The sequence below is a fragment of the Primulina tabacum genome, chromosome 9, assembly GCF_025594145.1.
Source record: "Primulina tabacum isolate GXHZ01 chromosome 9, ASM2559414v2, whole genome shotgun sequence".
In the NCBI taxonomy this organism is placed as follows: Eukaryota; Viridiplantae; Streptophyta; class Magnoliopsida; order Lamiales; family Gesneriaceae; genus Primulina; species Primulina tabacum.
In genome coordinates this window covers 4,794,465-4,866,553 of record NC_134558.1, presented here as the reverse complement: position 1 = coordinate 4,866,553, position 72,089 = coordinate 4,794,465, and the positions used below count along the sequence as shown (strand labels likewise).

Below are 72,089 nucleotides of genomic sequence, written 5' to 3'. Positions count from 1 at the left end.
ATTGAGGTACTTGGACGAGGCCATGGATCCCAGGTTCAAGACGCAACAATCGTAAATCATATGATTCTACCCACTGTCTGAAGAGTGAATATCCTATCAAAATAAGCATCAGAACAAAAATTTTTATATCTTTTAACACCCCCCCCCCCCCCCCCCCCCCTTTATCTAAGAAGAAGGATCTGATTCCTAAAGAAACCCACCAAAATTGATAAAAGGTGAAATGTCTCAAAAGATCCCTCTGTTCATCTTCTTGTTAGTGTTGTGCACTAAACTGGAAATGAAACCAAACATGCACAAATTGCAAGAATTGTGTGCTTCAAGCAAAAAAACGAATCAAAGAATAGGAAACTTATTTCCTATATTATATTCACTCATCTTTTAGTTAAAGAAAGCTTAGGTTTTATGATAATATAAATCTTTATTATTGGAAACTGACATACATAAGAGTGTAACTTAAAATAAAATTGCCACAAAATCCAATACATAATTGTACTTCAAACAAATTTAATCACGAATTCATGATGACTCATGATACGCAAAAACTCCTATGATATCAGTTCTACTCACAAACCATAATCCTAGCATCAACTAAAACGATGCTATTACGAGTAACAAATCAAAATAGAAGTAAAATTTAGGTTATCTTATTTTTATACATGATTTTTATTTGTTTAAAATATAATGATGTATGAATAAGTTTTTTGTATTTAAGTTTTCTTAATTTATTATGTGATGTTCTCTTATAAAAATGTTGGGAATATTTTGGGAAAGAAAATTTGGGATAACATCTGACATCTAAGTAGTATATCATATAAATTAAATTATCATCGTGTATATATGTGTGTGTGTGTGTGTGTGTGTTGATAAATCTCATAATTATTTCATACAAATGAAAAAGGTTTTTTCACGAGATGGATAAAGAATGGATGCATCTGCCTTCTAGGCTTGTACCCGAGTATGAAGAAGGGGAAAAAAATTTATAACACAAGCTAGGAACTATGCAAAAACACGTGAAGTAATATTATGTCCTTGCAAGCGTTGTAAAAATAAGAAGTATATGAAATTTGACCAAATTTACGACACTTAATTATTAAGGGGTTCGATCCTTCTTACACTATTTGGGTCTTCCATTGTGAAACTTATAACTCACAATCTCAAGCTGAAGGTAGTTCAGGAGGAGTTCAGAAAGAGGATGAAAGTAGAGAGGCATATCACTTATATAAGGATGTTTTTTTGCCGGAAGAAGAGGTTGGACACACTATATCTGAGGCAAAGGATTATGAGTTTGATGATTTATTAAAAGATGCAGAAACTTCTCTCTTCCCTGGTTGTACATCTTATACAAAGTTGTCGGCAGTCTTCACACTATACAATTACAAGTCTGCTAATGGTCACACAGACAATAGTTTCAATGAGCTACTTAAGGTTTAGGTGACATGCTTCCAGAAAACAACACACTTCCAGAAACTGTTTACACGGTGAGAAAATTGTTGAAACCATTTGATTTAGAATATGATAAGATTTATGCTTGCCCAAATGATTGTTGTCTATTTAGAAAGGAGCTTCAAGATCTGGACTCGTGTCCAAAGTGTGGATCCTCAAGATGAAGATAGACAAAGTCACCACCAAAGTTTTTAAAGGTGTTCCTGAAATGTTCCTACGGTATTTTCCAATGATACCAAAACTGAAAAGGATGTTTAAATAAATAAAACAAAAGACTGAAGAGTTGATGTGGCACTCCAAACACAAGATCATATGATGCGTCATCCAGTTGATTTAGTAGCTTGGGATACAATGGATCATAAGTGGCCTGATTTTGCATCAGATCCTAGAAATCTCCGCCTTGGTCTTACAACAGATGGATTCAACCCTTTTGGTGACCTTAGTTCCAGATATAGTTGCTGGCCAGTTATTTTGGTCAATTTTAACCTTCCTACATTGTTGTGCATGACAAAGGAAAATCTTATGATGACATTACTGATTCCAGGTTCGAAGCAATCGAGAAATGATATAGATGTATACTTGGAACCCTTGTGGAGGATTTGAAGGAGTTGTGGGACATCGACGTGGAGGTGTATGATGCATTTAGCAAGTCAATGTTCAATATGAAGGCTATTTTGATATGGACAATCAATGATTTTCCAGCTTATGGAAACCTAGCTGGATGTGCCACAAAAGGAAACTCGGTTGCCCAATATGTGGTGAAGACATATGTTCTTTGTGGCTTAAGCATAGTAAAAAGTTTGCATACTTAGACCACAGGAGATTTCTTGCTCCTAATCATCCATTTCGTCAGAAAAAGAAGTGGTTTAATGGGAAAAAAGAGAGTAAAGGGAAACATAGACCTTTGAATGGGTTAGAAATTACCGATGCATTGAAAGATAATGAAAATGACTAGGGTAAAAAGCAAAAGGGTAAGACTGTCAACACTTTGAGGAAAAAGAGGAAGAAGCAGGATAGTTCAAAAGAGGTACAAAAACCAGTTCAAAGGTGGAATAAAAAGTCAATTTTTTCGATTTGCTATATTGGAGTATAAGTTATTTTGCACTCAATTCATTAAATTTTGCAATTTTTTTATTTTTTGTTCCTAAATTGTTAGAAATATTCTGAACTAACACTATGAAACTTGTTTATGGTTATCTTTAGGGCCTCCTGCTACGTCATAACTTAGATGTGATGCATGTTGAAAAGAATGTTTGCGAGAATATCATAGGCACATTGTTAAACCTGAAGAAAAAATCCAAAGATGGTGTGAATGCTCGCAAAGATTCGGTACACTTAAAAATTAGACAAGAATTACATCCTCAAGAAAAAGGAGAAAATAAATATCATTTACATGCTGCCCCGTACACACTGTCTAAAAAAGAAATGGATGTATTTTGGCTCTAGGTTGAAGAAAATAAAGTTACCCGATGGATATAGCTCAAATATTGGTAATTTTGTTTCTGTAGAAGAGCGTAAGCTTATTGGGCTGAAATCTCATGATTGTCATGTTCTGATGCAACAATTGCTATCAGTAGCATTGAGAGATCTTCTACCGAAAGGTCCATGCAATGCTATATTTCTGTTGGGTGCATTTTATAATGAATTATGTCAAAGAGTATTAGACAGGAACCATTTAGAACAACTCGAGGATAATATTGTTGAAATTCTATGCATGTGTGAAAGGTTTTTTCCACCCACTTTCTTTATCATCTCGGTTCACTTGACAATTCATTTAGCAAGAGAGGCTCGCTTGTGTGGGCCAGTCCAATTCCGTTGGATGTATCCATTTGAAAGGTATTAAGTAATCATTAATCTTTTTGACAAATTTGATATTATAAAAAGATTTAGATTTTGCTATCAACACTTCTTTCATGTGAATTTTTCTTTGTGATTTAGATTTATGAAAATACTAAAAGGTATGTGAAGAACCGGGCAAGACCAGAAGGTTGTATAGCTGAGTGTTACCTCGCAGAAGAACGAATGGCATTTTGTAGTGCTTATATATAAAATGCTTCTAGTATTGGTGTTCGTTCTAATAGGAACAATGATTTGGAAGATGGGTTATTAGAAGGTCGGCCAATTTCTAAAGGGAAAGAAAAGATTTTAGAGGATCGCGTGTTACAAGCTGCACATCGATATATGTTGTTCAATATTGCAGAAGTTGAACCTTACTTACAGTGAGTGTAGTTAATTTCATACTGTTAGTCTTGATTTATTACATATCTTGTGTATTCTAACATTTCATTCAGTAATTTTAATTAAGATGCACATTGACGAGCTTAAACAAACAGATCATCGTTTCTTAAGTAATGAAACATTGTTACAAAAGCAACATATGTAAACATTTGCTGAATGGATATCAAAACAGGATCATGTTAACTCTTCAGACCGAATTCAATGACTATCACATGGTCCAAGAAAGCACGTTACATCTTATACGGGATATATTGTAAATGGACATCGGTTCCACACAATTGATGTTGGAAGGTCGACAAAAGATAGTGGTATTTCAATTGAAGCCGATACTGTTTGTCAATCTAATGTTAATGACAATTCACATACAGTAGGAAGACTATCATACTATGGGGTTATACGGGATATTGTTTTGCTAGACTACTATTCTTTCAAAGTACTTGTTTTTAGGTGTGATTGGGCCAATCCTGGAACTGATATCAAAATTGAAGATGGTTTTACACTGTTCAACTTATACCAAGGACTAAAAACTTTTGAAAGTGATCCTTTAATTTTAGCATCACAAGCAAAGCAAGTGTTTTATTCCAGGGACAATGATGAAACAAATTGGTATGTGTTGCTAAAAGCGTCGCCTCGGGGTATTCATAACATGAATGTTCTTGAAGAAGATGCTTATACGTCATCAAAACCTCTTGATGTGTCCCTACCCGAGATTAACATTATTGGGAAAGAATTGTACTCAAGGAATGAGTGTGAGGGAATCGATGTGACTGAGACATGACTGAAATTTTCAGCAATAGATTTTATAGTTATTTATTTTGATTGATACATGTTTTATAAAGTTACATAACTATTTATTTAGTGTTTAAATATATTTGTTTGCTTGTTTATTTTCAGTGATGCATCACGTCATATTACAAGTTTATCATGTCATTAAATAACATTCAAAAGATGAGCAAAATGGTCAAAAAAAGTAGCAAATGATCTGTAGATGAAATTCAGGTGAGACATTAAATATTATTTTATTTTACTAAAGCACACTAGTATATTTCAATGTATCATTTTTTCATTTTATAGGAAAATATATCTAATAGGTTACCGAGAATGGATTCTAACAATTCAGCTAATTCATCACATGATTTGTATGGTAAAGAACCAATTGATGATGAGAAAACAGATAAGAAAAAAGGACGGGGTGCATCAAAGTTGAAAATGGTTAGTGGCCAAGACAAGTGTAAAGAGATGGAGCGTAATGAGTTTGGACAGCCAGTTGGAGATAATTCAGTGAAATACGCTTCTTTGCTAGGTTGCATTATAAAAGAATTTGTGCCTTATAAATTATATGGATGGAATGCCATAAGCGAAGAAGTAAAGGATAGGATGTGAAGTTGTCTTCAGGTAATATATTTAGTTACTTAATTTTTCATTTCCATTTTCATAACAAAATGTAGACATATTTTCTTGTTATTTAATGTACAACTGACTTACAAAGTTGAGGATTGTGAAAAGAAATCAATTTTTTTGAAAGTTGGCTAAATTGTGGCGCGATTGGAAATCCAAATTGCAAATAATTGTACGAGAAGCTAATACAAGTCGACTGGCTTCACGAGATATCAATCTTTTGAAGCCTGAATTTATGGACTAAAATCAGTGGGACTTGTTTGTACGGAGGACATTATCACCTAACTTTCAAGTAAGAATTTTTCTGGACTATTTTATTGTCACTTAATACATTTGCTTTACCTTTCAATTTGTTGGTGCTATTTAGATCTTTGTGGTTAATGTATTGTGTTGTTGCCCCGACGAGACTGCTTGTCACATACATTATTCGCCACACACAGGACGTCTGGCCTTCTCTCTGTTCTTTAGGCACCATTTTCTTTCTTTTTCAGTTTTGTATAATGATTTGATGATTTTATTGATTATTTATTAAGTGCATTTTGATCTTGCGATTTAATTATATAGTTATGCTTTTCAATTTAAATTATTATTCAGTTTTTTATTTCGATCGAGAATTTCATCTTGAACTTAAAATCTTGATACAAATGAGCTATAATGTATTGAATTTCCTTGAATCATCATATTTTGGTTGTGTTTCTTTGGTTGGGAAAGAGACTATTAAGTTTTAATCTTTTGAACAGTTTGATTACCAGCTCACTCCTCATTTCTCCCTCTACTTCCAAACAGTCTATCCTACCTCGTGCCTCCGGGCCCGATTAGAATTCCCCTCCGTTGAACCTCCGAAAATCATTTTTATTACACCTAAGGATGGGATGAGGCCTTCTTCCGATCTGGATCCTAGTTCCTTCTTCCACTTGGGGCACCTCACGAACCATCGTGAGTTGATCGGGTGGCAACCTCGTTTTTCTGTTTGATGGGTTGTATTCTGGTGCGGCTGGATGAATGGATTAATTTTCAACATTCGACACTCACTTGTGTCTTGAGAAAATTCTTTGTGAATGGTGTAGAATCCCTTCTTCTCAGACATAGCGGACCGTGAATTGGGGTTCGGATCCCGCGATCTATCCGAGCTAAATTCTTTGACATCCCTGTCCCGGGAAACTTTCAAAGGCACATGATGGGAAAAATGCCCTGAATTGACCCTCTTCTGACCTCTCTCTTCGGGTCTAACCACCCGGTCATCTCTCTCTCTTTTTAAAGAATGTCGCTTCTGCTTCCGAGATTCTTCCATGTTAATATACTTTTCTGCCAGGCCAGAAGATCTTCAAAGTCCCCGGGAAGTTTCTTGGTTAACGACCGAAAAACTCCGCCTCCCGTAGTCCCTGGGTAAATGCCATGGTTTTTGTTTCATGGGCGCAGGATAGGACATCCAAAGCGTCCGATTGAATATTCTGATGTATGCCCTTAGAGTTTCTTCAGGGCTCTGCTTCACCTCGAACAAGTTGAATGTGGTTCCCTTATATTTTTTCCTACTACTAAAATGGTGTAAGAATAATTTCTGGAAATCCTCGAAAGACTGAATACTCTGAGGGGACAGTCCTTCGAACCATCTCTGGGCCGAATCAACTAGAGTAGTCAAGAACACCTTGCATTTGATCATGTCTCCGTAACAGTGCAACATAGCCATATTCTCGAAGCGGGTGAGGTATTTTTCCTGGTCAGAATTCCCGTCATAAGTCTTTTATCTTTGCAGATTTGAAGTGTCCTGGCAGAGGCTCCCAGACAATGGCTTCAGAAAAAGGGAATCCCTTAGCCATCATCTGAGTGCTTGCCCCTACCTTCATTTTCCTCATTAACTCTTCCAGTTCTTCCGCTACAGTGGGGGATTTGGAACCAGCGCTCGACTCCCTTTCCTCCACTCTTCCATCCTCTTCTCTGCCACCTTGCTCCCGCTCATGCTCATGCTCTGGTTGGGTAGAATGATGGGAAGGGGCCTTCTTTGCCATGGCATTCTCGACGGCGTCTGATATCATCTGGGCCAATTCTTCGGGTGACAAGATAACAGTTTTGTTGGAACATTTCATGTTCGTAATCTTGATTTTGATGTAAGTAAAACTTGTTATTTTGATGCTAATGATTTATCGAAGTGCGCAGGATGCTGAAACTGATCAGGCTTCGAACTGATTAGTTACCGATCCAAAACTGAAGCTATCAAGACGCTAACTGAAAGTGACAACTGATTGTCCAAACTGAATCAACTCAACTGATGTATCAAAGATCAGTTCAACTGATTGTCCAGCTGACAGGCAGTTCGATAGAAGACCTTCAAAAGCCCAGCCAGCTGATGAAATGCTCAACTGATGAAGAGCCCAACTGATCAGTTCAATTGAAAGAGTGAAATCAGTTCAATTGACGAGTCAACTGATTTCACCAGCCCAACTGAAGATCAGTTTAGATGACCAGTTAGGAGCATCAGTTAGGAATCAATCAGTTGCAGATCAAGACAAGCTTACCTAAGTGGATTCCAGCTACGCATAAAGATACAAAAGCAACTGTACGATCAAGGTACAATAATGGACGTTGCAGCAACACTTAAAGAAAAATGTTCCAGCATAGATGTCAGGAAAGTCAAGACACAAATTTCAAGGAATACATTTAAGCTGCAACGGATACTATTATTGAGTCTCACTGTACGATCAGTTTCCCGCCTATAAATAGAAGATCAGTGAAGACCAATACAATCAAGAACATAAGTGTGTGGAGAAGAAAGGGCACGCTCAATTCATATCAGCTTATAAAGAAGCAATCAGCCCAGTCGAGGGAACAATTCAAGTTATATCAGCTTAGTATAGAAGCTTATCTCGCTCAGTGTGTGGGAACACTTCTGGGTAGTTTTCAGAGATCAGTTCTCACACGCGCACACACCACCACTCAAATATAGTCTTGCACAAAGATATTAAACTTGTGTAATTACACTTGGGTAAGTCCTAAGCTGGATGGGTTATTACACTTGTTGTAATTAATCAAAGTCTTCTAGTGTATCCTACTTGAGGAGGTAGAAGGGGTGACGTAGGAGCATTTGAAGTCTCCGAACATCTATAAGCACATCTTGTGTTATTTCTGTTTAACTGCTTGTTTTTGTTTTTAACTGATTTGATCAGTTCAGCTGATATCAGTTCAGTTCTGTCCATAACTGAACTGATATAAGCCAGAACCGATCCCATGTAATTTTTAGTTATTCATTTGCACGAGAAATAAAATCGATTAGTTTTCTTAACGAATGATTATTTCGAGTGTTTTTCGCTTGGTTTGTAACCAAACTCGATTTAATTCATCGATGTACACATTCTTAGAGCACGAGCTATTGCAGCTCATTGATTTTTTGTGTTTGAAGCACCCTCGTAGGTGCCCCGCACACGGTCCATCAATTGATATCAGAACTAGCTGTTCTAAGAAGGACATTTGAAAGTTAATATTTTAAAATATGTTTCAAAATGTTATTTAAAACGGATTTCAAAATCCTCTTAAAAATTTTGTGTGTTTGCCGTGGGAAGAGAGAAGGTTCTTGGCTCTGCAACTAACATTGTAGCCACTTATCTCGACTCATTAACTTTGTTGTTTTAGCATCTTGCAAGGTTCTGAGTTCAACTGGTAGCAGAACAGCTAAACTGATCTGTGGACAAGATTTCAGTTGCAAGCCTACCAGTTCAACTGATCAACAGACGAAACCCAACTACCAGCTGAAACTGATGAGTTAAGTGGAGCTTAATCATCAGAAGTACCGCCACTTAAACTGTCATATCATATCAGAGTAGATGATCAATGCGGTTCAGCATCAGTTGAGTCCAGTTTGAGTCAGCTCGATGAGTTAGCCAGCACAGAGATCAAGTCTAAGGCAAATTAGCTGATCTTTTGGCAAAAGAAACTCAACATCGATGCACCATTCAAAGCATTCAAGACGACCAATTGTTGGTACATTCAGTTCTATTATGTATAAACTGACTGATATTTGATGTTTTATATTTGCTAGTGTAGTAGCGATTTAGCTTACACATGTTGGTGTGCTTAAATGTATGATACAATGGACGCTTATTTGATTAAATAAACATAATGTTTATCCAATTGGTTTGAATGTAAATAAACTGATATTTTCAGTTAATGTGGTGTCTAAACTTCTTGAATGTTAAATAATGCTAAAACTCATTATTAAAATCGCGTAAATGATTATATTTTTAAGGGGGAATTTTTAATTCAGTTCTTTACGGGGAGTTTACTTTAAAATTATCCCTCGAAACAAAAAAATATTTTTAAATTCGTTTTAAACTCGTTTTTAAATTCAGTTCTTGAGGGGGGCTACTATTATCCCTCGAACTGAAAATTTTTTTTTTAATGTTTTTTGATTCTCAAAAAGAGGGAGAATTAGTTAAATTTAAAAGTTTTAAAATTTTATCGCTTTAAAAGCTCAAGTTTTGTGATCATCAAAAAGGGGGAGATTATTGGAACATTTTCATGTTCGCAATCTTGATTTTGATGTTAACAAAACTTTTTTATTTTGGTGCTAATGATTTATTGAAGTGCGCAGAATGCTGAACTGATCAGGCTTCGATCTGATCAGTTACCGAGCCAAAACTGATGCTATCAAGAGGCTAACTGAAAGTGTCAACAGGTTGCCCAAACTGAATCAGCTCAACTGATATATCAAAGACCAGTTCAACTGATTGTCCAGCTGACAGGCAGTTCAGTAGAAGACCTTCAAAATCCCGACAGCTGATGAAGTGCTCAACTGATCAGTTCAACTGCAAGAGTGAAATCAATTCAACTGACGAATCAACTGATTTCACCAGCCCAACTAAAGATCAGTTTTAGATGACCAGTTAGGAGCATCAGTTACGAATCAATCACTTGCAGATCAAGACAAGCTTACCTAAGTGGATTAAAGCTACGCACAAAGATACAAAAGCAACTGTACGATCAAGGTACAATAATGGACGTTGCAGCAACACTTAAAGACAAAATGTTCCAGCATAGATGTCGGGAAAGTCAAGACACAAATTTCAAGGAATACATTTAAGCTGCAACAGATACAATTATTGAGTCTCACTGTACGATCAGTTTTTCCGCCTATAAATAGGAGATCAGTTAAGACCAACACAATCAAGAACATAAGTATGTGGAGAAGAAAGGGCACGCTCGATTCATATCAACTTATAAAGAATCAATCAGCCCAGTCGAGGGAACAATTCAAGTTATATCAGCTTAGTATAGAAGCTTATCTCCCTCAGAGTGTGAGAACACTTTCGGAAAGTTTTCAGAGATCAGTTCTCAAACACACACACACACACCACTACTCAAATATTGTCTTGCACAAAGAAATTAAACTTGTGTATGTAGTTCTTTACACACAGACATTAAACAAGTGTTGGCTGGAAGGTGATGCCTTCAGTCTAGACTAAGAGTTCAGTTAGGCAGTGGGTAAGTCCTAAGCTGGGTGTGTTATTACACTTGTTGTAATTAATCAAAGTCTTCTAGTGTATCCTACCCGAAGAGGTAGAAGGGGTGACGTATGAGCATTTGAAGTCTCCGAAAATTCATAAACATTTCTTGTGTTATTTCTGTTTAACTGCTTGTTTTTGTTCTTAACTGATTTGATCAGTTCAGCTGATATCAGTTCAGTTCTGTCAATAACTAAACTGATATAAGCCAGAACTGATCCCATGAAATTTTCAGTTATTCAGTTGCATAAGAAATAAAATAGATTAGTTTTCTTAATGAAGGATTATTTCGAGTGTTTTCCATTTGGTTTGTAACCAAATTCGATTTAATTTATCGGTGTAGACATTCTTAGAACACGAGCTATTGCAGCTCATTGATTTATTCTGTTTGAAGCACCCTCGCAGGTGCCCCGCACACAGTCCATCAAGTAGGCTGAAGAACAGTAAGTGGAAGGCCACCTTGACAAGAGATAGGTGGTTTGATTCCAGGAACCCGAGAGTTTTCTTGGTTTGTTCTTCTGGTGGGAGCCATATCTATGCCTTAAACTCGATTTTCCACAGACGATGCCAATGATGCGATCTGCATAAACTAGGTAAGCTGACTCGAGCAATTTACTGGATCGAGTATAAAATTGATGAGGGATGAGAGCACAGCGAGATGTGTCCAAACCAAAAGCCTTTCTCTCGGGAAAAGTTGTGCTGACCTGCAAGTACTAAGATAACCACGTGAATGGGTGCCGGAGAGGTATCCGGCGTGGCCACTCCAATGTTGAAGTCAGTAGGTAAATGAAGAAAACCAATGTAGCAAAGAGAATATTGTGCCACTGGTGTATAAAAGTTTAGAGAATTTTATGGTAAAATGATGTGGGCTATATATGTGTGAATAATTACAAATGCTAAAAAAAACCTATTATTTATAGGATGAAAATCAATGATGACCTTGTTTTCAGTGGCCACTTACTAATTATGGCAAGATAGTTGTCCATACCCTATTTTCTGACACCAACTTCTCTGACACGCCAAACTGTCCTTTTCGTCCTGTCAAATCCATATGATTTTGACGGTAATGATTGCCAAGATAAGGTATAACATGCTTTTGCCCTCAAGTAGGCTGCTGTTATCGAGGTAACCCGGGTAGAGGGCCATCACCCGGGAACTCGTCTGAAGGCCCAGGCCTCTGGTAGCCTGGGGAGATGATGTCTCGGGCAGTCATTTGCCCGGCTGCTATCGGACCGAGCTAAAGCTTTTCATAACCTAATCCATGACCCGGGATCATTCAGTACCAATGACTCGGGCCTTCCCGAGGGTATCAATAAAGATTCAAGAATTACGGTTTCTTTAATTTTGAAATAGGATGTGATAAAGATATGCATAGAGGACCGAAAGGAATGAAAAGTGAAAATTGTGGATGGAAGAAGGGGCTAGAGTGAAATAATGTCTATCTCTTTACGAAAGAGCCTCAAGTCAATTGATAAATTACGACAATTTGGCACTCTCTTTTAGCCCAAATACAAACTCACTTCTTGTTGATTCGCTCAAACGGTTTTTGACCATTCCAGTGGTCCAAAGACATGATCTCTACCTAGGTCTACCCACGATTTCATTAAAAAGCAAGAGACTCCAATTCAGATATCTGGTGGAAAGATTTGTTAAGCGAACTCAAGGATGGTGACAAAAATGCTTCTCGGTCGGGGGAAAAGAGGTCCTCGTCAAATCTATACTCCAGTCTGTCCCCACTTATGCTATGTCTTGTTTTAGAATTCCTAAATCAGTTTGTGAAGAGATTGAGAAAGAATGTGCAAAATTTTGGTGGGGCGTGGATAATGGAAAGAGGAGTCCTAGGATTTCCTTTGCAAACCTAAAGCGAGGGGAGGACTTGGATTCCGGAAAATGGAAGAATTCAACCGAGCACTCTTGGCAAATCAATTCTGGCAATTAATACGAAATCCAGAATCTCTAGCAGGGAAAGTCCTAAAGGGACGTTATTTTAGACATGGAGATATCATGAATGTGAGGATATGTAATAATTCATCATTTATTTGGAGATCTCTTATTTGGAGTAGGGGAATTCTCGAGAAAGGATTGCTTTGGCGAGTTGGGAATGAACAATCAAATAAAATCTTTGAGGATAGTTGGGTACCAAGTTTGACATCGAAAATAGGTATTCCAAATGGGGCATGGCAAAGAGATCAACAGTGGACTCCTTTATTTAGAATGGAGTTTGGGATACTACATTAATCAGGAACAACTTCAACCCTTTTATTGCAGAAAAAATAATAAAGATCCCCCTTCCGGCTCAAGACTCGAGTGATACAAGATTTTGGCGGTTTGATCCCAAAGGCCACTACTCAGTGCAAGATGGTTCTCGATTACAAAGATGACTTTTCTTACCACCGGAGAACCACTCTAAGCATTCAATGCAAAAATGGTGGTCTTTTGTTTGGAGTCTCTCCCTACTGCCGAAGGTAAGTATTTTTTGGTGGCGAGTATCACATGACATCATACCTACAAACCAGAATTTTTTTACCATCATGTGCCGGTTAGTGGAAATTGTTCATTTTGTCATCTAAAGTCTAAATCTACATGCTGTTGCGTATTTTCACTACCGCAAGTGTAAGGTGTCAAGTTTTAGTACTGTTTTGAGTACATATATCGATCCCACGAGGAGTAATTATTTAAAACTGTATATCAAGTACCATAAGTGACATAGTTCAACTTTATTTAGAAAAATCAAAGAGATAATTTATAGTCAATTCAAGACAAATAACGAATCATATTAATTCTTAGCACGCATTTGAAATTAAATGAGTAGATCAATATAGAGATATGATTTCGTCTGGTTTCCCCTATGCTAAATTAAAAGTGAATAACATATCAATAAATTGCATCATGTTTATTAACCAAGAACTCGCATTTTTTCTATTCCCTTTTTCAGGTGATAAATAGAACTGTACTATCTATTACTGATTTTAATATGTCTATTTAAAATCACGTAACATATAATATATGCAAACAAGGTTCTTTTTTATGGATTCATCAGAGTTATACGTTTTTTGCACGTTATAAACTTCTAACGATGTAATTTCCCATGTCCTAATTTCAATCCCCCCTTCTCGAGTGTTAGATCTTAATTATTTGATCAATCGAATTATGGCCAGTAATCCAAAAGCATTAAAGACGATAAATCACAAATAAACACGATGAATTAATTCAATGAAAATTCACAACGCCAATATCATATGTTCGACCACGACTACGTCAATCTCTAGAAAATAAAATTAGTTCATACTCGAATCTAAATCAATACAAAACATGTTTGTAATCATTAAAAGCGTAAATTAAAGAAACAAATTAGAAATGTGTTGAAGAGAGATGAAAGTGTGTCTCCGTGTCCGGATTCAGCGTCTTCTGTCTCCGTTCTTCGCGTTCCGTCTTCCGCTCTAACTTTTACTCTCCTTTTCTGTGTTATGTCAGCTATTCTCCCTTTTTTCGTTTCTTTTCTTCCTTTTAAATCCCACGACCAACCCTACAGAATCTGGACATTGCGCGCCCGTTATTCGCGCATATGCACTGGGGTCTTCTGTGTATGAGCTTCTTCTCTCGCGCATATGCACGCCCAAGCTCCGCGCATATGCGCAAGTCTCTCTGGCTTGTACATCTGGAGTTCCTTCTTGCGCGTATATGCGCGGGTCTTTCTGCTTCTACCTCACCATTTTTTCCTAAGGCCATTTTCATTCTTTTTCACGACCAAGTAGTAGCCTTACCCAGGTTCCTGAAATCACACCAAAAATAACAAAAACGCATATTTTCACCCAAGAAAACTAACAATCTATATGAATTATAAGGATAAATTAAGTGCACAAAATGCACTTATCAAATCTCCCCAAACTTGAACTTTTGCTAGTCCCGAGCAAAAATAACAATAAAAAAAACTTCACGGAAGAATTGACGCTAACAACTAAAGTCATGGATATGCAAAACTGATATTGGCCTCCGACTCATCTATTTTCATGTAATTCATGATTAATCAAGAGTCACGTGCGTGTGTGCTATGTCAATGCTCATTTACGCAATCAACTTCTCAAATAGATTCACAACACTTACTAGCCTTATAAACTCAAAAGATTTTCAGTTCAGTTTAACTCACACTTCATTAACATACAGATTTATTTGCACTGATCCCAAAGGACTTTGGTGTTTATTATTTGGCTCATTAAGTATTCAACATACGTATACCAAAAGTTGATGTCACACAAAGAGATGCTTACGGGCAAATGATTAAAGTTCATACTTGCTATCAATGTCTCTCAGGTATTCATAGGCTTGACTTGAACAAATTTCCTCCACTAGTATATTGGATAAATGTGACATGGTTAATAGGTCTTGTAGGCTTGTAATGTTAGGCTATGGCTCTTGGCTACAATAGAAGGTATGTGAATCAAAATTTGAGAGAAATAATCGAATTTTCATCACCTCCACTTTTATTTTATTCACAATCACTTTATTGTTTTCTTCCGAATCATATCCTCTATTTCTCATATTTTCTTTTCACCACTTTTTGATTCCTTTCTTTGATTGTTTTTCTTCTTTTTTTTTCTTTTTTTTTTCTTCTTGAACTTCTTTTTGCACATTCAATTTTTCTTTTTCTTTTCAAGGAGTGTTTGAATCATTACAACACCAATGAAATTATTTCTCTCAAAATTTAGGTAGGACACTAAGTGTATGAGATTCATTAGGTAGTTGCTCTGGGATGTAGAATAGATACAAGTAGGGGCTAATTGTATGTCATTGACACACACCACTTGATTTTTAGTAGGCTCGAAATGGGACACTAGGGATATTTCATGTTGATTTGGTAGGCTCAAAGGCTCAAACGGTTCCAAAGATTGCCTAAATCATTCATATGTCACATATTATCCGTATTTCACCTCGAAAAGTGTTCAAGAAAGTTCTAGATTTCGTCCATTCCATTAGTCAACTCGTACAAACCAATCACATACATTTTTCACTAAAACGGATATATGAGATAGGTGCACAAATAAAAATCAAGCATCTCAATCTACTCGAGGCTCAATGGGCTAACGAACAATAATAACAATGAAAACAGGTCCAAAGACATTGAGAAAGATTGACTAGGTCATTTCTGTGTTTGCAAATGTGTCAGTTAATGTCATGTGAGAAATACTAAAATTCAGATCTCTATTTTCTATTTAGCATCACAAGTATGTAAATTGTCTCTAAGCATTGACATTGTCAACAAACATGACCGTGCAAAGATATTTGTGACTCCCAAGTTATCATGAATACATATATGCATTAAAACCACGATTTCATTTTCATCATTGGCCACACAACTACGTATCCATGACTTTTCCTAACAATTCTTGCATGCAATAAAAAATAAAGCTACTGTGCAGAAAATAACTAACAATGAATTAAAAACTCAAACAATCAAGCAAATTGACCCTCCCAAACTTACATTATGCATTGTCCTCAATGTATAAATAGGAAAGAACGGAACAATCATACCTCCCACGAAGAGCGTCAGTGCTCGCCGTCACCATCATCACCATCCTAATCCATGTGCTGGGGTGGGGCATGTGAAGATGCTCCGGGGTACTGTGGTGGCCATACAGGTGGCTGGGGAAACATCGGATCCTCTGGACCTATAGGTGGAAACCGCTGAGCGAGCAGGGGAGTGAAGTCCATCATATATCCCATAAAATGGTCGGTGTGGAACTGAAGTGAATCCAGCACCTGGCGCTGCTCAACCAGCAACCTTCTCTGGTCCTGCATCTCGTTTTCTAGTCGCCAAAATCTGTCTCCCGTGCTCTGTCTGGCTACTGTAGGTGGTGGTGGTGGCGGAAGCTGTGGGATCTCCTCGTCGGCCGGAAATTCATGGGGGACATAGGAGGCGGCTCCAAAGAAGGCAACAGTGAGGGCCTTCGGCTTTAGCACTGGTTCATCAGGGGCCCATGATAAGCCGACCTGTCGGCATATCGATATGAGGACATGGAAGAGAAATCGTGGCTAACCCTGCGTCGACTCTCATAATTGATCCATAGATGATTTTCCCATCAAAATAGCATAGACCAGGGCAGCTTTGTCTTTGGTCACATCGTAATAGTGCGAGGACGGGAGAATCCGGGCCAATACAAAGATGTCCAAGCACTTGCGTTAGGGCCCATGTCGGATTTCTTTAAAGAAATAGGACCGCTCGAGCTCATTTTCCAGGCAGCGCCGGCTTGATATATGGTCCGGATGACATCTGTATAATCAACACCCTCTTCGAGAAATTCTCTGTACTCGTCATGGTCGAGGCTGGGCATCTGATTTATCATATTGATCGTTCGAGAGTTGAACGACACCAATTTACCTCGCACCAAGACATTAGACTCGTCATGAAGAATCCGGAGATTTGCATAGAATTCTCGCACAACTGAGATAACGGCATCCAAAGGGTGTTGTGCAAATTCAACCCATCCTCGGCGTTCCAGTTCCTCCACAATAACCCTACGTGGAATTGACAAATTAAATCACCGTTTCGGGATGATGGACCTTGTCATAGAGCTCTCATATACTTGTTGAGCTTCCTCATTCCAAAATCTGTGAGAATCAAAACTTGAGGAGGAAGAGGCACCCTTTTTCGATTTCTTTTTCGGCACCATGGAATCAATAATCCAATGCTCACACCCACACACTAAATTCAACAAACCGAAGAGCCAAAATCACAGATAATCGGACCCCAAACTTGTGTTAGAACAACTATAATCGATTCACTATGAATGCCAAGCACAACCCGGTCACAAAATACTTTTGAACAATTTGAAGTACCCAATTCACAATATCAAACGCTCCCCAAAAAGATCGAACACAACTTCTAAATATTACGTAGGATTGAACAAAATTTGGATAAAACCTTACTTGTACGAGAAAGTGACCAAAAATCGATGTGTGTCGGAAGTTGTTGCGGTGATTGACGCTTTGGTGTTCAGGTTTTTCAGAGAAAGAGGCGACGGCTGGTTTTCTGAGGGCGAAGGGCGGCTGTTTTTCTGAGAGAGAGGGGAGTCTGTTGTGTATTTCTTAAGAAGGGTTCGCGTTTGTCTTTTTTTTTCTTAAATCTGGCTTCGCGCATATGCGTGTCTCAACCCGGTGCATATGCGCCAAAGTCTCTGTCTCGAATTTTCTGCCTCTGCATCTCGCGCATATGCGCGCCTCTGCTCGGCGCATATGCGCCAAAGCCTCTGTCTTCCGAGCTGGGCTTCGCACATGTGCGCGCAAATAAGTCGTGCATATGCGCGATGCACTCTGTCCATTTTTTTTAACACCTGCAAAAATAAAATACTTCAAATCAATACTTGAATAGAGAAAATTAAAATTAACAAATAAGGGATTAAAATAAAATAATAAAAACAAAATGAATGCTAAAATAATTGTGGGTTGCCTCCCACACAGCGCTTGGTTTATAGTCATCAGCCCGATTGTCACTAATCATGTTCATGGTAGGTCGTATGATTTCTTGGATGCCTTTATTGCCATCATTTGACCTTCAATTTCCATGGCTAACTTTCCTCGTTTCACGTCAATGATGGCTCCAACAGTAGCCAATAATGGTCGTCCTAGAATGACGTGAACGTTCTGACTATTCTCCATGTCAAGTACCACGAACTCTGCTAGAACCTTCAGTTTATCGATCTGAAGTTCAACATCTTCCACAATACCCAACGGTGTCCTGATCGATTTATCTGCCATATGTAAGCTTAGTCTTGTGGGCTTCATCCTGCTCAATCCAAGTTTCTCGTAGAGAGAACTTGGCATTATATTCATGCTCGCTCCTGAGTCACAGATAGTTTTTTCCACTAAATGACTCCCTATTTCACATGGTACAATAAATTCATCGGGATCTTGCGGCTTATGAGGAAGATTTGTTCGTATTCCTTCGGTAAATTCACCTTCCACCAGATCTGCAAACTCAATGTTAGTGTGTAGGTTTATGAGATCTTCAAGACCCTTTTTCTTTTAAAATTCGGCATTTAATTGTAAAAATCTATGGGGGTATGGAAGTAAAAGAAATATTAATGCATTGATTTGAGTCATACTTCTCACTTGTCTTACCTCGGACTCTTTTGCTCGGCGTTGACTTATCTTCTCGGATGGGTGTGTGATCAGCCTTTTTCTCTTCTATGTTTACCCTACCAATCTCCTCATGCTGAATAAAAACAGCATTCACTTCCCTCAGATTTGGATCTACAGTCTTTGGTACTGCACCTGATGGTTGAGACGTGAGTTGCTTCGTCATCTGCCTCACTTGTGACTCGAGGATTTTCAAGGAAGCACCAATTGTAGAACCCGTAACTTAGACTACGTATAAACCATGCATAATTCTAGTATTTAAATTAAAATGATTTTGTTGCATGAGTATTTAAAGTGCCTTTCTTTAAAGTTAATTATTTCATTTCAGTAGTTTTAATTTTATTCTTTCAGTTATTTCAGTGAGGCCGGACTGGAGTTGGAGTTTAGAGATAAAATTTAAGATTTAGAAATCATTTCCAGAATTTATTTTAGCTAGCAAGTAAGTTAATTTAAGTTAATAAAGAAGTTTAAGGAATTATTTAAGTTACTTGAGGTGAGTAGAAAATAAATTCATTTAAGTTCCATAATTAAGGGGTTAGTTCACTAAATTAATTAGGGATAGGTAAGGCTCTTAAGGTATTAAAATTTATCAACTAAACGATATTTCCTTCCATTTATTAGATGAATTTTCGGCCCCTTAGATGACTAAGCATTACCTTGCCAACTCAACACCTTTGACCCTTTCTTTGTATTTAATTAGTAGGATAATCTCTTCATTTTTTTTCTAGCACCATTTAATTAATGATCAATCTTATCCTAGCCTTGTTGGACATGCAAAAATCGGCCACACTCCACCCTTGTATCCCTCCAAAAATCATTTGATATCAAGCAAATTCAAATTTCAAAAGGTGGAGACTTGGTCTTGATTTATCCCCTATATCTTGCACTCACTTCCCTCACTCTCCTAACCATCTTTCCCCCTCTCCCTTGCTCGAAATCTGAGAGAATTTCAAAGCTAAAAACCGTGGGTTCCATAGCTAGGAAGATAGGAGAAAATCGAATAAGAAGCAAGGTAGAATAGAAAGCGCTCCACCTCCTCCGCGCTGGATCGTCTCTTCTTTTCGTTTTTCTTTCAAACGAAACCAGGCATGCATATATTCTTCCTTGACTCTTCAATCATGTCCTAATACCATTTATTTTCATTACATGATCATGTTTTATTAAGCAAAAACCGAAATACATCAAGAATTTTTCAGAAAATAAGAATGCAGAATTTTCGATTTTCATGATGCTCTTCACGGGTTCTATTGTTTTGATGTTTCAGGTGGATGGCTCGACTCCAGGCTCACTAGGCTACATCTAGACACATACTAGGGTGTGTCAAGACCATGTTGGTCCATTCAAACAAGCCCCATGCATGATAGAATTCGAATTTGACAGCAACTCTTCAATCTTGGCCCTTTTAGTTTCGAAAAATCTGTTGTGTGCTGTCAAGGGGATGGATCTGATCTGGGCTGCCACAAGGCATATAGCCATGGTTAGATCACTTCCCTAGCATGTCTAAGACGTGACTAAGTCACCCTTTTGGTGGCTCGGTCCATGGTGCATCGGTTTTTAAATCAAACGCAAGAACAGCCCCTTTCCCCATTTCGGCCCTTCCTTGGTACAGCATATGAGTTTCGGTTTTGGGTGGTTTGGTGTGGATCTTGGTTGGCCTATGGCCCTTAGCCACGGTTCATACCATACCCCTAGATGTCTAGGTCGTGCCATGGTCAATCAAATGGCCACTGGAACGACATGAGACAGCAAGCGAAGCACAACACCCCTCACGCGCGCAAAGGTGCTCTCGGGTGAATCTTTTCGGTTGGTTGCTGGAATGGTGAGGATTGTGGCTGTCCTAGGGCCCCTAGCCATGGTTCAAATCATTCCTTGGGATGTTGGTAAGAGGTTTTGGTCGGTGGTTCAAGCCCCAATGGCCATTAGCCTCTCAAACGACGCAAGCAAACCAAGCACAGCTGCTGTATTTTTGGACAGCAACTTGCTGTGACGGTTCAGTGGCTCGTTCGAGTTCTCGGTCGACTTGTAGCCTATGGCCTTGGACTGGACAATGCCTCATTGAGTTAAGAAGGTCATGTTTTTCGACCGTTTGTAATTCGGTTCATTTTTGAGGTCGTACGAGAATTTACAGTGCGATGTGCCAAATTGACTCTCGAAAGAGCGTTTCTTGTTTTGGCCTCCATCCACCTAGATTTCGGCCCTCACCATTTTAGAAGCATTATTTTATCATTTTAGGCGTATTTTAATCATGACTACATGACGGTTCAGTGTTGGTTCGGGTTGGTTCGGAGTCATGATTAAATACGAAGTCGGTAGGCGTAATTGTCATATTTTATAATGTTATTGCATAGTTTGGTCCCATAAATCTATTGCATATTTTTCATGACATATTTAGGTTGCAGCGAGCCTGGGAGCGATCCAATCCATGCAGTAAATTATTACAGGATATTTAATTGTGCCATTTAATTATATTACGTGCATAAATATATAAAATGTTCATTTTTTTGAGATTATGCGATATTGCTTGTGGCCATTTCACTATCATGGGATTATTGCTAAATCCGGTCGCCAGTTACCGGTCAGTTGAGTTTGTTTCACCCAGTATACTATGGCTACAGTCTGATCAGACGTTTACTATTTTATCCGGTCGCCAGTTACCGGTCATGGGAGCATTTTATTATCCGGTCGCCAGTCGCCAGTTACCGGTCATGGGAGCATTTTATTATCCGGTCGCCAGTTACCGGTCAGTTTCAGTGCAGGGGCCACTTGCGTGTACCATAATCTCACCAGAAAAATTATTGCAAGCTATTTCAGTACAGGGCTCCAAGGAGCAAACATTTTTACCATGATATTTTCAGTTCAGTTATGCACGTATTATAATTAATCATGACACGACACTTCTTCATTATGCCTCATGACACGACATTTTTATTCCATGAAATTTTACTATAGTATTTACTCGTTATTTACGATATATGCATGTTGAGTCTTTAGACTCACTAGACTTGATTGTTGTAGGTTCTGATGATGCCGGGGCCGAGGGCGGGGACCAGTGAGCAGGCTCGAAGTCGGCAGTAGTAGGACCCGAGGACCTCAGTTCAGCATTTATTTTTAATTGATGGCTCAAACGTTTTAATTATTGTTGGAAAAACTTTTTACTGTTATTTCAAAAATGTTAATTCTTCCACTGCCACATTGAACATCAAACTTTATTTATAAGTTCATTTATGAAGGAGGCAATTTTAATTATTTAAAAAGAAAAATTTTAAATTTTCCGCAAATTTCCAAGCAAGGATTTTAGGCCTTTACACCAATATTCGCCATGTGTGTCTCTAGGTTGTCAAGCCTAGAATCAGTCCTAGCCATCCTCTTTCCAAATTCAGAAACGAATGTCCCAACTAAATCCTCAAATGACGGCTTCCCTTCGCCATTTGATATATTGAACCCCGGTGGAGGATTCAACACATTCTTATTATTTGCGTATGAAAAATTTTCATGGTTTCTCAAACCAGGATGATAAGTGTTATGAAACATCTGCTTATTCGTTTTACTTAAAAAGTATTAGAGAAATTTTTTTTTCAAACCTCACGTAGCATTCGGCCGAATCATAAAATATTTTAGAACCATTTTAAAAGTAAAACAACCAACTACTTTACCAAATCTAAAAATAACATTTGAAAAGTATAGCTCATACTATAACCTCTCAAAAACCCCTCATAAATAAATTGTCGTAAAAAAATATCTTTAACATCACTTAAAATCATAAATCATAACTAGTGCGGAAAACTAACGTCGGTCCTCGGGTTATGTGGACCTCCAGTCCAGTCAGATCAACGATCAAGACCTCCATTAACATATTATCATAATCATCTGCATCAATCACACCTAGTGAGTCTAAAACTCAACACGTCATATCCTTGATAACAAATAATACGTAATACAGTTAACATATAACAGTGAAAAATACTTGTACTTAAAATATCATTTTCACGAAGATGCATAAACTTTAAACATAACCATTTTCATAAACATTTTCATGATGCATAAAATTTAAATAAAAACATTTTTCATAATGATGCATCCTCTTTAAACATAAACATTTTCATAAACTTTTTCATAAACATTTTCATATCAACATAAACATATTCATATTATATCCATATCCATATTCGTATCCATATTCATATTCATATTCATGTTCGTGTTTTTTGAATTCAGATCGTGATTGTGACTCGTATTCTTAAACACATTGGGCGATGGATCCATCTAGAGAAAACCACAGTACTGGGCGACGGGGGACACCAGCAACACTCTCACCGGTCAACTGGGCCCTGGCCAACGTGTTAACATATTCGTATTCGTATCAACGAAAACACGATCGTCGGGCTCTCATTGGGACTATAACCCTCACGATATTTCCAACATGTAGTAGTCACAATCCCTTTACGTCCTTCAATATTTCGTATTTCCATAACTTAATAAAAACATGCATATAATATCATTTTATTTTGAAACCAAGCATGCAACATATCTTTTAAATGTCCAATTTAAATCATAAAATCCATAAACATTTAAAAATCATAATTTAACATATTAAAATCATAATTATCCATAAACATTTTAAAATAAACATTTTTAACAGATTAAAAATCCGTAAACATTTAAAATAAACGTTTTAACGTATAAAAATCATAAAAAGCCATAAACATTTCAAAATAAACATTTTAACATCATAAACGTTTAAAATAAATATTTAAATCATAAACATTTAAAATAAACGTTTTAACCTATTACATCATAAAACATTTAAACATATTAACATCTTAAAAATCCATAAACATTCATAACCATTGAAAATAATCATATTATCACATAAAACAGCTTTCAGGACACTGTCATGACGTTTACTAATTTCTAGGTGTAAAAAGACCGTTTTACCCCTGGACGTATAATTTCTCGTTTTTGCCATTTTCTTAATTTCATTGACTCTAACATGTCCCAAATAATTATTTAAGCCTACATGAATTTTCTCATATTTTTATTTAGCTTAATTCGATGACTTTTAAATTAATCTTTAAATGTGACGTCTTAATGCGTTTTAATCCCGAATTAAACCAAACCTTAATATAAAATTCTCAAATTGAACACTTAGACTTATAATAATTATTTAAACTTACCTAATTTTTCATAATTTTATAAGGCTTAAAACTAGGCTTTTCAATTAACTCGTTAATTAGCGTTTCGTGCGGCGATTAAATCCCGAATAAATCCAAAACTCGTTATTTTGATCCCAATTTTTAAACATAACATTTTTAAGATTTATTATACCCTTACAAGTCACGAGCCACCCCCGTGGACCCATGGATTCATTTTTTCTCCTTAAATTTTTGTTTTTGACCCTATGTCGAACACACCGAGCCATCTTTCAATTTACTCGAGCCACGCCCGAGCCACCTTGAGCCAAAACCTAGCCAACCCATCTAAGGACCTTCCTGACCAAGCGCAAGCCCATAAACCTAGCCATGGCTTGCCCAAACCCTGCTGGACAATAGACCCAATTGCATGAGTGTGTGTGCGTGAGTCTCCTTTTAGTGTTATGACTCCTACCTTGTCTAGGACATTTCCAGCTGGTTAACCATCGACCCCTCTCTACCCTTACTGACCCTAGACCAGTCCCAGACCCGAGCCACCCCAAGCCCGAGCCCTTGAGCCACGCACGAAACTCCTGAACCAGACAGCAGCCTCACGCGTACACTTGCTGCCCTGCCTTTTCCTCACGTTTTGCTCGAGCCACAGCGCACCCAATTGCACCAACCTCTAGCCCAACCCCTTCCCATGACCCTAGGACCCTTACGGACCAGCCTGGCTCATGCCCAGGCCAACCGCAAGCCGCTACTTCCTGCTGTCAAACCTACAGCTTGCGTGAGGAGTCCAAGCTCTTCGGGACTCCTCCAATGCTGCGAGCAAGGGGTCCTAGCATGCTAGGACCCTTCCTGACCCTGACCCACATCCCTTAGGACCCAACCCACAGACCTGGTCGAGCCCAAGACCTCATGCATAGTGATCGAGTCTCATGAAATTTGCACAATTCTTACAAACTCACGGCTTTCTCCTTTTGTTTCTGTTTTCTTCCTACTGGTTCCAGCCCAGTTTTCTTTATTTTTTATCATGTTTTTGGCTATAAACCATTCCCTAATAATACCCTATCCATGGCAGCCCCTTAAAAAAAATAAAAACATGAATTTGGAAGCAAAAATCACAAGTAAATCATATGCATGTACATAGCTACGAAAATAACAACTTGTGTGTCTGTTTTCATTCAAAATATGCTTAAACAATTACTATGGTGTGATAGATGTTTGAAGAAAGAATATGGCTTGCCTTTGCGTGTAAAACACACGAATTATCGTTGACGATTTGAAGAACGACAACGAGGGACGACGGCTTGAAAACTCTAGCAAACTTTATGCCTTTTTCCTTGCTTTAAACTTGTGTGTGCCGGGTATTTTATGTGAAATGAATCCTAATTGTGTTGGGGAAGTGGGGCGTAGGAATTTATGGGTTTAGGGTGGGGTTTAGAACTTTAAATACTTAATTAAGTTGCTAATGAGGCTTAAGCCCACTAAGTAGGTAATTTAGGTCCATTAGTGTTTAATTAAAATATAAAAAATATTTTTGTTTAAATAAGTTTGTGAATTTATTAGCCGGGTTGCCAAAACGTTCGAATTTTTGTTGAAAAACCAATACCGATAAAATTTACGTCCTGACGTATAAAATCACCTCAAAACCCATATTTTCAAAAATAAGAAGAAGCATCATCTTTAATTTAAATAATTAAAACAATTATTCAATAAAAACATTTTCTATTTTTTTCAGCCCTCGGTCTCCGTTCCTCGATCGCAACTCGAATAACCTTTGAAAATATATTTTATTTCAACCAAGTAGAAAAATATATTTTTAAACATGTAAATATGCACAACATAATTAATTAATGCAATTAAAACAATTAAATTAAAATACAAAGAATTTAATAACTTGCGTGCATGTGGTTCGCGTGGACTCTTAAATTTTCGGGACGTTACATGTTAGGGGGAGGGTTACCTCGATATCCGCCATAGCATCCAAAGTTCTTATTGTTGATGTATTGCACTTCTTCAGGAACTTGCGATTCTTCAACATCAACCGATGGTCCCTCAGTGTTTGATGTTCTCACTTTATTCATAGTCGCTATTTGTGTGATCAATGCTGATACTTGCGCAGTGAGTGATGTGATAGGATCCACAGCATAAACTCCAGATGTCCTCTGTACTCCTGACCTCTCAGACGGACCATTGGTAGCTATTAATAGTCATCTGCTCAAGCAAGTCATAGGCTTGAACATGAGATTTGGCAAAGATTGTGTCAACTGCCGCTGCATCCACTATTGTCTGTGTCTGACCATTTAACCCGTTATAGAAAAGCTCAATTTGTAGCCAGTTTTCAAAAACATGATTCGGGCACCTCTGCAACAACTCCTTATACATTTCCCATGCCTCATAAAGCTACTCAAAGTCATTTTGCCTGAAAGTACTAATCTCAATCTTCAACTCTGCAGACTTTGCAGGGGGAAAATATTTAGAAAGAAACTTTGCTGCCAACTCTTGCCACGTTGTGATGCTCCCCAATGGAAGCGATTGGAGCCATCCTCTTGCTTGGTCCCTGAGAGAAAACGGAAACAAACGCAATCTAATAATATCATCAAGAACATTATTAATTTTTACCGTATCCGTGATCACCAGGAAAATCCTCAAATGAACGTGAGGATCAGCAGTGGTAGTTCCTGCAAATTGGTTCTGTTGAACCATATTTATCAGTGCAGGCTTCAGCTCGAAATTATTGGCGTTGATGGTCCCTCGAGCAATGCCAGAATAATGAGTGTTGATCACTGGACGGAAGTGATCTCTGATAGGTATAGCGTCTGGCGGGTTATATCGCGCGTCCTCTCTGTTTTCAGTCATTGCTTTATTTTCCTCTCTTCTTGCTTTCCTTAATCTTCTGGCAGTTCTTTCGATTTCTGGATCAAAAATTAGCAAGTCGGGATTTTGATATTTTCGCATGCACTGCAAATAAGAAAAGATTTTAAATTAACCAAATAATTAAATAAATAAAATCTAAATTAAAGTTAAGACTACTTAGTAACGATATTAATATGCAATTAAATAATTTACTCCCCGGCAACGGCGACAAAAACTTGTTGCGTATTTTCACTACCGCAAGTGTATGGTTTCAAGACATAGTGGTTAGATAAGACATAGTGGTGCAACTTTCATGTTGAGAGTGTTGTCGAATTATGAGGAGAAGCGACATTGCGATTTGATTTTAGTTGCTAAGAGTATATTGTTGGCTACAGAGGAGAGTGCACCCGCGGTCCATTATGCAGTGCACCCGCGGTGTTTGGGCAGAACCTTCAGCGCACCCGCGGTCGTTCTTTTGGAATTTTCGGAAGTGGTACAGACTGCCTAGCACACCCGCGGTAAGAAGAGTAGCGCACCCGCGGTCGTGATCAGTGAAATCGTGTTTTGGTGTTTTAAGTGATATAATGCAAGAGTTGGTTCATTTCCCTCATTCTTTCCTTGCACTTCTAGGTTCTTTAGCTCAAGGAGACCTAGGGTTCTCAATTTCTTTCATTTGTTTCTTTGATTCAAGCATTTTGTTGGGTATTTGAAGTGAGAACAAGATCATTGTGGGTTCAAGGAGCTAAGGTAAGCTTGTGGTTTAGTTATTCTTGGATTATGGTGTTGGAGAAATTAAAGAATGTTTGATTGTGTTGATTTTATGGATTTTATGGTATGGTTGTTTGATTATTAAGTTGTTGATGGTGCAATACATGGTTTATTGTTGTAGGTTTTGTACCAAGAGATTAGATTCAAGGTTTCCATTGGTTGTAAGTGCAATTCTTTTCTTGTGCTCATATGAAGTATATGTATTGTATTTCAATGGTTTTAATATGGTATTCCCTTCCATTTGATTCATGTTATGTATGGATACACTTTGTTGTATACTAGAGACCTTTTTATGTTTCAATTATGTAAAAGGGAATGCAAGAGAAAGAGTCTTCAAAGTGTTTGATTTAATGCCAAAGAGAGAGTTCAAATGATTTATTGGATTGATAAAGAGATAGTCAGAGATTGCATGCAATTAGTTGATCAACGACCATAGGCTTATATCCCAACAGAGTAATCGATTTATATCGATGGGATATAGGTACAGAGACAGAGATACTATTGAAATATCAATCCACCAGAGAAAACAGTAATACCATCGTTATGTTCATGTTCTACTATATTATTCATGTTTAAAGAGTTAGATGGTATTTAATGATTTCAAAGCCATGTTTTACAGAGTATGATATGTATACATTGTTATGTAAGAGTTTCACTTGCTGAGTTTTATACTCATTTCAGTTATTTCATGTGATGCAGATAAGAGTGACGAGCCGGGACGTTGATTGGAGCCGGGGTCATATGCATACAAGAGATGGAAGGAAGAAGATATTTTGCTAGCATTTTGACATGATCAAAAATGATATTTTGTATTTTGATGCAACTCTTTATTGATCATGTATATACTTTTGATTGTAAATATTTTATGTCAAGAGAATTTTAAATCCTTCTTCCCTCTAAGTAAATTTTAAATTTTCCGCTGTGTTATTTTATTAAATCAGTCGAGGGCGTTTCATTTAGTGGTATCAGAGCAACGTTCTTCGGACCAATGCATATGACTTCGTCTATTTTCAACAGTCCGAGTATGTCTTCTTCTACATCTATTTATTGTTATCGGTTGATATGTATTATGTGAGCACATTGTAGGATTTAATGCCTCCTAAGAGAAAATCTTCAGAGTGTGAGGATAGTTCCTCATCGAGAGTTGTCGACGAGTTCGGCAAATTACTGAAAGAGCAAGCTAAGGTTCACAGTGAGCAGATTCAGTAGTTGCTCCGTTTGCAAGGTTCAGGTCAAGGTAGAGGACAAGGGAGAGGTCAAGTGGTTCAAGCAGTTGGAACTGATGGGATCTTTACTGCTTTTAAGAGGATGGATCCGCCTGAGTTTGCAGGAAGCACTCATCCATTTGTGGCTGTAGAGTGGATTAAAGCACTTGAGGCGATATTTGATCATCTCAAGTATGAAGACAAGGACAGAGTTGGTTGTGCAGTATTCATGCTAGTCAAAGCTGCACGCATTTGGTGGAATGCCACCAAGGTAAGTGTTGATGTTCCGGCATTGAAGTGGCAAGATTTCACGGATCTTTTCTACGACAAGTATTTCCCGGATGCACTTCGAGCTCGGAAGGTGACTGAGTTTTTAGAGCTTCGACAGGGAAGTATGAATGTTGACGAGTACATTTTGAAGTTTGAGGAAGGCTGTTTGTTTGCCCCATATATTGCCTCCAATGACAAAGACAAGGGTGCTCATTTCATTAGAGGACTTCGAGCAGAGATCAGGAGGGACATCAATATGTCTAAAGTGGTGACATTTAAAGAGATTGTGGCTAAACCATTGTTAGCCGAGCAAGACGAGAAAGATATTGCTAGAGAGAGACAGGCGAGGCAGCAGGCCATTGCTCAAAAAGGTCAAGGTTCGAGCCAAAGAGGGAAAGGCAGTTTCAAGGGGAAAGGCAAGATAGAGCCGAGTTCTAAAGCACCGACAGTCCCATTTGATTCAGAGAAGCCGTTGTGTCCCAAGTGCAGTAGGCATCATAGGGGTGAGTGCAGGTTTGGTACTCATACGTGCTACCGATGTGGTACTGCAGGCCATATCGCCAAGGACTGTCCGAGAGGATTGAGTAAAGAGAAGGTGCAGGGTCGCATCTTCACCATGACGAAGGAAGGTATAAATCCTGATTCATTCTGTGATCTCTAGCACTATCTTAATTTCACGCAAAGTAGCTACGACATTGATTGATACAGGTGCTACTCATTCTTTTATGTCTGAACTATTTTTGAGATCTTTGGGTTTAGTTCCTTCTGTTCTTCCCCTCCAGTTTAATGTTGTATTGCCTTCTGGAGATGTGTTATGCCCGACGTCTATTGTGTATGCGTGTTCTGTTCAAATTGATGAACGAGTGGTTTATGCTGATTTGATTGTTATTCCGATGGTTGCGTTTGATATTATACTTGGCATGGATTGGCTATCAACTTACCAGTGCAATGATTGATTGCGTTGCCAAGACTGTGAAATTTGCAGATGATGAAAATAAAGAATGTATGCTCGCCAGTGCAGGTACTTCGCTGGTCCTTCCTTTTATTTCATGTCTTGAGGCTAAGAAGTTGTTGTGTAGAGGTTGTGATGGATTTTTGGCTTCGATTGTGGATATGGATAGAATTGTGAAGTTGAATATTGATGATATTGATGTTGTGAGAGAGTTCCCTGATGTATTTGAGGATGATGTGCCGGGTTTACCGCCGGACAGAGATGTAGAGTTTGTGATCGATTTAGTCCCCGGGACGGTTCCTATTTCCAAAGCTCCGTACAGAATGGCCCCGACAGAGATGAAAGAATTGAAGACGCAGTTGCATAATCTATTAGATAAAGGTTTTATACGGCCGAGTTCTTCGCCTTGGGGAGCTTCGGTTCTTTTCGTCAAGAAGAAAGATGGGTCTTTGCGGCTGTGCATTGATTACAGGGAAATCAACAAAGTGACGATTAAGAATAAATATCCGTTGCCACGAATAGACGACCTTTTTGATAAGCTGCATGGGGCTACAGTGTTTTCAAAGATTGATCTGCGATCTGGCTATTACCAGTTGAAAGTTAGGGAGTCTGATATCCTTAAGACGACGTTCCGGACCAGGTATGGTCATTACGAATTTCTTGTTATGTCGTTCGGTCTAACTAATGCTCCTTCAGTCTTCATGATCTTATGAACCGAGCGTTCAAGCCGTATTTGGATAGCTTTGTCATTGTTTTCATCGATGATATATTGATTTATTCCAAGATCAGAGAGCTTCACGCAGAGCACCTCAGTAGTCGTTCTTCAGTTGTTGAGTGAGAAGAAGCTGTATGCTAAGTTGAAGAAATGTGAGTTCTGGTTGGAGCAGATTTCTTTCTTAGGCCATGTTGTCTCGAAGGATGGTTTAGCTGTTGATCCAGTAAAAATAGAGGCGATACAGAAGTGGCCTATCCCTACCACTGTATCAGAGGTACGCAGTTTTCTTGGTTTGGCGGGTTATTATCGTCGTTTTATTTCAGATTTTTCCAAGATTGCCCTGCCGTTAACCAATCTGACGAGGAATACTGTGAAGTTTGAGTGGTCCAATGAATGCCAAAGTGGATTTCAAGAGTTGAAAGATAGGTTGACGACAGCTCCGGTACTTGCATTGCCTAGTGGTACAGAAGACTTTGTTGTTTACACCGATGCGTCGAAGAAGGGCCTCGGTGCAGTGCTGATGCAACGTCTAAAGGTGATAGCTTATGCTTCTCGTCAGTTGAAAGATTACAAGAAAAATTATCCTACGCATGATCTGGAACTGGCAGCTATGGTATTCGCCTTGAAAATCTGGAGACACTATTTATATGGCAAAAAGTGTGAAAGAGAAAACAATATGCAACAGAGACGGTGGTTAGAGCTTGTCAAAGACTATGATGTGACGATTAGTTACCACCCTGGGAAGGCGAATGTTGTAGCGGATGCATTGAGCCGTAAGTCGAGTTCATCTTTGAGTTCTATGATCCAGAGACCGTTGTTATTTGACTTGCAACGAGAAGGGATAACTTTGGTAGTACCAGGAACTATTGCTCGCTTTTCAGCGTTGGTCATTCAGGCTACATTGACGGATAGAATCCGTAGAGAGCAGGCCAATGATGCACAATTGACAGAGATGAGAGCTAGAGCAGAAGAGAGAGGTAATTCAGAGTTTGGGATGAATAAAGATGGTTTGATGACATTCAAGGTCGTATATGCATTCCTACTGGTTACGATATTCGGCGAGACGTCTTGACAGAGGCACATACTGCGCCATACTCGATACATCCAGGTAGTACCAAGATGTATCAGGATCTTCGAAGACTCTATTGGTGGTCAGGTATGAAGAAGGATATTGCCATGTTTATTTCTCAGTGTTTAACTTGTCAGCAGGTGAAAATCGAACACCAGAAACCTGCTGGGACATTGCAATCATTGCCGATTCCTCAATGGAAATGGGAGCACATTACGATGGACTTCATGATTGGTCTTCCTAGAACGCAGAAAGGCTATAACTCTATTTTGGTTATCGTTGATCGATTGACCAAGTCAGCGCATTTTCTCCCAATCAAGACAACGTATTCCATGAACCAGTATGCCGAAGAGTACATAGCAGAGATTGTTAGACTTCATGGTGTTCCTGTGTCGATCGTGCCTGATCGTGACCATAGATTTACTTCAGAGTTTTGGAAGAGTTTACACAGAGCCTTGGGTACACGGTTAGCATTTAGTACAACATATCACCCCCAGAGCGACGGTCAATCAGAGAGAGTTATTCAGATTTTAGAGGATATGCTCAGAGCTTGAACTATCGACTATCCTGGTAGTTGGGATTCCAAATTGCCTCTGGTTGAGTTCACGTACAATAATAGCTACCAAGCGACAATTGACATGGCACCGTATGAAGCACTTTATGGCAGAAAATGTAGATCCCCCTTATATTGGGATGAGATTGGTGAGAGAAAGATGTTGGGTCCAGAGTTGGTCCAACAGACATCTGATGTTGTTGTTGTTATTCAAGAGAGGATGAAGACAGCACAGTCAAGACAGAAGAGTTATGCTGATGTACGGCGAAGGCCGTTGCAGTTTGAGGTTGGCGATCACGTGTTCTTGAAGATTGCACCTCTTAAAGGTGTGATGCGGTTTGGCAAAAAGGGAAAGTTGAGTCCAAGGTTTATTGGCCCATTTGAAATTTTTGATAGAGTTGGTGATCGAGCTTACAGGTTAGCCTTACCACCAGATCTTGATAGAGTTCACAATGTTTTTCATGTCTCCATGCTCAGGAAATATATTGCGAATCATTCCCATGTTCTTCGTCACGAGCCATTGTATTTGACGCCGAATTTGACGTACCATGAGATTCCAGTTCAGATTCTAGATCACAAAGTTAAAGTATTGAGAAACAAAGAGATCGGCATTGTTAAAGTCCTTTGGAGGAATCAATTAATTGAAGAAGCCACGTGGGAACCAGAGGATGAGATGAAAGGAAAGTATCCTGAGTTTTTTGCGCAGTGACGTCAATTTCGTGGACGAAATTTCTTTAAGGAGGGGAGATTGTAATATCCAAGCTTGGTGAACGGTACGATTTAAGATTTCTTATGTTTATGGACTATTTGGTTAAGTTTAAGTATAGTTTAGATGTTAAGAATTTGGATTTATGATTTCTAGTATTGTGGAATATAGATGGTGTGTAGTCTTAGTGTAGTGTCGTTGCGATTTATTCATGATAATTCGTTTGTTGAGCCTATTGGTATGAGGCCAATTGTAGTGGTTAGATAAGACATAGTGGTGCAACTTTCATGTAGAGAATGTTGTCGAATTATGAGGAAAAGCGACGTTGCGATTCGATTTTAGTTGCTAAGAGTATATTGTTGGCTACAAAGGAGAGTGCACCCGCGGTCCATTATGCAGTGCACCCACGGTGTTTGGGCAGAACCTTCAGCGCACCCGCGGTGTATTGAGCAGCGCACCCGCGATCGTTCTTTTGGAATTTTCGGAAGTGGTACAGACTGCCTAGCGCACCCGCGGTAAGAAGAGTAGCGCACCCGCGGTCGTGAACAGTGAAATCGTGTTTTGGTGTTTTAAGTGATATAATGCAAGAGTTGGTTCATTTCCCTCATTCTTTCCTTGCACTTCTAGGTTCTTCAGCTCAAGGAGACCTAGGGTTCTCAATTTCTTTCATTTGTTTCTTTGATTCAAGCATTTTGTTGGGTATTTGAAGTGAGAACAAGATCATTGTGGGTTCAAGGAGCTAAGGTAAGCTTGTGGTTTAGTTATTCTTGGATTATGATGTTGGAGAAATTAAAGAATGTTTGATTGTGTTGATTTTATGGATTTTATGGTATGGTTGTTTGATTATTAAGTTGTTGATGGTGCAATACATGGTTTATTGTTGTAGGTTTTGTACCAAGAGATTAGATTCAAGGTTTCCATTGGTTGTAAGTGCAATTCTTTTCTTGTGCTCATATGAAGTATATGTATTGTATTTCAATGGTTTTAATATGGTATTCCCTTCCATTTGATTCATGTTATGTATGGATACACTTTGTTGTATACTAGAGACCTTTTATGTTTCAATTATGTAAAAGGGAATGCAAGAGAAAGAGTCTTCAAAGTGTTTGATTTAATGCCAAAGAGAGAGTTCAAATGATTTATTGGATTGATAAAGAGATAGTCAGAGATTGCATGCAATTAGTTGATCAACGACCATAGGCTTATATCCCAACAGAGTAATCGATTTATATCGATGGGATATAGGTACAGAGACAGAGATACTATTGAAATATCAATCCACCAGAGAAAACAGTAATACCATCGTTATGTTCATGTTCTACTATATTATTCATGTTTAAAGAGTTAGATGGTATTTAATGATTTCAAAGCCATGTTTTACAGAGTATGATATGTATACATTGTTATGTAAGAGTTTCACTTGCTGAGTTTTATACTCATTTCAGTTATTTCATGTGATGCAGACTAAGAGTGACGAGCCGGGACGTTGATTGGAGCCGGGGTCATATGCATACAAGAGATGGAAGGAAGAAGATATTTTGCTAGCATTTTGACATGATCAAAAATGATATTTTGTATTTTGATGCAACTCTTTATTGATCATGTATATACTTTTGATTGTAAATATTTTATGTCAAGAGAATTTTAAATCCTTCTTCCCTCTAAGTAAATTTTAGATTTTTCCGCTGTGTTATTTTATTAAATCATTCGAGGGCGTTACAATGTTGATGCATGTGTCATTGAGAACCTGAATCGATACAGTGTGGGTGGAGTACTCTGAGATAATCAAGGCCGACTACTTTTGGCCTTTTGTAAAAAAATACCAAAACCTATTTCAAGTGCTTACGGGAGAACTAAAGGCCATCAAGGAAGGCATCAGGATACTATATGACAAGTAGTTCCAAGATGTTCAAATAACAACAGATTCCTTATTGGTAGTTCAAGCAATCACAAACTTTAAGAAATAGATTGGTTATGGGGGCTACGTGTTTCAGAAATCATAGATCTTATAAAAGAACCCGTAGTTGCAGACTTTATTCATGAGAATAGATTGGATAATAATGTAACTCATAATATTGCTCATTTTTCTTCTTACAATCATTCATCTTTTGCATGGATGAATAACGAGTTTCCTTCGTGGTTAGTAAATCTTGTAACAATTGATCTATCTCAATAAAATTACAATTTTTTCTTAAAAAAAATTAAATTAATTAGATAAGGTGGAGATTTTGGAGTTCTCACCAAGATAAGAATATATATATACACACACATATATATATATATAATATAATATAATATGATAGTTGAGATTATTATAGAGATTCCTATTTTTTTTGTTCAAAATTGCTCTTATATTCATGTATAGATGTAAATTTGATTTTATGTATATATAAGTAATTTTAAGCATATAAAATTTTTCCATATTTTTCTCAATTAACTATTATAGATACTCATCAATTTTTTCCATGGTTTTGTTAACTAATAATTATAGATAGAGTAAATATTTTTAAATTTTTTATATACTATTTTAGATGTAAAAAATCATAGTTAGATCAAATTTTTGAGAAAATTAGTATATATATATATATAAATCATAACTAAATTGATTGTTTGAAAAATAAAAATATATTTTTTGTATGTAATATATAATATTAAATATATTATATTATACACATAAATCCTCTGTACAATGATACTAGTTATATTTAAAGCCCGAGGGACTTAAATAACTATTTTTTTTGTCTTGATATAATATTATCTATTTTCAGAATGTTTTAAATTATTAATTAAAAGTATTTATATATATATATACTTCTAAAAATTGGTTAAACAATTCTAAAAAATAATATTAAAATTTAATAATTTTTTTTTAAAAAATATAATGTTTAAGACAAGCAATTCATACAGATAATAAATTATTTCCCCTTATTATAACACCGACTGTCATCTGTAAATAAAAGGAGTCCAACTGACGCTGTGACTGCGACGCTCGAGAAAACCCGAAGCAAACCGTAGCAAAATTTGATGGCAACCATGCTCAAGCTTCCAACTTCGATCAAATCGTCCCCCCTTTTCCCCTCACTTTCTTCTTCTTCTCATTCGATTTTCCTCTGTAAACCCACCCGAATCACGGGGAATTTCATTTCATTTGGCAGAACCCTCAATTTTTCGACTATCGTGGCATCTTTAAAAGATCATCATGGCATCCAAGATTCTCCCTTTCGGGTACTTTCCTCGGTCTCCTACGAATTTTATTGATGACGCACGTGTAAACTCCCCCAAATTTTTTCTTGGCATTGATCCTGCAATTTGTCTGTATCTTGGCATGCAATTCTGTAGCTCGGTCACTTTTTTTTGCTGGTAGCTGGGCTGAATATTCAATGGGTATTTTTAATTATGACAGGTTTTTGTTCTTACCATTGTAGGGAGGAGAATCTTTCTTCAGGAACGTGTTGGGAGCCATGGAGACGGTTTATTTGAACAAGAATCCGACAGCTAGAGCCATATTGGAGCTTGTCCGTTCAGTTGAAGATGATCGTATATGTTACGACCACTTGGCTTTTAGGACCTTTGGAGTAATACTTTTTATACGATCTCACTTTAATCAGAGTTTTTTTTTTTTTTTTTTGCTTTCTTTTTCTCCACTCTTAATTTTTATCATCACTTGCTAAACTATGCATCCAGTGTGCGCGACTCTTATGTGTCATGATATTCATAGAGACATGACCTAAGATATCTGAGTGGTGATAATTAGATGATTTTATAAAGGCATTCTCTTGTATCGATGTAACAGTCTCTTACTAAATATATTTGTGATAGAATCTGAAGATTTTAAGATGTTTATCCTAGGTAAATAACCATGGAATTGATTCTATGGCTAAATTTTTCTCGGAATTCGGTTATGTTCAAAGAGAAGAGTTGAGATTCCCTGCAAAGAAGTTGAAAGCATTCTGGTTTTCGCCACCGAATAACATACATTCCAGTGCTGGCACCGGTGTTTATGGTCCTTTACCAAGGATATTTATATCAGAGCTTTTGGTTGATCAAATGAGTCCAGAAACTCAGGTTTGTTTGAAGTTTATTTCTTTACATGTCGAATTGCTCAAAATTTTGTTGTACTGAATAATAAAATTATGTATGAAATTATACTTGGGCTATTTAACTTGGTAGTGTCATGATGCTGCTGTTTCTTGCTTCCATTCCAGTTACGTCGCAGTTGTTACCGTTGTGAATACTGCCTGTAAAGTTAATATATATTCATATTTTTTGCTTCTTGCTACAGAAAATAATCAGAAAGTATACTGAATCATCGGGAAATGGAGTCTCTCATGCAGCTTTGGCCAGTGCACTGGGATCTTTGACGTGGAATAAGCCCTCATATTCTGAATTCCAAATCTTGTCGAGGTATAATTTCATTTACTTGAGACTACATGTTGAAATCAAATTTTATTTTACTTAATTTACATTTTTTCCGTGTTGAGATGAGGACCAGAACATGTATTTAAATCAATAAGAGGTTTAAGTTGCCTTTAGGGGTGAACTGGAAATTGTGGGAGGGGTAGATGAGACAAAAGAGTATGCCTCATAAAATTTTATAGCTCTTTTAGTCTGATGAGAAGCAATTCCTTACCTCCAATCGGCTTTAGTGCCTCCCCTGGTTGCTCGTTATTATGTGCATGCAGTTGAGCAAGCATTGGTTTTCTGCTGTTTATATCACAACTTATTCGGTTTTGTTGTATTTCAAGTATGACCGAACTTTGACCTGGCAACTAACTGGATAATTTTGTGAATCTAAAGGGAGAGTGAATATGCTGCCTGGACTCTTGTCAATGGTTATACGTTAAATCATGTCACTATATCTACCCACCGGCTGAAATCTCATTTACGAACTATTGGAAGTCTCAATCAATTTATTGAAGAGAATGGTTTTAAGTTGAACTCCGAAGGAGGCGTCCTAAAAGGTGGGTGAAAAACTATTCTGCTATTTAGTTGTTGAAATGTAGGATTCTTTTCATCTTGGTTGTCACTCAAGCTCACGTTCGCACAAGACAATTGCTTTCTTTTAAATGGCATCAGAAGTCATAATGCTTGTGTTCAATACAAATTTTAATTTTTGTTTTTGAGCAATTGTTTTGGAATGCATTTGTTGGTGGCTATGTTAAAACTCAGACAAGCAATATTATTGAAAGGCAGAAATCTGCATGCTACTTTAACTTTATCCATTTATCCTTGTCATGGAACTTGCAGAGAGCCATCAATGATAAAATGAGGAGTTGATATTTATCCTGCATGACAGTCAATTTGCAAAGATTTTGAAACTCAGGAATTTTGGGAACCTACATTTTCCATTGAGATTCCAATGTTTAATAGGGATTAACGGAAATATTTTTGCAAAAGCATTGGGATCTTGCCATTTATAATTTTTTTGGAAAACCCCTCTCACTATGTTAATATTAATCAAAATAAACAGATAGTAGATTTTGTATTACGACCTTGATTCCAATATATTCATTACAGTGTGGTTACAATGTTATTTTTCTCAAAGATGAATAGATAATCTGTTGCATAATTTTTTGCATATCAGTAAGCCCAGATGGTCTGTTGTTGCAAAGTTCGACTGTAGCAGATTCATCTCCCTTCCAGTTTTCGGATGGAATCATGGAATCTGTGCCATGCTCGTACATCGAGTTTGCTGAACGACTTGTGCTTCCTCAATTCAAAGATTTACCTGAGAATAAGGTTTGTATCCCCTTTAGGCGAATGGGTTTTGGTTCTTCATGTTTTTTGTTCTTATCAAACGGCTAACTACTTGCATACCGATCTTAAGAGAAAAGTAGAAGACTAATATTTAACGTTCACGTCTTTTCCTAATTCTTACCAGTGATTATTTTTCATCATTTGAATAGAAAATTTTCATTCGGTTGTTCTTATATAATCTTCACTCTCGGTTATATAGGTCGAAGAGTTCCACAGACGAGATGGATTTGAGGTAGGAAATGCTGATAAGATATTCGAGAGCACGTCGAAGGATCAGCTAACTAGGAAGGTTGCTTGAAAAAACTCAGACTATTGTCTGCTCAGTTCTTTTAGATATTGTCACATGCTTTTGCAACTCATGATACTTGTGTTAATTGGTAGTATCGAACGTTCAGATAGCTATCTATCCGTCTGCTAGTATCGAATTCGGATATCATGTTTATTTCCTATATGATCTGATTTCAAACACTGAAGTATAATTTGGTACAATAGATAATAGAGATATTGATAAACGTTTGGTACCTTTTTAGAAAGCCCGTGATAATATCATGGGCAATAATTTTATAGAAATATAAAATATCTCTTTTATGAGATGTGATAATTTTAATTTAATTTAAACTCTATATATGATCAAGTTTTAAATTAGTATCACTAGATGATAATTATATAAATTATTTTTATTCTGTTATTAGGTAGAAATTAAAATCAAATAAATATTTTTATTTATTTTTATATATTATATAATATGATAATTATATAAATGAACTCGAGATTATTATATAAATGATTTTTATAAATCTCAATAAAATTATTAGTATCACTCAATTAACCTTAAAAATTGATATTTGACTTGACTCACAAAATCAAGGGTTCAATTATCATATTATATAATATATAAAATTAGTTAAAAATAAATAAATCATGCAAGCACTGTCGGTGCATGAACATATAAGAAATATGAACTCAAGCAACAACTTTTAAATTATAAAATTTATTATAATAAGGTTAATTTTGTCATTACAATTAAATATATAAATTTAATCACTCTTATTAAAATCATACCAAACATTAAATATAATATCTTACATCATATTTATGCTTAACTTATCTTTATATTATATATCACATGTTTATCCTATAATGTGTACCAAACTATGTCTGAATAAACTAAACTAGCAAGGATCTGGCTTGTCGGACAGATTCATCGGTGGATTCATACAACCCTTTGGTTATATCCTGATCCATACTACCAAGAAGCTAAAAAAATGGATCGATTACTATTTGGGCTTCACTTTTTTTTTTTTTTTTTTGCAACGACATTATTTCTCAAGGATTAATAAATAGTTTTTAAAAGATGTAAAATAGTTTTTACATTACTATTTTGACATATAAGACAGTGCATGCTTTACTCACGTGCAATTGTGCAGCTTGCATTGCTTCATGCCTTCATCCATCCAATCAATTGGAATAGAAATAGGTGAAATACTCGAATAGAATTTGTGGGGTCTATTTTTTCTACAAATCAAATCTTACTTTTAACTTTCGCAAAAACTTATATGAGACGGTCTCACGGGTCATATTTTGTGAAACTGATCTCTTATTTAGGTCATCCATGAAAAAATATTACTTTGTATGATAAGAGTATTACTATTTATTGTGAATATCGGTAGGGTTGAATCCGTCTAACAGATAAAGATTCGTGAGATCGTCAACACAAGAGACCTACTCTTTAATTTTCTACTATATATTTTGTAGAAAAAAATATCATATCGCATATATTACTATTGAAATCGAATAATTGGCATTTTTTTAAAAAAATAAATTATATTTGATTGAAAAGATTCAACTACAATTTTTTTCAAAAATAATGTCGTTGGCTCAAAAAAATGCGTCTGGTCAAACATTATCTTGGAGTTAAAAGAATCGTGCAAGGATGTTCAAGTACTTTTCAGATCAACATGGAGAACACATCATCTTTCGATAACAATCAACAACCTACGCAACCAAAATATATCTATAGTATTATCTCGACACCTAAAATAATGGATAAAAATATTGATTTATGTTCAAATTATTATTAATATTTAACTATTGAGCTATTTTTCAGGATTGATTTAGGCTGAAATTTATAATCTTAATATGATGTCAGAGGTCAAACTCCTTCAGCGAGGATATAAATTAAATACCTCATCGAGATTAAGTTTTTGAGAGAGTGAAACAATCATTTTTCTTTTAAACTAGCTTTGAGATATATGGTGTTAAACTTGAATGGCTTCATTGAAAATTTCGTAAATTAAAATATTTGATTTTGATTTATTACAAAAGAGTAGTCTTTTATGAGACTTTTTTAAAGATCTATATCATGAGATAAGTTGATCTGATCTATAAAAATAATATTTTTCATGGATTAAATCAAATCACAAACCGGAGTCACAAAATTAACTCGTTTGACTGTCTCGTAACAATTTTTATGATTTAAAAATTATTTTTAGTTTATCTTGACATCGAGGTTGAAAAAATGTGATCTTGCATATATCTCCACCGCCATCTTTGCCGGTTTTGAACAAGGGAAAAATAAAAAAATAAAAAATAAAAAAGGAGTGGGCATCATATTGTTTTGGTATAGGATCTCTCTCCCCAAGTTCACGCGGGTCCCTAGTTGAGTCCCTTAGTTACATCCCTAATCAAACTTATCGCTTTCAGCTTTGTTTTTTTAGCTTTCTTGCCATTAAAATTTTTCCTCGTCGGTGATGTCTCTGCCCACATTTCATTAACGCTCTTAGGATTAAATTATTCTGAGCTAAAAATCTGGCTAATTCTTTAGCTTTGCATAACCTTTCTTTCCACTTCCACTTCCACTTCCTATGTTAATAGGAATGGGTTGCAACTTGATATCTGAAAATTCTTTTTCTTTGTAGATTTTGTAGATGTAATAAGCTCGTGTATATACAACGATTGATGGGTACCCACTGAAAAGTTCCGTTCATTTGAATTTGTGGTTTATTTGGGATATTTTGTAGTTATACATCATCTTGTTTGTGTGCTCTCTCTTTTTGCGCCTTGACAATTATCATTTCTGAGAAGAGAAGTAGTGTCTTTGTTATTTTGTTGAAAAATCGTTCAGTCACCAATTTCCATTATACTTGAGGCACAGTGACCTTATTTTCTTGTTTTTTACATGCGTCCAAGTTGAAATCCACTAGGTTTCTTTGAATTGGAGAATTTATTTTAGTTTTTACATTTTGTGTTTGTCTCTGTTCATGGTTTTTCTATTTTTTGATGTACTTGGTATTTTATGGGTTTGTTCGACGGGATGAAACTGAAATTCTTGAAATAATTAAGGTGTTTTCCGAGGGTTGAAGTACAAAACACATGGGATTGGGATTACTCTTTGCTCATAAAGATTTAATTTTTGAGGTAAAGTTAATATTTTTAATATGGAATCACCACTGGGATTGATTGAACAATCATTTGATTTGAGATACACAGGATGGGTGAGGGAAGCACTTAATGAATTTCCTGATAGTTTCACCATAACTGACCCTTGCATTTCCGGACACCCAATCGTATTCGCATCAAATGGGTTCTTGAAAATGTTTGGTTATTCGAGAGATGAGGTGATTGGGAAGAATGGTAGGATGTTTCAGGGGCCTGAAACTGATAGAAGATCGATTATGTTGATTCGGGAGGCGGTTCGGAATGAGAGGGCTATGGAGATTAGTTTGTTGAATTATAGGAAAGATGGGACACCCTTCTGGATGTTGTTTCAAATTTGTCCTGTTTTTGGTAAGGAGGATGGTAGGGTGATTCATTTTGTGGGTGTTCAAGTTCCTATTTTGAGGAAACCAAGGCGGCCGGGCCTCGGAAATCGGAGTGTTGAAATGAATTTGAGCGAAGATGGTGGAGGAATTTGTGGTTCCATGTTCCGGTGTTGCAGGAGGGAGGTGGGCTCTGATTCGGCATTGGAACACAGACATAATTCGGCTTTAGGATCGTTATTAAATCACGATGATAGAGGTTTGCATTTTATTTTGCCAGTTACCATGCTTATAATTCATTGTTTGCCTATGGAAATTGTTTTTATGTACCAACTAACTTGATTATTTGAAAATGTCGTGTTAATTGTTGGGTCGTGGATCGCAAATATCAATTTTATTAAATACTTAGTTGCTAAATTCATTGTTTTGTTGGTTCAAAAATAAATAAATAAAGATTCATTGTTTTGTTGATCAATTTACATTTCACATTGAGTTGAGAAGATTCATCGTTACTTGTATGATATTTAATTAAAACGATAAAGGGACGTTGCTTTCTGACCGAGATCAAAGTTTTCCTGTGTCTCTATGATATTCTAATGTGTTTGTAATTGTGGTTCACCTTTTATTTGTGGATACACCATCTTGGTAATGTTCTCTTTGGAACTATTTTATTACCTGTGGTGATATTATCTAAATTTATCTGCAAAAATGTTTCAGAAGTTGAGACTAACGAGTCTTGTGAAGCATCGGAGTTACAGAAGACCAAAGCTACTGCGGCAATTAATAACATTTTCTCGGTGCTAATACAATTCAGTGAGCTGACCGGCAAAGTGGTTAGTCGACAAAGATGTTACTTCTTTGGGAACAGAAGTCTTGAGGCATCCTTAAATTTATCCCTCGCTAGAATCAAACAAAGCTTTGTACTGTGAGTTGCTTCATATTCAAAATCCTAAAATCAGCTAATCTTATTTGGAAGTAATATCTCTTGATGTGCTACATTTATGATACGATACAGAACTGATGCATCCTTACCTGAAATGCCAATAGTTTATGCAAGTGAGGCGTTCTTGAAACTGACAGGTACTTGAATGCTTGAAACCTACGAGAAGACAGTTTTATATCAATCTTTTAATGAATCAAAAACATGTGTTTTTCTTTTAATATATTTCCAAGATTATGGTCAGGCTATGGAAGGCATGAAGTACTGGGGAAAAATTGCCGATTTTTGAGTGGGACAAATACAGATCCCTCGACCCAATTTGAGGTGGGTTTCCTCTGTTAATCGGTTTTCTTTTTTCTTTCTTTTTTTTTTCCGTTTGAGGGCAACAAAGTCCCATGGTTTCTCATGGTTGCATAGTGCATCAACCGGAACGTGATGATCGGGCTATTAAATAGTAAACATTGGAGTTACAATGTTTCTAATTTTTGGTGCATCTTTAGTCTCCCTGTTTTACAATTTTTATATTATCAAAACTGTCACGCACCAAGTCCGGGCCCACGCCTGCGCGACTGCACAATGGGCCCCTATAGCAACTACTTCGTATTTGTCTCGCTTTACAAAAAAATGATTAACTCAAGTTGCTACAGAAGTCCATTGTAGCCCATTATAAACTCAATTTAAATTTTTAATTTTTACCATGTGGGATAAGTGGTATCACAATCACCCCTCCTTCAGAACGCGATGAGGCCTGACCCCTCGATCCACCAACGCCAAGAATCGAGAGGTGGCTTCTACTGGTTTAAGAGCTGACTCCCGTTATGTAGCACTTTGCCCCGCATGTTCAAAAGGTGGCTCCCATGTACGTAGCACTTTGTCCCGCATAACAGTTATTTCCCGTTGTTCCATGCCGGTGACCGTCTCTGATACGAATCTGTCACACCCCGAGCCCGGACCCATTGTGCCTGCGTGACTGCACAATGGGCCTCTATAACAACTACTTCGTATTCGTCTTCGCTTTACGAAAATGATTAACCCAAGTTGCTATAGAAGTTCATTGTAGCATATTATAAACTCATTTTAAATATTTAATTTTTACCATGGGACTAGGGTTATCACAAAAACATCGTGTGCTGTCCCTCAACAAGAATGGAAAAGATAAGGAAATTTTGATAGTAAGGTTTTTGTTCTTATTTTGTAGATGAAAGAATGCATTCAAACCGAGCAAGCATGTACAGTACGTATCCTCAATTACAGGTTGATGACTGATGACACTTTGTAACGGCTAGTTAGTATGAAGTTTTTTACTTGAACTTACATCTTGGTTGGTGCTTCCAGAAAAGATAGGAGTTCATTTTGGAATTTTCTTCATATTTCACCAGTTCGGAATGCTTCTGGAAAGGTATTTTTTGTTCGTATGTAAAACTTTTCTATTATTAGTACATTTTCCATTAGAAATTTATGATACGTAATTTTCTTCAAAGGGATCAACTTTTTTGAATAGCTCACTTCTCTATTATTTCCTAACTCTCCCTCTCTTCCTCGATTTACAATTTATCTCGCAAGTTTCATCTTCAGAATATCATAGAAAGCTGTATTCATTTCTAAGTTAAACGTTAACTGCCTTCAAACTTTGGTTTATTTAATAGGATTTTTATTAAGTTACTAACAGTTCATTTTGTCACCATAATGTGTATATTGTATTGATATTTCACATATGCAGTGTGTAAAACTTCAATAGTCATCAACTGCTGTGGTTATATTCGGTACCTGCATCATGTCATGTTTTGTCTTCCTGTACACACACACGAATCATGGTGTTACAAATATTCGCTGATGTATGAAATTCTCATTCTTTTAGATAAGAGATGCATTAATGCGTTCCAAGGAGGTTTCATGAAACTTTCTTTGGAGCATGATTGTGGCTTGTGTAGTTGTGTTGAAACAATTTTGCTTTTTTCCCTTCGCGTGCAATCCAAATGGAGTTTTCCCATTAGATCCCAATGACTTTGAAGTGATTGCCTTTGTTGTATAATTATAGAATTTGATTTATGGTCTTTTAAGTTATTTACTTGCTGGCTAGTTTGGAGGTTCCAACATACTTAAGCTACAAGAAGTCTCTTGTCAAAATTTATTCTTCTCCATTAATATTTTTAGTAAGAAATTTTGGTACCCAGTTTCTAGTCATTTTGCGTTTTGGCATATATGTAATTATTGAATATATGGTACCTCGGAGTGAGCTAGTCCATATTGAGATGACATTTAAATTTCTTGAAATCAACTAGCCTTATTTTTATATTGTTGTAGTACCGAAATTAAAAGATTATGGAATAGTGTGATTCAAATCTCTTAAACGGTAAAGCAGCCAAGATGCACATTTAGATTGTTGTGCCACATTGTGAGATATAAGGTTTCATGTTCATTATTGATGCCCATGCTCAACAATCGTACTAATTGTGTCAACTTGCAATGAATGGTAATTATCATATGATAGTTGCTTTGATATATCAATTGTAAACTGAACAATTACTGTGTTATAAAAAATCTCATTGAGATAATCGTACCGTTCAAATCTTTTAAATTACACAATAGCCTAAGGGTCATATTTCTGTCGCTGTGCCGCAGTGAATAAACAGGGTTGTGTGACGACTTACAATTTTTCAGTCATTAAATGTGATTGTAGCATAAACAAAGATACTGAGGAAAGGTTATACCACCAACTGCATTCTTGTCTTTAGAAAAGGAACTGAATCCGGATAATAAAATAAGGTTGAGGTTTTTTTGTATGGTTGCTGGAGGGCGGAAGGTTTTTTCTTGGTCTCTCCGACTCTTCCGTCATCGAACTTTCCCTCGATCAACACCTCATTTCACATCTCGTTCTATGCTTAAAATATGTGCAGGTGGCGTACTTTGTTGGAATTCAGATAGACGATGATGGCGAAAATCATGAAACACATGAGTTGAGTCCTCATATTCGGCAACTAAGTGTCGTGGGTGCTGTCAAAGTTGCTGTGAGAAGCTTGTCGATGAGTGCCAGTACTTCGTAGTCAGTGTATCGAACTTTTCTTTTATTTCATGGTTTCACTGTATACCTCACGTCAGAAGGAAAATAATGTGTGCTTGAAGGCATTTGAATCCCAAGTAAAAGATCAATTGCTTAGGTTGATGCTTATTTGGAGGATGCTGGCAATGTAATGTTGATAGCATTATTTGAGTTGAAAACATGCCTTTTGATCTTGTGACTACTTTAATTGAAAGGCTTCTTCCAAGAACCACATCGCAAATTAATACCTCGAGCCATGGATATCCTTTAAAGCTGTAATCTAAACTTGCTTGTGGTAAAACAATTTTGTATTTTGTTCTCAAATTGGCACTCTTCGAGCTTGTCATTGTTTAGAAGGCGGTGAAGGGTTCGATATCTTACTTCTTTTTGAACAAGATGATTTATGCTTCGAGTATTGGGGTCCATGTTCATGATTATGGTAAATTTGTGATATTATCACTAAGATTGTGACATATTTAAGTATGATTTTATTGTGATGAGTTCTAACAGGTACCATGATTCCCACATGGATAAAAAGGTGGTAATTGTATTGAAAATTTATGGTGGGAGTTAATGTGGCGGAATGTATCATTTCGTTCGAATATGATGGAAAGTTTGTGTTTTTAGTACCCGTGTTTACTAAATTTTTGTACGTTCTTGCTGTATCCAGCAAGGCATATATTACTGCATAAATCTTCACTGAATTTACATGAAACTGGCCTCCGCTTATCAAACTACAAGTTTCCGTGGTCTTTGGCTCTTTGTTACCTGTTAGTCCCTGTTGATCTGTACTTGTAGCTGGTAGCCCAGAAGAGATAATGTATGAAATTCAATCCACTCAGTGCGCACAATAGCCAGTAGAATCGCTCCAAGTGGTAGCCGTTCAAATTCTCACCTGATAGCCATGGCTTGTGTCTCGAGTCACCAGTGGCACTGTTTACTATTGATACAATCACAGTGCTCAAGTAATACCCCAAAGCTAGTGAAGCCCAAGATAGAGCAGTAGCCAAAGATCTCATGCTAGCAGGTGCTTCTCTGAAGAAAAATTCGAGTAGCCCTGCTAAGGTGAAGAGATCAGCTGATCCAAGGAACAAGTACTGAAATGCGATCCAAAAAAATGAAATGGGCAAAGGCCTGGTGGAGTCGAGTAGTCCTGAATCAGTTGCAACCCGCTTCCGTTTGATCTCAACCAGAGCAGCCACGGCCATGGCTATAATGGAGAGGAATAAGCCTATTCCGATTCGCTGGAGGTGAGTTATCCCCATCTCAGAATTCGTCACTTTTCTGGCAAACGGGATGATCACATGGTCGTATATTGGTGCAAGAATTATGATAAATATAACGGGGAACACTGGGAGAGAAGCAGGAGGGACTTTCAAGGAACCAAGCTTCGTGTTCATGGTGGCAGCCTGTTGGACTGAGAATGTGGAGAGCTGAGCAAGACAGCAATTGAGCATAATGGTGCAAGCAAAAATGGGGAGGACCAACAGGACGATCTTGACTTCTTCCACTTCTTGTACCGAGCATTTTAGCATGCCACTAGCCGAGTTTTTTGCCGCTGCTCTGTCCAGAAACTTGAGACTTTTTGAGGGAGAATAAGCTGTTTTCGTGATCTTCTCATTCTCTACAGCTCGTTCGTCTTCCAAGGCTAAATCTTCAGACGGGCTCGTGGCCATATTAGCGATGACATTGCTTGAAGTACTGCTGGGCATGCAAGTGTTCAACAATGCAGCAATCAGAACCTGTGCGAGAAAACATTGTAAAAATCATATTAGAGGATCAACACCAGGAAGAATCTTCTTGTTGAGGAGATCACGTACCTTACATATAGTTGTGAGTGGGCTTCCCACAGGAACCTTATTCCTGTACCAGGAAGAACCAGCAAGAAACACCGGTATGGACAAGAACACGGCCAATGTAGCAACCCCAAATCCCCATTGCCAACCCTTGTTATCTTCGATCCAAACAACGAACGTCACTGCAACAAGTGCACCACATGCGAGGGAAAACACGAAATAGTTGAAAAAAGTCGATCTTTGCTTCCTTGCGGTGTCTCTTCATCAAATTGTTCAGCTCCATGGGATGGCAATGACCCCTTAATGCCTCCGACACCAAGTGCTGCTAAATAGAGGCCTATGAAGAGCATCGCAGCCTTTGCTCCATGCACTTTCTGGCAGGGGTTGTTTGGGTTGGAGGGGTCACATTTTGCGGGCTTTAGGGAACCTATTTCTGCTTGCACTGTGAGTATTACTAGACCCTGTCAAATAATCGAAGTTCACAAGATCATAGGACATGAATCAAATGTAAATTAATGTAACAATATGCTACCAGTACTAACTTCTTGATATTGCTTTTTATCCTTCTCTTGTAAGAAAAATACGTAGGCACCTTTTGATCCAAGGATAACACATCCTTGTTTGTTTCAACTTTTGGCTCTTATATTTCTTTGTTATCCTTATTTTCATTATATGTCATCTGTTATTCCATCTCAACTGAGCAGCGCATTCAGGCGTAAGTTTACCTAATAGAATTTCTTCACTTAAACACACTAGAGAATTTCAATGTAAAGTTTTTTTTTTTTTTTTCTTTCGCAGTTGTTCGTCTTTCAATGTAAAGTTGAGAGTAGGGGTGCAAGCCACCCGGAGCCAAGCTTCTTGACTCGAGCTTGATCCGATTCTTCACTTTAGACGAGTTCGAGTTTTAATTATTGGACTACTCAAGCAACGGTATATTTTTTTCAAAGGATATAAATGGGATTTTCTCCATGTTAACATAAAATTTAAATCCTGAAATTATGCTACTAACACTTTTGAATTTTTTGAACTCAAGCTCGAGCTCAACAAGTATAATAACTTAATATTTTCATGAGTCTGTCTCAAATTTTAAATCCAATATTCGATCGAGTTTGAGTAGAGCTCGAACCTACGAAATTAAAATGGAGTTAAAACTTAATAAGTACCTATTTGTTAGGCATGTGTATTGGCAGATACTAGGCACAATATAATATCATAAGCTGAAAAAGGTTACGTGGTCCATATATTAATATAACCTTGTGAATTAAATTTTACATCTCCCTTGTTTCATATATTCAAAATTTTCTGCGCCATGGATCAAATCGTGTGGTCCAAAAACATTTGATGACGTTGCTGGCGGGGTAGCACTACAAGCCACGTACTATTAATTTAATTTAATAGTAATATCTCAAGATTTTTTTAAATAAACCCACGACTCTTCGTTGTCATATATACACAATTATCTTATTTAGTTCATTTTTAGGGAATAAATAAATATAATAGTTCCGTATGGTGATAAGTCATTGCTCGTTTTATATATAATATTAACCCACACATCGTGTGTGTAATATGATACATGAATATTATCGTTTTTAGAAAAAATATGAATAAAGTTTCAAGCATTACTAAATTAGAAAAAAATGAGAATAAAAGAAATATAGATTATATTGAATGAAAGTTGACAAACTTTGATGTTAGTGGGAAATTACAACCATTCATGGAGTAAAATTTGAATAAAATATATTTTGGTCATTTGTGTTCATAAATTGTTAGTTAGCAATAATTATTTTCGGAGATATATGAAATTGGATATTTGTGTAATTAAATTGGACCAAAACAGTTTCTATAACATGATAAAATTTTAATAATATAGTTAAGATATATATTATTTTTGGAATTTATAATATAATGTTTAATGACAATCCACATAAGAGTTATGTAAGGCTCGAGAAATTTATCCTGTTAATCTGAAACGATTTAGTGATTAATTGATGCGATTATAGACGGAATGAATCAGACCGGAAAAGACAAGAAAAGACGCGAAATATGTGCGAGGGAGATGCCATCCGCGCACATGCGCGATCTGGTGCGCACACATACGCGGATTTGGCAGAAGACCCCGCGCATATGCGCACGCCGCGCATATGCGCGAGGTGTCCAGTAGACAAGGGGCTGGAACAAAACATTGCGCGCACATGCGCGACGTAAGCCGCGCACATGCGCGAAATGTCCAGAGAAGTTGGCGCATATGCGCCGGATGGAAGCGCGCATATGCGCGAGTTGCATGAGACAGTAGGTCTCGCGCATATGCGCGACGATGGGGCGCGCATATGCGCGAGCTGCCGTGAGTCAAACGCGCCAAGACATATTGTCTTGCGCATATGCGCCGAGTGATGTCGCGCATATGCGCGAGACGTGCAGGTTGAAGGATTAGCCACTCGCCTTACATGCACGAGATGTATATATATATATATATATATATATACATGCAAATCTTCATTCAGCAGCCGAGAGCTTACGGGGAAAAAGGCTTCAAGTTGCTTCGGCGTGGGAAATTGAGATTTACAAGAAATCCATCTTCAGATTTTGAATCCGACTTCAGTACTGAGTTCGTATCGACGCAGGCTATAACTGTACGTAAGTTTTGTTACGTTTAGATATGATTTCAAATTATGGTATTGTCAGAATTGAATATGAATCCTATATGGTGTTTCTGATATAATAGACATCGTATAATTGAAGTCAGATTGAAGAACAGACTGTGTATATATTTGTTATGATTTTCGGAGTTGATTTGATTGAGATTCGATATCAGAACTGTATTGTTATTGATTATAAGTTGTACCGATATTGATTATGAATTCGGGTATTATATCTGTGATGTTGAGATTGACGGGGTTATCGAGACTGTATTGTTATACCGTCGAAAATCAATAAATTGATATTGATCAGATTCGGTAGTGATTTCGATTATATCGTGATATCGTCGATATGGATTAGATTGTATCTTGATTCGATATTTATCAGATTATGTTTGATTTGAGTATTGATCAGACTAGATTTTGAATTGAGTTGCATATTGAGATTGTGCCTATGCGATATTGTATTTCAGATTGATATGGACAGATTTGACTTTGAGACTTCGACTTCGTCAGACCGAGAAGATAAATATATAAATTAATGTTGAGTTGGGACTGCACAACTCGAGTAAGGTTTGACTTGAGTCTCCCGAAATCACATACTTTATTTTATTGCATTGTTATTTGCAATTGAATGATATTGATATCTTTGATTTATTGATTGATGTACGGAGTCATAGGCGGATACGTCAAGTCGTACACGAGTGATCTTGTGACAGAAGTGCCTGATAGTGGTGGGATCGCCATGGGCACATTGCACGATGTCACAAGATAGGATATTGGTGAAAATGCCAAAGTCTGTGACGGTTAGGTCAAGACACTGGACGTTTGGCTATATCGGAGTGGATAGAATTGGAGTTTCTTCTATTGCTGGTGTTCGATATGGAAAGAGCCAAAGTCCGTGAATAAGAACATGCCACCACCCCGATCGGGAGTGTAGGTGGGTGTATGTTCTTATTCCGATCGGGATCCCTAGATTAGGACTGAGTCGAGTCTGAGTATGAGAATCACGGAGAGTGATTCATTGCTTGATATGGAATTATGTTCCTGATGATGATATATGTTTAGAATATAATTTATTCTTGATATTGATTCATGTTTAGGATTATAATGCATGTGATGAATATTTGATTCATGTTCTGATTTTGATACATGTTATGAATTTTTATTTCATGCTTTTATATTGTTTATATGAAAGGCATGTATACATGATTTATACTGGGAATATAATTCTCACCGGAGTTATCCGGCTGTTGTCTTGTTTGTATGTGTGCATGACAGCAGGTGGGACAGGATCAGGGTCAAGAAGAGAACGAGGCTGAACTAGATAGCATGGAGATCCGGGCTCAGAAGTAAATTAGGAGTCAGTACTGATATGTAGTTGAACCTAGTGAATTATTGTAGGCAATACAGGATTTGTATGTTTGTATTTAATATGTAATTCAGATTGATTTACATAACGTTTCCGCTTTGTATTTTTTTTAAAAAAATTTTAGACCCTGTTTATTATCATTGATTAAATTGTCCTAATGAGGATTAAGAACATGATTAGCGTCCGGGTCCCCACAACAGGTGGTATCAGAGCAGTAGGTTCCAGAACTGTAGGTTACCTTAGACTAAGATAGAGGCTAGTGAGCGGGGTAGAATGAATTTTCTTTCCTTGCATGTGATTGCTAGCATGTGATTTATTATAATGTTGAATTACATTGTGTGTGTTAGCATGATATTATGTGTTATTGTTTTTAAAAATACATGTTACTTGAATATCTGAGTTGATTTGGTAATATATCTGATTTGAAAATGAATCAGAACCAATTCTTGATCAGAGGTAAGCTGATCAGAAAGGGACTGAGATTGATTTATCTCCCGTGATTGCTAACTCTTGTGATTACCAGATATACCTCCGAGAAGAATTCGAGAATTGGGTAGTACTTCGAGTAATCAGATGGATGTGTCAGAAACTCCGATGGAAACAATGATGACGAGGTTTCAGTCGTTTCAACCGCCGATTCTGAAGGGTACTGAGACACCAGTCAATTGTGAGAATTGGTTAGAGGATATAGAAATGCTATTTGAATTTCTGGGTTTCACAGATGATTGTAGAGTTAAACTGATTGGGCACCAGTTACGGGAAATTGCAAGGAGTTGGTGGGTGGTAACCAAAGAAGCTTTAGAACAGCGTGGTCCAGTGATTACGTGGAAAGTTTTTAAAGTTGAATTCTATCAAAGATTCTTCCCCGTATCATATAGACAGGATAAAAGTGCAGAGTTTGCAAATTTGAGACAGGGTCAGTTAAATATTGATGAGTATTTGGCCCAGTTCTTTACCTTGCTAGCTTTTGCCCCTCACGTGGCTAGGAATGATGAAGCTATATCTGGTCAGTTCATCCAGGGATTGAATCCGGAGATACGTACATTGGTAAATGTGAAACGACCGACTAACTTTGCTGATACCTTGAACAGAGCCAAAAGAGCAGAAACAGTTCTGATGGGACAAAAGGGAGCTTCGGATGTTCGTCCAGCACCGAGACCACAGCAACTGCCTCCCAGAATCGAGACTGGTAGTAGTAGTGGTGAAAAGAAAGACTATTTGAAAGCCCGAAAGGAACAGTTTAAGAAGTTAGGGAGCGGTTCATCTAGCTCCAGTGGTTCTAGCCCGAGTTATATCGGAGCGTATTGTAGAGCCTGTGGAGGAAGACATCCCACGGAGCAATGCAGGGAGTGGCTGGTAGATGCAATATCTGTAAACAACATGGACAATTTGCTAGAGTATGTCCACAGAGAGGTTCTCGAAGATTCCAGGGAGCAGAGGCGTCTGGTGGTAGTGACCGAGGAACAGAGCCAGGATGCACTTGATGATGTAGTGACAGATATCTGTTCTTTTATGATTTTGTTCCATATGTATTGGGGAGATTCTCGTACATCTTATACATGATTCTGTATGAATTGCATTGACATATGCTTTATTCTGTTGGGTCTGTATATACTGTAGTATTGATTTCTTTATCTTTTGGGGGAAAGATTGATATCAATGAATTCTGTAAATATCATATACTGCAGTGAAGTGAGAATGAGATTGAGTTATACTGTGTTGTACTTGTGTTGTCTGAGTTTGACTGCATTATTGATATGAATATATTGAACAAGTACAGAGCTATTGTAGATTCTTAACAGGAGATGGTAAGATTCAGACTTGAAATGGCCAAAGAATGAATAATGTATGGTAAGGATTTTCGATTTTGAATTCCTTTGATTTCCGTATTAATTAGGATTCGATGATTATCGAAAGGAATAGAGTTATTCCTTATGCATTCAGTTGATTATTGAAAATGAATATACCATGAGCTGATTTGTCAGTAGCAGGAGAAATGCTAAAGTCTTTTTAGATGAAATTCCGGATTTGCCTTATATTAGGGAGAGTGATTTCCGCCTTGATTTGTTACCAGGTACTGGTTTTATTTTAGAAGTCCGTACAGAATGATACTGATTGATTTGAAAGAATTGAAATATCAGTTAGAAGATTTACTGACCAAAAGTTACATCTGATTGTGTGTTTCTCTGTAAAATACTTCAATTCTGATTATGGGCTGATGAATCCGATATTCAGAAGGTATTCTGATGATTTTATGCCGTTTATCTATGATATTTTGTGATATACTCGTGGCATATGACTGACTGAATTGAATATCTTGTATTGAAGGTTCTGAGAACTGAAATTGTTGTATACAGAAATTGTTCAGATATGAATCTTGATTAAAACAGATTGTATTCCGAGTATGTAATATCCGAATATGGTATACCGATTGATATTAGCACAGCTGAGGCAGTGATCAGTGGCTAAGAATGATACCGATGTCAGAAACTTCTTTATTTTCTTGCCTGAGTTTAATAGATTATTGTATATGACTGTTGTTTTGAAATTGCTTGCGAATTGTTATTGATCTAAAATAGTATTAAAGACAGATTATATTGTTTGGGGGACATTACATCCGAAGATGATATAGCAGTTGATCTAAACAACGTCGAGGATGTGATACAGATTATTGGGAACCGTTGAGAGTATATACAGTTCAAGCCGAATCAGAGCTGATTTTGAAAATTCCATCAGTTTAGAAGTTTAATCAGACTATTCAGAACTTGATTCGATAGTCAGAACAGGGTGTCAATCAGAATATCAGGTAGGTAATACTGTATTATATGTAAATAATCGACTTGTTTGTGCCGAATATTTCGAATCCGAAATGACAGATATAGTCAGAAGCGCACGGTAGTCGATTCAGTATTTATTCTGGTGACAGAAAATGTATGATTATTCAAAATGACAGTTTTGATATAAACAGAGGAGATCTGTGGTAGCAGAGTTTGTACTGAAATGTATGCATCGTCGACAGATGAAGATAGAAAAATAGAAACCAGGAGGTTGGTTATATAGATTATCGATTCTTGAATAGAAATGGGAGTACATTTCTATGGATTGTGTGACGACACTGCTGAAATCTGGATAAGATTGTGCTATGATGTAATTATGATTAACAGATGGCTTGAATCTGCTTATATGATGTTGTACAGGATGACGTACGGATACGACCAGACGACTGAGATTTATGTCAGAAAAAGGGGTCAGATGGTAATGAATGCCAAAGTTGATTATATCAGAATGTGATTTTCGTTTGATTTTATACTTTTGACAGAATATACAGTAAACTCTTTCACTTATCGTCTATAGATCGACAGATAATTGGAGCAACTATCCTGATACTGGAGGATATCCAGGAACTGTAGTGCTGGATTTTAGCACTAGTTGACATGATTTATTGTCACTTGTAAATTATTGTATAACGATAGTTATCGAATGAGTATGGAGATAGCATCATTCGAGGCATTGTACAGTGAGAACTGTAGATTTTATTCGTATGGGAATTACATCTTCGAGATACCTGAGATTGGATCGGATAGAATTAGAGATATGAAAAAGAAATTGAAACTGATTTAGAAGAAAATAAAGACAGCTCAGAATAAATAGACTGAATATATCAACGTCGGATGATGACTGTTGATAATTGAAGCTGGAAGATTGAATATAACCTCGATTGGAATTATCAGAGTTGATAGGAGATGTTAATGTTGATTTATTATGAGCTGTTGATGGGTATATACGGATGTTGTATAGCCAGTATTGTGAGATTAATTCTGTTGGAGTTATTTCGAATGGTATTATAAGATTTTACTTCGTGAAGCATTATTCCAGATGGAAATCAAAATCAGCAGAAGAAAGATGATTCAGGATAAAACTATTCCGTTGTTGGAAGTTCAAAGGAATGGGTAGGGTAATGAAGAAACTATTTGCTGAATGGAATCTGAAATGAGATAAAGATTCTGGAAGTAGTTCATTAAAGTGAGTTTTCTGATTAACTTCTGGTATACATTTCTTCCGGGTTGATATGATTACCTGTGATATGATCTGATTGCCTATGATTTCGAGGACGAAATCGAATCTTAGGGGGGGAGAAATGTAAGGCCCGAGAAATTTACCCTGTTAATCTGAAACGATTTAGTGATTAATTGATGCGATTATAGACGGAATGAATCAGACCGGGAAAGACAAAAAAAGACACGAAATATGTACGAGGGAGATGCCATCCGCGCACATGCGCGATCTGGTGCGCACACATGCGCGGATTTGGCAGAAGACCCCGCGCATTAGCGCGACGTGAGGGCGCGCATATGCGCGAGGTGTCCAGTAGCCAAGGGGCTGGAACAGAACATTGCGCGCACATGCGCGACGTGAGCCGCACACATGCGCGAGGTAGGCAGAGAGTTGCGCGCACATGCGCGACGTGAGCCGCGCACATGCGCGAAATGTCCAAAGAAGTTGGCGCATATGCGCCGGATGGAAGCGCGCATATGCGCGAGTTGCATTGCACGAGACAATAGGTCTCGCGCATATGCGCGAGTTGCATTGCACGAGACAATAGGTCTCGCGCATATGCGCGACGATGGGGCGCGCATATGCGCGAGCTGCCGTGAGTCAAACGCGCCGACACATATTGTCTCGCGCATATGCGCCGAGTGATGTCGCGCATATGCACGAGACGTGCAGGTTGAAGGATTAGCCACTTGCCTTACATGCACGAGATGTATATATATATATATATATATATATATATATATATATATATATATATATATTCATGCAAATCTTCATTCAGCAGCCGAGAGCTTACGGGGAAAAAGGCTTCAAGTTGCTTCGGCGTGGGAAATTGAGATTTACGAGAAATCCGTCCGTGAGATTTTGAATCCGACTTCAGTACTGAGTTCCTATCGACGCAGGCTATAACTGGACGTAAGTTTTGTTACGTTTAGATATGATTTGAAATTATGTTATTGTCAGAATTGAATATGAATCCTATATGGTGTTTATGATATAATAGACATCGTATAATTGAAGTCAGATTGAAGAACAGACTGTGTATGTAATTGTTATGATTTTCGGAGTTGATTTGATTGAGATTCGATATCAAAACTGTATTGTTATTGATTATAAGTTGTACCGATATTGATTATGAATTCGGGTATTATATCTGTGATGTTGAGATTGACGGGGTTATCGAGACTGTATTGTTATACCGTCGAAAATCAGTAAATTGATATTGGTCAGATTCGGTAGTGATTTCGATTATATCGTGATATCGTCGATATGGATTAGATTGTATCTTGATTCGATATTGATCAGATTATTTTTTATTTGAGTATTGATCAGACTAGATTTTGAATTGAGTTGCATATTGAGATTGTGCCTATGCTATATTGTATTTCAGATTGATATGGACAGATTTGACTTTGAGACTTCGACTTCGTCAGACCGAGAAGATAAATGTATAAATTAATGTTGAGTTGGGATTGCACAACTCGAGCAAGGTTTGACTTGAGTCTCCCGAAATCACATACTTTATTTTATTGCATTGTTATTTGCAATTGAATGATATTGATATCTTTGATTTATTGATTGATGTACGGAGTCATAGGCGGATACGTCAAGTCGTACACGAGTGATCTTGTGACAGAAGCGCCTGATAGTGGTGGGATTGCCACGGGCACATTGCACGATGTCACAAGATAGGATATTGGTGAAAATGCCAAAGTCTGTGACGGTTAGGTCAAGACACCGGACGTTTGGCTATATCGGAGTGGATAGAATTGGAGTTTCTTCTATTGCTGGTGTTCGATATGGAAAGAGCCAAAGTCCGTGAATAAGAACATGCCACCACCCCGATCGGGAGTGTAGGTGGGTGTATGTTCTTATTCCGATCGGGATCCCTAGATTAGGACTGAGTCGAGTCTGAGTCTGAGAATCACGGAGAGTGATTCATTGCTTGATATGGAATTATGTTCCTGATGATGATATATGTTTAGAATATAATTTATTCTTGATATTGATTCATGTTTAGGATTATAATACATGTGATGAATATTTGATTCATGTTCTGATTTTGATACATGTTATGAATGTTTATTTCATGCTTTTATATTGTTTATATGAAAGGCATGTATACATGATTTATACTGGGAATATAATTCTCACCGGAGTTATCCGGCTGTTGTCTTGTTTGTATGTGTGCATGACAACAGGTGGAACAGGATCAGGGTCAAGAAGAGAACGAGCCTAAACTAGATAGCGTGGAGATCCGGGCTCAGAAGTAAATTAAGAGTCAGTACTGATATGTAGTTGAACCTAGTGAATTATTGTAGACAATACATGATTTGTATGTTTGTATTTAATATGTAATTCAGATTGATTTACATAACGTTTCCGCTTTGTATTTTTTTTAAAAAAAATTTAGACCCTGTTTATTATCATTGATTAAATTGTCCTAATGAGGATTAAGAACATGATTAGCGTCCGGGTCCTCACAAGTTATATACTAATGGACAAAATATTAAAAAATTTAATTCATGATCATTTACAAAATAATAATGCATTAAAAAATAACTGTATTCAGAAAGTTGTTTTAACTAATTATAAACAATGTTGTAAAATTCATTTCAAAAGTTTTAAATTTAATACAAATTATCAACAATTTACATAATTGATTTAATTTTAATATACTATAAAAAATACTGTACGAAATTAATAACAAATTTTGTTTTCATCTTGCTTACAAGGCAAAAACTTGTGTGAGACGATCTCACGGGTCGTATTTTGTGAGACAGATTTTTTATTTGGGTCAACCATGAAAAAATATTATTTTTTATGCTAAGAGTATTACTTTTTATTGTGAATATCGGTAGGGTTATCCGTCTCACAGATAAAGATTCGTGAGACCGTCTCACAAGAGACCTACTCGGCTTAAAATTTGAGACGTAGATTAAATACATTTTAAATAAGAATTATGATAATGATGTTAGGTCTATTGTGAGACGGTCTCACGAATCTTTATCTGTGAGGCGGGTCAACCTTATCGATATTCACAATAAAAAGTAATACTCTTAGCATAAAAAGTACTAATTTTTCATGGATGACCCAAATAAGAGATTCGTCTCACAAAATACGACTCGTGAGACCGTCTCACACAAATTTTTCCACATAATTTTTGGGTCATTAGTTGACTATATCATCCGCAATATAAATCCGCAATATTATATTGCGGTCATCACGGTTTATGAATATAAAAGGACAAAAGAAATAAACTAAATTATCTCTCCAAAATATAAAAATAAAAAAAATTGTTAACTAACCGTAAGTTATGTGCACCCAAACAAACATCTACTCCAATGAATATTAAATCTTCCACAATTTTTATTTTTTTAAAAAAAAATCAGTTATAATATATAAATTCTCGGCACCTTAAAAACAATCCGAGCATTAAGTACTAATGTGCAAACAAGCATAAATTAAGGATGATCTATCGTATCATATCGAAAATTCTATATTGTATATTATACTGAAAATTATTGTATAAAAAAAATATTGATATTGTGCTGAAATTTCGGTATACCGAAATTTTCGGTACGTTTATACTGAAATTTTGCAGTATACCGAGATTTCGGTACAATATAGATATATATTATTTATACCAAAAAAACGTTATATTTTTTTAATTTATAAATTTATTATTTAAAAATATTATATGATTTTAATTGATATATATTGTTTCGATATTTTGATATATATATATCGAAATTTTTGGTATCATCGTCGTATAATACCATACTGAAAATTTCAATAAATTCGATAACTTTTCGATACGATATACTGAAAATTTTTATGTTTTTTCTCACTCAGCAGCAAGTTGCCTAGAGGTGTTGGATTGATTAAAAGGGGTGAATGAAAAAGGGAGTGATAGTTGTCCTACGTTGAAAAATTAGTTAAGTTTGGTCTCATAAGCTTCAAGTTTGAGCTAAAGATTTGGGTCCCAAGAGGTATCAGAAGCTTTTAAGAAGGGGAAGACGCGCGAGGCCGAGACGGAGATCTTTTTGGACCAAATTTATTTGGAAAATAAATTTTGTTAACAGCACGCCAGGAACTGCGCTACAGCGCGCATGTCACAGAACCAGGACCGAGAAGAAAGATCAACAACAGGGGTCACAAGTCATCACCAAGTTTCCTATTTTTACAGACTTCGTTTGATATATTTTGGCTATTAAATTAATGGTATTTGTTTGTGATAGACAAGTCATCACAAGTTTCCTATTTTTTGGGATACAGACTGCGTTTGATATACTTTGGCTATTAAATTAATGCTATTTGTTTCTGATATTTATTTATTTATTATTAGAGTCATGATCAAAATTCATGAATTTTCAAAAAAATAATAATAAATTTTATGATATTTAATCCGAGACTAATTAATTAATTACCAGAAACTCGACGACTGCACTTGTCAAGTAGACGTGATAAGTAGTGAGGAAGGCATCGGAAAGGAAGCCACCGAGGAGGGCCAAAAGAAAGGCCGTGCCCATAAAATTGGTGACGGAGTTGGCCGATCCCGACGGTGCGAAATGCATGTATGTGGATAGGTACAGCACCAAGTTGCTTGCATTTGCTAAAAATGCCAAATTCTCTAAAACCTCCACAACTGTTACTCCAAACATTTTATACCATGATTAGGGGAAACACACACAAAATTTGGCTTTAGGATTTTTTGGAAATAAATTCAAATATATTTTTTTTAAAAAAGAAAAGGAAACAAAGAAAAATATAATATAATTTATTGCTCATTATGTAAATAATTTCCCCCCTCCTATTCTTCCCATGTTTGGCTGAGTTTTGTTAACTAGTTTGGGGGAGTTTTACAAAAAGCAAAAGACATAAGACTTACTTAAAAAGGTAAATTTTTAATCATTGCATTGTGAAAATAGAAGGCAAAAGCACCAAAAAGGAAAATTTTCATGTGTTTTTTTATTTTTTGTGGATAGATTTTTGAAAAATCCAAAAAACAGCCAGACAAACATCCAGAGACTATATTTGGAATCACTTTTGTCCTTCATGAAAATATGTTTTAAGAAGGAAACCCTTTACAGACGAAGAACTCTCAGCTTACACATATATATAAATAAAAAATAATAATAACAACTGGTGTTTACTTATAAAATCATGCAAGAAAATTAATCCTTTGCTCAAAATTTGTATAAAAATTTACCCAAAACGAAGAAAGCAGGCAGCATGCCGCCATGTTTGCTCCTCAAAGCAGGCTTCCCCCTCCAATCCACATACCTATCCCAAGTTCTTGTCAACTGGTTCTCCACTTCCTGTCATCAGACGACAAAAAGATAAATAAACAAGAATAAAGCATAAAATCGAAGAAAATTAATTCATTTAAATAAAACAGTACCATTATTTTTCTGCCCTTTTGCCTTAACAATAATATTTCGATGAGAGCAGCAAAATATGTGCGTGAGCTAGGGGAGAACCGGGGAAAATGGGTGTGATGAATGGTCCTCAGAATTACTTGTATATATAATTAATGACACACCAAATTAAATTAATTTTGTAATGGGAAAACTACTGTGTCTACCTTTTTAGTCTGTTGTTTGCTACAAATTAGTCAATGGCTGACTTTTTTATTATTTTATCACAGGCGTATATATCAGTTTATGATTTTGTTGATTTGATATTATTAAAAAACAGATCAAATATTGAAAAATAACGAAGTACTGTTGCACGAGTAATATTATATTTCTGTTAATCAAGCATTTTTAAAGAGTGGTGCTCACCGAAACAAGATTTACGAAGTTGTGTCAACAAATACAATACATGCATACTGCATGAAGCACGAAAGTTGGAAGTATCAGGCATATATCCCCTATCCCCTAGCCCCAGGGATACGCGTAAACACTAGAATATAACCAGATTGTGTTACCGCCTTTCTGGTTCCTGAGAAGCTATTTTTATGGAGTAGGTATCTTGTGAGACTGTCTCACGAATCTTTATCTGTGAGACGGGTTAACACTATCGATATTCACAAAAAAAGTAATACTCTTAGCAAAAAAATAATACTTTTTCATGGATGATCCAAATAAGATATACGTCTCACAAAATACGACCCGTGAGACCGTCTCACACAAGTTTTTGCCATTTTTATGGTACAACTTCAATTGTGTATCTAAACATTTATATATCCATACATGAGTAATATTAATCTTGATACCGCTAATATAACAAAACACGAATAATTACATCTGAGAGGAAAACATGTATTGACATACAAGACAAAATTTATTCCTTAATTATATTTTCTTTTTTGATAATATCACGTTTCAAAATACTCAAGTAGTAGAGTCTTACTTTTCTAGACTGATGATATTAATGAAGAGACTAATACTAACTCTGTTGGAAATTTTAATCAAATTTAGAGTTTGAATGAAAGTTATGACTCATGAATGTGGGAGTGTCTTATGGCTCTCCACATTCTTGAGTTGGTTGTAGCTCATTATTGTGGAGTGTCTTTTGACTTTCCACATTCTAGAGATATTTGAAAACTTTTGGTTCTTCATATTCTTGAGTTAATGGAAAGATTAATTGAGTTAATTAATCTTGCATGACTCTTGATGTGCATTTTGGGGCTTATAAATAGTGTGCTCATTTCCTCATTTCAAGTACATGAAAATTTTATCTCTTTCAAGCACTCTCTTGCATTACATATTGGTATCTTTCCATTTGGCCTCCGTTAAATCTCGGTGATAAAGTAAAGGTACGTTTTCAGTTCGCCGTAGTAGTGTCTCGTGCTAAGTCACTGCTGGTTGTTCTGTTGTATCCTGGGAAACAGACGTGCAAGACGATCCTTGAAGCACATACAAGAGGGGACGAATCTGTTTTAAGGACACTGTACTTCGTACACGCCTCGGTTTGGTTTACTTTACTTATATCGTTTCTCTACTGTTTTCTCTTCACTATATTGCTCGCTGGTTTTATTGACAAAAACCTTTCTGTACTGTCCCATTTGATATATTGTGCAACAAACTTAAAACATATGTTTCATTACGTGGTTTGTTTCAGATATGGCTACTGAAACCAGCGTGCAAAGGAAAACTGGTTATGTTGTCCCTACTGTGGCTCAAGTTGTCCCTCATGTTACCCCACGTGCTGCTACAGTTGCTGTCCCAGCCAGTCTCGGTGAAAAGCCTGAAAAGTTCACTGGTGTGGACTTCAAAAGGTGGCAGCAGAAGATGCTGTTCTACTGGACGATGCTGAACCTGGCTAGATTCTTGTCTGAGGATGCTCCTAAACTCACAGAGGGTGAGGGAGATGTTGAATCTGTTAGTGCTGTGGAGGCATGGAATCACTCTGATTTCTTATGCCGAAACTATGTGCTAAACGGATTGGCCGATTCGCTCTACAACGTGTTTTGCGAAAAGAAATCGGCTAAAGACCTTTGGGAATCCCTTGACAGAAAGTACAAAACCGAGGATGCCGGAGCCAAGAAGTTTGTTATTGGCCGCTTTCTGGACTTTAAAATGGTGGATTCAAAGCCGGTTATCAGCTAAGTTCAAGAACTCCAAGTGATTCTTCACGAGATTCACGGTGAGGGGATGACTTTGAGTGAATCATTCCAAGTGACTGCTATTGTTGAGAAGCTACCATCAGCTTGGAAGGATTTCAAAAACTACTTGAAGCACAAGCGAAAGAAATTGAATGTTGAAGAGCTCATTGTTCGAATTCGCATCAAGGAAGACAACAAGAGTTCGAAAAGACGACTGTTTTCTCCTATTGCCGCTAAGGCAAATGTTGTCGAGCATGGTCAAAGCTCGAAAAAGAGAACATTTTCCTCCTCCAACAAAAGGTTGAACATGGGACCCAAATGAGGTATTTCAAAGAAGAAGTTCTCTGGAAAATGCTAACTGTGATGACATGGGTCACAAGGCATCTGAATGCAAGAAACCAAAGAAAAGCCAAGAGGTGAATGTGGTGGAGAACATATCTCAAGAAGTTTCTAACATGAATCTCTGTGCTGTAATATCGGAAGTTAATATGGTGGGTTCAAACCCAAGGGAGTGGTGGATCGACACTGGTGCCACTCGCCATGTTTGCTCGGACAAAGAGATGTTTGCTACTCTTGAGGAATCTGTGAATGGAGAAAAACTATTCATGAGAAATTCCGCTACTTCTGAGATCAAGGGTCAAGGAAAAGTTGTTCTAAAAATGACATCTGGAAAAGAACTGACTTTGAACAATGTGCTGTATGTATCGGACATCCCGTAAAAACTTGGTGTCCGGGTCGTTTCTTAACAAGCATGGTTTCCGCATTGTCTTCGAGTCAAATAAGGTGGTTTTGTCGAAAAGTGGAATGTTTGTTGGCAAAGGGTATGTTTGTAATGGTTTATTCAAACTCAATGTAATGGCTATTAAGCCTGTGATGAATAAAGTTAATACTTTTGCTTACTTACTTGAGTCTTCTTGTTTATGGCATGGTAGACTTGGACACGTTAATTACGATACAATTCGTAGACTAATTAACATGAAAAGCATTCCTGCATTCCAAATTGATAAACAACACAAATGTGAAACTTGTGTTGAGGCAAAACTAACGAGATCATCTTTTCGAACTATTGAAAGAAATAGTGAATCACTTGATCTAATTCACAGTGATATATGTGATTTAAAATGTGTACAAACTCGTGGTGGAAATAAATACTTCATTACTTTTGTTGACGATAGCACAAAATATTGTTATGTGTATCTTCTTAAAAGTAAGGATGAAGCTATTGACAAATTTGTCCAATATAAGAGTGAAGTTGAAAACCAACTTAGCAAGAAAATAAAGGTGCTAAGAAGTGATCGTGGAGGTGAATATGAATCACCATTTGCTGAGTTTTGTGCTCAACACGGTATCAAACATGAAAGAACTGCACCTTACTCTCCTTAGCAAAATGGCATTGCAGAGAGAAAGAATCGCACATTGAAAGAAATGATGAATGCATTGTTATTAAGTTCTGGTTTACCACAGAACTTGTGGGGGGAAGCTGTTCTAACAGCAAACTACCTTTTAAATAAGGTGCCCCGAAAGAAGCAAGATAAAAGTCCATACGAGTTATGGAAAGGTAGAAGTCCTTCCTACCAATACTTGCGAGTGTGGGGGTGTCTTGCTAAGGTAGCAGTACCCACTCCAAAGAAAGTAAAGATAGGACCCTAAACCGTTGATTGCATTTTCATTGGATATGCTCAAAACAGTACCGCGCATCGTTTTCTTGTACATGAATCTCAAATACCTGATATTCACAAGAATACGATAATGGAATCAAGAAATGCTTCGTTCTTTGAACACATGTTTCCATACAAATCTAAGAAAGAACCAAGTTCATCCAAAAGATTGTACGAGACAATTGATAAAGAACAAGAGCTTGATCAAGATATTGAACCTAGACGTAGTAAGAGAGCTAGGACCTGAGAAATCCTTTGGTCCGGATTTCATCACTTTCATGATGAAAAGTGATCCTCAAAGCTTCAAGGAAGCAATCAGTTCATCTGAGGGACCTCTATGGAAAGAGGCTATCAATTCCGAAATGGAATCTATTTACAAAACCATACGTGGGAATTAGTAAATCTTCCTCCGGGAAGCAAACCACTAGGATGTAAATGGGTTTTCAAAAGGAAAATGAAATCAGATGGAACCATAGATAAGTATAAAGCCAGATTGACAATTAAAGGTTACCATCAACGTGAAGGGCTTGATTACTTTGACACATATTCTTCTGTATCGAGAATAACCTCTATTCGTGTGATACTTGCGATTGCCGCCTTGCGGAATCTGGAAGTACACCAAATGGACGTAAAGACAGCTTTTCTAAATGGAGATTTAGAAGAGGAAATTTACATGGAACAACATGAGGGATTTTCTGCGATTGGGCAAGAAAATAAGGTATGTAAACTGGTGAAGTCTCTGTATAGCTTAAAACAAGCACCAAAGAAATGGTACAAAAAATTTGATAAAGCCATGATGGAAAGTGGATTTAAATTCAGTGAATGTGACAAATGTGTAAACATAAAGAACACTGAAATTGGATATGTCATTTTATGTCTTTACACGTAGATGACATACTTATAATTGGTAGTAGTGATAAGATGATTAAATCCGCAAAGAAATTATTGAACTCAAGATTTGACATGAAAGATTTGGGCTTAGCCGATGTAATCCTTGGAATTAAAATTCATAGAACATCATAAGGGCTAGTCCTAAGTCAGTCACATTATGTTGACAAAATACTTGATAAATTCAATAATGATGACTCTGCATTAGCTAGAACCCCGATAGATACCAGTCAGCATCTATCAAAGAAACGAGGTGAGAGTATGTCTCAATTAGAATACTCTCGAGTCATTGGAAGTCTGATGTACTTAATTAGTTGTACAAAACCAGACATAGCCTATGCAGTAAGCAAATTGAGTAGATTCACGAGTAATCCAGGAGTTGAACACTGGAAAGCAATTATCAGATTGCTAAGATACTTAAGGTACACTCGTGATCATGGGCTATACACTATACCAGATATCCTGCTGTTATTGAAGGATACAGTGATGCAAATTGGATATCTGATATGAAAGACTCAAAATCTACAAGTGGATTTGTGTTCACTTTAGGAGGTGCAACAATTGTATGGAAATCTTCTAAACAAACTGTAATAGCCAGATCCAAAATGGAATCTGAGTTTATAGCTCTTGACAAGTGTGATGAAGAGGCTGAATGGCTGCGTCACTTCTTAGAAGATGTTACAAGATGGGAAAAACCAGTGCCGGCTACATGCATACATTGTGATAGCCAATCTGCGATTGGAAGGGCGCAAAATAAAATGTATAATGGTAAGTATAGGCATATACGTCGTAGACATAATACCATTAGACAACTACTCTCAACTAAAGTTATCTCTGTTGACTATGTAAATTCAAAGGATAATATAGCGGATCCGCTGACCAAGGGGTTAAACAGAGAGTTAGTTGCTAAATCGTCAAGGGGAATGGGGCTGAAGCCTATAGTATAAATTGGTGCGAAGGATAACCCAACCTACGCTGACTGGAGATCCCAAGAACTAGGTTCAATGGGACAACCTAATCGCACTGATTTGGTATATCACTGTGGGGGTTATCCCTAGTCCATTCCTATTATGAAACAGTGAATGTTGAGGATAAGTTTACGGCTTTTAATGATTCTGATAAGAAGCAATATAGAATCACCTATGTGAGAGAGAAGTTGTAATAGCCAAGCCTGGTGTACGGTACGGTTTAAGTTTTCATAAGTTTATTGACTACTTGGTCAAGTTTAGGTATAGTTTGGATGTTAAGAGTTTCGATTTATGATTTATAGTATGGTTGGTTATAGATGATGTGTAGTGCTTTTGTAGCGGCGTTACAATTAAATTCATGATAAATTGTATATTGATCCAAATGAGGTGAGGCCTTTTCCATTAGAAAGATAAGACATAGAGGTGTAACTTTTTTATTTTGAGTTTTGTTCAAATCATTGTGGAAGGTAAGCCAAAAGTGCCCCGAAGTGTTTCGTGTGTTTCGACGTTCCTCCAGTGACACATGTTGGGAGAATAGGCATAACGTTTTACTCAGATGTCCAATTGATCTGAAATTTTGAGGGATTCGAGATAAGACATAGAGCTACAACTTTGTAGTTTACCACTTTTCCAAATTATGAAGGGAAAAGGCGTTTCAGAAGCGATTTTTAGAGTGGCAGTGCGCAGAGTGCGCGCCCGAGCGGGAATAAATGTCCGCCCGGGCGGGCCTTGTTCGAAAATATTGTGTTTTGGCCGTGAGTTCCGCGCCCGAGCGGAAAAATATGTTCGCCCGAGCGGCCAGCGATTTTTTAAAAACGTGTTTTCGGATTTTAAGTGTTTTAATGCAAGAGTTGGTCTCATTTTTCCTCATTTCTACTCCTCCTTTTCGTTTCTTCTTCTCTTGGGAGACTAGGGTTCCAATTTCTCTCCTTTCTTTTCTTTAACCCAAGCTTCTTGTTAGTTATTTGTGTTGAGAGCAAGATTATTTTGGGATCAAGGAAGCTAAGGTAAGCTTTTGGTTTGGTTATTTCTTAGTTTTTGGTGTTGGAGATATTATGGGTTTGTGATGGTGTTGATTCTTTGGCTTTTATGGTATTGTTGTTGGGTTATTGGGTTATTGATGGTGCAAATTATGGTTTATTGTTGTAGGATTGCTACCAAGAGTATAGAATCAAGGTTTCAAGTGGTTGTAAGTGGAATTTCATTCTTGTGCTCACATGATTATATATGTATTGTGTTTCAAAGGTTTTATTGTGTTATTCCCTTCATTTGATTCACTATTATGTATTGATACCTTTGTTGTATATTGTGGAGGCAATTGATGTCTCAACTTTGAGAAGGGAATACAAAAGAGAAAGAATATCAAAGTGTTTGATGAAATGTCCCAAAGAAAGAGTTTAAATGTTTTATGGATTGATAGATACATAGTCAGAGATTGCATGCAATTAGTTGATCAACGACCATATGCTTATATCCCTCAGAGTTGTCGATTTATATCGATGGGATAAGAGCACCACAGACAGAGTTACTATTGATATCAATCCACCATAGTAAAGAGAAATACCATCTCATTGTTATGCTATTGCTACGATATACATGTTTCAGAGTTGATGGTATTTTATGTTTTCAAAGCCATGTTTTACAGAATATACTATGTATCATTGCTACGTAAGAGTTCCACTTGCTGAGTTTTATACTCATTTCAGTTATTTCATGTGATGTAGATAAGAGCGACGGACCAGGACGTTGATTGTGGCCCGGAGTCATATGCATACGAAGTTGGAAGGAAGATGTTATTTTGCAAGTATTTTTGGATCATGATCATAGGAATGATATTTTGTATTTTGTTATATCATTTGAATGATCATTTATTTACTTTTAAACATTTTATGGTGATGTATTTTGAAACCTTCCTTCATTTTATAAGAAAATTTTAAATTCCGCTGCTATTTTTATTGTAAACGGGTCGAGGTGTCACAGAAGTGGGGCCGCTTCGAAGGAATTGCAGGGCTCAATTCTAGACCCTCTTGTAGAACCAGACGTATGTTCATGGCCAAAACGAACACGATCATGAGAACTGAATAGTATCAGGGAGAGTCTTGTGTGAAGTATATCTTAATTTACATAAACGGCAGAACAATTCAAGGACAACATGTCTACTGGTCACCTAATAAAGCAAATATGTTTCATAAGGGAAGGTTCAAAGGGTAACACCGACCTATCCTATGCAAGATTCAACTGTAGAACTTTGTCACCAAGATTTGCATCAATTTTCATTCATGTGGGGGATTGTTGGAAATTTTAATCAAATTTAGAGTTTGAATGAAAGTTATGACTCATGAATATGGGATTGTCTTTTGGCTCTCCACATTCTTGAGTTGGTTGTGGCTCATTATTGTGAAGTGTCTTTTGACTTTCCACATTTTTGAGTTACTTGAGGACTTTTGGTTCTTCGTATTCTTGAGTTAATGGGAAGATTAATTGAGTTAATTAATTTTGCATGACTCTTGATGTGCATTTTGGGGCTTATAAATAGTGTGCTCATTTTCTCATTTCAAGTACATGAACATTTTATCTCTTTCAAGCACTCTCTTGCATTACATATTGGTATCTTTTCATTTGACCTCCGTTAAATCTCGGTGATAAAGTAAAGGTACGTTTTCAGTTCGTCGTAGTAGTGTCTCGTGCTAAGTCACTGCCGGTTGTTCCGTTGTATCCTGGGAAACAGACGTCCAAGACGATCCTCGAAGCACATACAGGAGGGGACTAATATGTTTTAAGGACACTGTACTTCGTACAAGCCTCGGTTTGGTTTACTTCATTTATATCGTTTCTCTACTTTTTTCTCTTCTCTATATTGCTCGCTTGTTTTATTGACAAAAACCTTTCTGTACTGTCCCATTTGATATATTGTACAACAAACTCTAGATATGATCTTCTGTTTTTAAAAAAAAGTTTATTTCCTAATAAACTCTATTTTCTGTGTTTTGTAGTTATCTATTCAAGGAATCCTCTCTAAGTCAAAGAGAGTATATATAAATCGAAGAATAGATACTGCAAAGGGTGTAAGAGAAAACAAGAAACATGTGTGTTGCTATGAAGAAATCAAGTAGTTGAGTCTTGCTGTGTTGCCGTGAAGTATTGAGGACTTTCGTATGCAATACATAACCAAAGTGTTGGTAGAGTAGTGTTCATTAAACTGGATTTCGGTTCACAGGGTTTGAGTCCATTGTTGTTTTGCTATTTTGTTGATGGAAATTTAAGATGCACTTTGCTCTCTCACTGTGTTAAGGAAGTTAGCTTTTTGTTATTCACTAGTATTCTTTTTGTGGGTAAACTGAATACATTTTCTAGTGAATCTTTTGTCGAGGCACCACATAAGTGTGAAAACTTGTGTATAATTAGTTGTGTCTTAATTTATTTACATAAAGTATTTGAGTGGTAAATTATTTATTTCGCTGTATTTTGTGTTAGTTGTTACAACACCGCACACAATACTTATAACTCAAAGACACAATTCTCTTGTTATTTAGTAGTTATATGTTAAAAAATTCTTTCAACTAGTATCAAGAGAGAAAACTTGATGTTATTAAGTGATATTCTAGTTATTTTTACTCAACAGAAACAAAAAGTATTATGGACGTTCCATTTGTCAACATTTCACTACCACCACAAATTCTGGATGGATCCAACTATGCTTTGTGGAATGTCAAAATGAGGGTCTACATCAAATCCATTGAATAAAGAGCATGACAATGTGTTGTCGATATATGGTTAAATCCATTGAATAAAGAGCATGACAATGTGTTGTCGATATATGGGCTCTACCAAAAACGGTTGATAAAGACAGTGACAGTTTGATCAAACCAGAAAGCGCATAGAAGAATGATGAAGTCCACATTTCGAACTTCAATTCAAAGGCATTGAATGACATATGCATTTCTGTTGACACAAATATGTTCAATCTAATCACCAACTGTGTCTTTGCCAATGATTCTAGAGAAATCTTTCAAAAATACTGCGAATGATCTGAAAGAGTTCGAAAGATCAAGGTGAAAATTCTAACCACCAAATTTGAAAATTTGAGAATGGAAAAAAAACCGAGAAAATTACTGCTTATGATCGCCGCCTGCGTGATATTGCCAATGAAACATTTAGCCTTGGTGATCCGATCTCAAACGAGAGATTGGTTGGCAAAGTTTTAAGATCACTCCCAGAACACTTCAACATAAAGATATGTACAATTGACGAAGCACGAGACACCATTAAGCTTGGACTATATGACTTGGTAAGTTCGTTTCACACCTTTGAGATGAACCTTGACCTACAGAAGAAGGACAAAGAGAAGAATATCGTATTTCAAGTCTCTAACTAGTCTAACAATGATCTACTTCAACTTTCTCAGGAAGTTAATGAGTCTGACATGTGTGAAGACTCTCTCATTTATGACAAAAGGTTGGCATACTACCTGAAAAAGATAGGAGACAAGAAGAAAATTGTCCAGCAACCCAAACCAGGAATCCATCAGAAGCAAAGATGTTCGAATCTGTACAATGTAAAGAATGCACTGGTTTTGGAAATTATGCAAATTAGTGTCCAAACAGACTTCGTAAAAACAAAAGAATGAATGTCTCCTTAAGTGATGGAGAATCTGACGAAGAATAGGAATTCGATGATTAGGAAAACCATACTTCCTTGTTTGCACTATTGGAGGAGAAACATTGGAAGTAGGTTA

The 72,089-nt window shown here is 36.9% G+C and overlaps 2 protein-coding genes and 1 pseudogene across 3 annotated transcripts; 2 read left to right on the top strand and 1 right to left on the bottom strand.

Moving 5' to 3' along the window:
- Positions 1–35,883: 35,883 nt before the first annotated feature.
- On the top strand, positions 35,884–39,159 carry LOC142556819 (2-oxoadipate dioxygenase/decarboxylase, chloroplastic/amyloplastic-like). The gene is made up of 7 exons (XM_075668312.1): positions 35,884–36,158; positions 36,359–36,508; positions 36,783–36,998; positions 37,216–37,337; positions 37,731–37,894; positions 38,518–38,672; positions 38,890–39,159. The coding sequence occupies exons 1-7, from the start codon at positions 35,958–35,960 to the stop codon at positions 38,986–38,988; spliced, it is 1,107 nt and encodes a 368-aa protein (XP_075524427.1). The 5' UTR covers positions 35,884–35,957; the 3' UTR covers positions 38,989–39,159.
- A 2,216-nt stretch (positions 39,160–41,375) lies between these two features.
- Positions 41,376–46,622, top strand: LOC142556816 (protein TWIN LOV 1-like). 2 transcript variants are annotated; one of them, XM_075668310.1, is made up of 8 exons: positions 41,376–41,666; positions 42,180–42,707; positions 43,166–43,373; positions 43,464–43,528; positions 43,633–43,712; positions 44,587–44,642; positions 44,724–44,787; positions 46,286–46,622. In XM_075668310.1, the coding sequence occupies exons 2-8, from the start codon at positions 42,284–42,286 to the stop codon at positions 46,430–46,432; spliced, it is 1,044 nt and encodes a 347-aa protein (XP_075524425.1). In that variant the 5' UTR covers positions 41,376–41,666; positions 42,180–42,283; the 3' UTR covers positions 46,433–46,622. The 2 variants fall into 2 exon arrangements, with proteins under 2 accessions (XP_075524425.1, XP_075524424.1); XM_075668309.1 differs by having other exon boundaries at positions 41,376–42,707.
- A 410-nt stretch (positions 46,623–47,032) lies between these two features.
- Positions 47,033–61,803, bottom strand: LOC142556815 (protein NRT1/ PTR FAMILY 4.6-like; annotated as a pseudogene).
- Between the last annotated feature and the right edge of the window lie 10,286 nt (positions 61,804–72,089).

Excerpts from the sequence above, each read along its gene's own strand:
- LOC142556819 (XM_075668312.1), top strand. The coding sequence starts at position 35,958 with ATGGCAACCATGCTCAAGCTTCCAACTTCGATCAAATCGTCCCCCCTT. Across the intron at positions 36,999-37,215 it reads AAATGAGTCCAGAAACTCAG|AAAATAATCAGAAAGTATAC; the intron begins GTTTGTTTGAAG and ends TTCTTGCTACAG. Across the intron at positions 37,338-37,730 it reads GAATTCCAAATCTTGTCGAG|GGAGAGTGAATATGCTGCCT; the intron begins GTATAATTTCAT and ends GTGAATCTAAAG.
- LOC142556816 (XM_075668309.1), top strand. The coding sequence starts at position 42,128 with ATGGAATCACCACTGGGATTGATTGAACAATCATTTGATTTGAGATAC. Across the intron at positions 43,374-43,463 it reads ATCAAACAAAGCTTTGTACT|AACTGATGCATCCTTACCTG; the intron begins GTGAGTTGCTTC and ends GATACGATACAG. Across the intron at positions 44,788-46,285 it reads TTCGGAATGCTTCTGGAAAG|GTGGCGTACTTTGTTGGAAT; the intron begins GTATTTTTTGTT and ends AAATATGTGCAG.